The 72,089-nt window shown below is 39.9% G+C and overlaps 1 protein-coding gene and 1 pseudogene across 1 annotated transcript; one reads left to right on the forward strand and one right to left on the reverse strand.

Annotated features, from left to right (window-relative positions):
• The first annotated feature begins 17,925 nt into the window (after positions 1 to 17,925).
• On the forward strand, positions 17,926 to 36,536 carry LOC149005073 (integral membrane protein (Protein of unknown function DUF92, transmembrane)). Its single transcript, XM_089167880.1, has 5 exons — positions 17,926 to 18,388; positions 18,514 to 18,767; positions 19,814 to 19,937; positions 31,708 to 31,812; positions 36,027 to 36,536. Exons 1-5 carry the CDS (start codon positions 18,008 to 18,010, stop codon positions 36,111 to 36,113), a joined length of 951 nt encoding a protein of 316 aa, XP_089024006.1. The 5' UTR covers positions 17,926 to 18,007; the 3' UTR covers positions 36,114 to 36,536.
• A 215-nt stretch (positions 36,537 to 36,751) lies between these two features.
• LOC149005074 (epidermis-specific secreted glycoprotein EP1 pseudogene) lies at positions 36,752 to 38,338 on the reverse strand (annotated as a pseudogene).
• Positions 38,339 to 72,089: the final 33,751 nt, after the last annotated feature.

A 72,089-nucleotide genomic window follows, 5' to 3' on the forward strand; every position in this document is an offset into this window, starting at 1 on the left:
CCGGTATCCTTCACACTAGAGTCCTCATAGTCCCTGACTACGGACTCATCAACCCTATTGATCATCCACATATGGTAAACGGGAAGCTCTCACGTCCTCTCACGGGTTGATTACCGGTCTTAAGCGCCCGTGAGCCCAAGTCTATCCATATGCAACCCTACCAATAAATGGCCCCCACAATGTGATTCCTGTCCTCTCACGGGTTGGTTACCGGTCTTGAGCGCCCATGAATCCCCATTGCTACCACTGGTCGTTCGGTCTCAATACCCCTCCGATTAGGGTCTGACATAACGGGACATCCTAGCCAAACACTACTAGACAAGTCCTAGATATGTCATCCAACAGTTTAGGAAGGTGTCCATAGGGCATCTCCGGAAACATCCCATAATATTCCCGTAGTAGTCCAAGGACAGAAGTGTCAAAAGGACACCTCTCCTTTCCAAACCATACTTAAGCATACACATGCATCAATTCATATCATCACATATATGGTAACTTCATATATGGAAAGAAATCAATAATTACAATCACTTTGTATATAATTGGTAAGTAAATCATACATGAGTCAATTCAATATGAATAAGTAATGCTACTGTTATCAAGATTATGCAACAGTAATATATCATTGTAAGAATCTAATTAAGGAAACAAATCAATAATATTCAAATATAGAAACTAGATTCATGCTATCTATGTTGTTAAAGAAGTAACCATCCTTACCTTTTATAACTCGCAAAGGAATCCTAAGAAATCAAGTAAGATCTTGGCAAACTTGAGAAGAAGGTCCTAAACAAGTGTATACAACATATTAGGAAAGATCCCTAACAGAAAAGATACCAAAACATCCAACACGGACCAATTCTGGAGTTGCTTTGTACTCATTGGTCGAGTGGATTGGTCGACTGGTCCAGTCGACCAATCAGTCGACCAATGCAGACAGTAGCCTATAAAATCAGAGTTTTGAGATATAAAATCCGAATTTGGTGGTTCAAAAGGGTACTAATCAAGGGGTAAACTACATTAGTAGTATCCTAACATATAGGGGATCTCAAAACACTAATCAAATCAAGTCATCAAGATACAAATTAGGAAACAAAAAGTTACCATAATTAGATCAATCATGGTTCTTGAAGAATTCAAGATAGAAATCAAAGGCAAGAACAATAGGAGAATGAATCATTGATTCAGGTAAAGGTATCATGAACAGCATACTTAGATCTTCAAGAAAATAGACCTAAGAGCATAAATCTAAATAAGGAAACAAAACCTACCATATATGTAATTATCATGATTCATGAAGAAAACATGGTATGGTAGAAGAGAAACAACTAGAGATTGATAGATCATGGATCATGAAAAGAAAACACAGCAATTGACTACTAACATGATCAATATAGTAGATCTAAGGAGATCAGAATTCAAATCAAAAGATAAACAAAGACTAAATCATGATTTGATCATGATTCCTTCAAAAGCTTGCAATGATCATGGTTAAGATCATTGCATTAGCCATTAATCCTTAGGAAAATCATGAGAGACAAGTCCAGAGATGTTTGCAACAGAGAATGCAGCATCTCCTCTACTGTCTCAACTCAAAAAGGAAAGAAAAACAGAGATGGAGGAGAAGAAGAGAGTGTAGACATACCTTTGATGCAAAAGGAAGAGTTTTGACGAAGATCCGTCAAGAAAATCACCAAGGATGCAAGGGAGATGACTTGCAGAGGTCTTTGGTTCGTTCCAAAGAGTTTGGAGGCAGCAAATACGAAGTAGACTCGAGATTGGACTTAAATAGAGCAAGCAAGACCTAATTGCCAAAGGCAGCACCCATTGGTCGAGTGGATTGGTCGACTGGTCCAGTCGACCAATCAGTCGACCAATGCAGACAGCAATTCCAAAACAGGGAATTGAAGACCCAGATCAAATCCAATCCTAAAGGGGTTTTGCACACATAACAAGTGACTTACCTAATAGGTAGAAATGCCTTCAAACCATGATAGAGAGCACTCCAAGTCCATCAACTAATCCGATCTTCATCAAGATTCAGTTTCCATAAATAGAACTTCATCTTCAACTCTCATGGATTCAAAGCCAGACACCAAGTCCTCCACTGGGATGGCCCAAAGCTGACTTCTTACTTTACTTCGGGTCACTGGACCTACAAATAACAAGGTTTCCGGGTCAAGGTTAGGGCTGGGTTTTACAGTAGCTACCACCCGGAGGGTAGTATGTGGAATCATAGTCCGTCTCGTAGGGTGCACCATCAGAGTCTTCAATACCTGCGGGATAATCTAACAAACATTTGCACAAAAGGAATGAGTCAAAAAAACTTAGCAAGGTAGTTATTCCATAATTCATAACCATATAAGTACAAATCATAACATGATGCACTATGGTATAAAACACATGATGCAAGTATGATTCTAACTTTATGAATGCCAGTCTCTATGGTAGACATGCTTTAAGTCATAGCACCATACTTCTTTAGGTAAGTCTCAGTCACTCAATACCGGGGGAATTGGGTCTTGCATCCCTCTTGGACAAATCCATGGTTGGGGTTTCGGTCACTGCTCTCTCACATCACCATTTGGTCTAAGTATTGGCGCATGTTAAGGTGAAGCCTAGCCCAATGCAAGTCATCTACTCATTCGTATCAAGTCAGATCCGGATACTTCCATTCCTCCCATCCCGGGATCCTTTCCGGTATCCTTCACACTAGAGTCACAGATATTACCCATCGGACTCATAAACCCTATTGGTCATCCACAAATAGTAGACGGGAAGTTCTCACGTCCTCTCACGGATATGACCCACCGATCTTCGAGCGCCCGTGAGCCCAAGTCTAGCTATTTGCAACTCTACCAATAAATGGCCCCTTTCGGGTATCCATAGCATGGTTTATGTCCTCCCCCGGGTTGGTTACCGGTCTTGAGTGCCCATCAAACCATACACTACCACGGGTCGTTCGGTCTTAATGCCCTTCCGATTCGGGTCTGACACGACAAGGACAATCCTAGCCACACAACTAGACAATCCTATATATGTCATCCAATAACCCAAGAAAGTGTCGATAGGCACCTTCGGAGAACATCCCATACTATTCCCTTCGATGCCCAAGGACAGAAGCGTCAATAGGACACTCCCCAATCCCAAGTTATACCTAAGCAATCACATACTCAAGTCCATCATATCGCATTCATTTGATGCATCATCATGATAAAAGTTAAATCATAACATCGAAATGATCCATCATATATATAAGTAGCAAGAATAATAAATCATTATAACAAGAGTATATGAAATCACAATACTACTGTTCTAAAACATGTATAGCAATCCTATGATATTCAAAAGCAATTAAGAGGCTATGTTCACTACGTTATAAGCATCAAAACATAAGTACATAGTCTATGTGTTTATGGCGATAACCATCCTTACCTTAAGTTGAGTTGATGACGATCCAAGAGTTACAAAGGAATGATCCAATAATAGTGTTAAGACCCTAAACAAACATAAATAAGAGATTAGAGAAGAAATCGGGAAGATCGGAGGTCAAACGGGTCAAAACTGGTTGAAGTTGCAATGAGCAACAAGTTTGGTCGATGGCATCTACCAAGGATGATCGACCAAAACAGTCTCGGGGCTGCATATAGGATTTTGGGGATTTTGGTCTGAAATTGGTCTCCCAGGGCTCGGATGGATCGGAACTTGGAGGGATGCTTAAGAACAGTATAAGAACACTACAAATCAAGAAATCAACACAATATAATGGTTTAAATAGAAAGCCCCAAATTGGACTACTAAGTTCAATAGACATGAATCATAGCATGGATTGAAATCAAATGCATTTGCATAGGAAAGGCATGAATTAGCTAGGGGAACCTATAGGAATTGAATTAGGATCATATGCTAGCCTTAAATGTAGACATAGCACACTATATACCTCAGCTTATGATAAGAATGCATGAAGTTAAGAAGAAAATCAAGGAATGCATATGCAAGGCTTGAAATGAGAGCATAGCATCAATGGACAAGGGAGAGGATCATAGGTTAAGCAAGAGTGAACACTTGGAGTGATGGTTGCAAAGTTGCAGCATCAACTCCAAGGTTTCAACAGCAATAAAAAGAGTAGAAAAGAGTAGAAAAGAATAGAATAGAGAGTGAGAGTGATGAATCATACCTTGTAGTTGTTGATGGAGACAAGGAACAATGATTGACAATGATTTGGATGGAATCTTCCTCACCAATGCCTAGGAGGTGCTTTGGGAAGCTCTCCCCACGTTCTAAGGAGTAATATGATTAGAATAGGGCTCAAAACCCGAGGCTAGTATAAATAAAATAGGGAATATTCCAAAGAATCATTAACTTTGAGTCTGGGAAACTTTGGTCGATGGTCTTGGTTGATGGCATCGACCAAAGAGGATCGACCAAGATAGGTTTCAACAGAAAATTCAGAATTAGTTTAGCAACTTCGGACAGGGATTTGGAGGGCTATACAGGGTCAAATTGAGTGGGGTTTTCTTCTACAATTCAATCAAGAAGTCTAGTTTCGGGAAATACCTTTGAATTGTGCATAGGAGTCCATTAGGTACTTTAACTAATTCATTCTTCTTTGATGCGCAGATTCTCACTAAACACCGACAATGTACTCAAGTAAGGGGTATCATCGTCAATGTCCATGGGCTCGAACTCCGACTAAAATTATCAATCAAAAGGGTCCACAAGTCTCTTCTACCACCGCTTCGGGTCTTTGGACCTATAAACAACAATGGATCAGGGTCAGGGTCAGGGTTAGGATAGGGCTGGATTTTACAGGTAGACCCATGAACAAAGAAATCATCTATAAATACTTCCAAATAATCCTCTACCATATCTGAGAATATGCTCATCATGCATCATTGGAATGTGGCAGGAGCATTGCATAACCCAAAGGGCATGCGTCGATAGGCATATGTTCCATATGGGCATGTGAATGTGATTTTGTCTTGGTCTTCTGGTGTCACACCCCACCCGCCGGTCTCGGTTACCCACCCGACAACCCGTGGGAGTGATCTGTCACAGGATCCACAGTCTTACCCATCAATAATAGAAAATGTAAGTAAAGATAATAATGAGCAAGAATAAGTTCAATAATTAAATAAAAGGATTACAAGTGTCCAAATACTCCAATAAAACAATCAAGGAAAGAATAAACTATCTAAAGAATAATGAGTTTAGCGGAAGCAATCAAAAAGAATGAAATGATCTTCTTTCCAGTTTCTTTCTCTAAAGCTAGAAAATGTTTCTCATATTTTTCAAGAAAAGGGATTCTCCAATTCTTCTCCATACGATGGGCAAATTGCTTGGCAACTTGTCTCCTCCACCCATCAATGGGTGCTATAAGCGCATTCCACGCACTCACAGGAGCTCTCGCATAGGCTATCTCCATTTCCCATTGCCGGTGCCACATCATCTTCATATGAGAAGGCTCCTTCATGGGAAACCAATCCATCTTCCGCTTTATATCCTCCATCTGTACAAGCTAATATAACATAGAAAAAATAAAGGAATGAGTTTTGACGAACTCAGTAAGAACAAAAATAATTCTCATCCATATGTCAAACCACCAGAAATGCAAATATGATATGTATGAAGTGCAAGTATGAATACCACTAAGATCTAACTGTGCAAGTCTCTAATAGTTGACATGCTTTAAGATATACACCAGCCCTCCTCTGGGTAGATCTAGTCACTCTGATCCGGCAAGGACTGGCTACCTCTGTAGGGATCCTGGGTAAAATGGTAAGTCCACACCTGACTCTCAAACCATGGCTGGGGTTAAGTAAACACTCTCTCACCATGTCCATTGGCATGAGTACTGGTGCATGTCGGGGTTTCTAATCCAATGCAGGTCATAATGGTAACATACTACATGAAGTCCAGATACATCCCCTATGGCACCAACCAACTCGGTTCAGTATCCTTCACAATCTAGGAATGAGAACCCTCACGGACTGGTTACCGCTATTGGACTCTATTCCATAACCCTATGGTCATCCACATATTGTTGGGGCGGAAAGCTCTCATGACCCCTCATGACACTCAGTCCGCTCCTTGGACGTCCATGAGCCCAACCCTAACATATGCAACCCTACCATTGTATGACCAACAGTGAACCACTAGGTCTCTGCACGGACTGGTTACCGTTGTAGGATGAAACAAAGTCACATCACTATCGTCACGGGTCATCTGGTTTCAATTCCCCTACCAAAAGGGTAGTAGTATGTGGGGTACCTAGCTATGCAACTCTAGGCTCTACCTAGGTATGTCATCCAGTAGTTATGACGATGCTGGAGACATCAGCGAGCATGTATCCCATACCACAACCCTCTGATATCTCAAGCCAAGATATCCCAATGGAATACCCTTTCCATCAGAACCACAAACCATCATCATCATCATACCACATTCATAATTGATAAAGCATATGTAAAGACATTACAAACAACAAGCATATAATAAAATCAGTATGCTATTCATGGTTACAGCAGTATATAAAAGGAAAGAACAGTATTGAAAGACACTGGACTAGCATGTTCAAGTCATTTCATAAAGATGAGGTTGTATGTCCTTACCTATAAATAAGTAGAAATCCTTTAGATTGCAAACCAGAAACAATTATAAGACTTTTATTGGAAACAGAGGACACCTATAAACAGAGTTACAATAATATGTAAGTCAAATGAATCAAATCGGACAAAATGTAAAAGTTACTTGCTCACTGGAAACCAGCCGGTCGCTTGGGCCAGTTGCTTAGGTTGAGTGACCGCCCCAAAAACAGAGAGTTTCAATCTGAAACTCAAGGCTTCGATCATCCGATTTCAATCAGATTTTTGAATGATCATAGTTCGAATCTCAAATCTAACACTCCCTCAACTAAGGGTGATACGAAACCTAACAATTGACACCAATTTGGTTACCCAGAATCCTCCCCTTGATTAGATCAATCCTTTTCATGAAAGCAGGGTTTCGTTTTCAAACCAGATCTCATCAAGAGCATTAAAAAGGTAGGTATTGTAATAAGAGGATCATGAACAACCAAAGAGGGAAACAAATCTACTTTAATCATAGCCAAGGGTAGAGAATGAGTGAACAGAGAGTCACTTACCTCAACCAGATCAGCTAGAAAAAACAAGAGAGCTCCAGGTCACTAACTGTAAAATCCAGCTTTTACCTAACCTTGACCCGACCCGGTCATTGTTATGTTTGTAGGTCCAAAGACCTGAAGTGGTGGTAGGAGGGACTTATGGGCCCTACTGGTTGATGACGTAATGTCGGGATTCCAGTTTATGGACATTGATGATGCTGCTCCTTCCTTGAACACATTACCAGTGCTAAGTTAGAATCTGCGCACTGATGAAGAGCGAGACAGTTGAAATAGCAAACGGACTCCTGTGCATCATCCGAAGGTACTCCCTGAAACTAGACATCTTGAGTGAACTGTAGGAGAAAACCCCATGCAATTTGACCTTGTATAGCCCTCCAAGTCCGCACCTAAAGTTGCTGAACTATTCTGTAAAATTTCTGCAGAGATTGTTTTGGTCGATACTATTGGTCGATACCATCGACCAAAGATATCGACCAACAAGTCTGCTGAGCCCAGATTTAAAGATTCTTGGAATATTCTTTTCTATTTATTTATTCCTCGAGACCGGAGCCCTATTCTCGCGTTTTTAACATCCGGGAACGTGAGAGAGCCTCCCAAGAACTCCTCCTTGGTAGTGGTGAAGCATCTTCTTCATCAATCATTGCCAACCACTCATTCCTACTTTCTTGTTCCACTTTAAAGGTATGACTCTCTCTCCTAATCACTTTCTCACTCATCTTGTCTCTATTTTACTGTTGGGACCATGGCCAAGGTGCTGCAACCTTGCATACACCTTGCCATGAACCTTCTAAACCCCATACAATGATGTTTTCACCGATATGACTATGATTGATTCACCCTCATGATCTTTGACTACACATTTCCATGATTTATTGCTTACCAACTTGCTTTATTTACCAAAACTGAGATGAAGCTCATGATTAACCTAATCTATACCTTGCATATGTGCTCCATGTTACTTCTAAACGATTCCCTACCTAATCCCCCATGTTTTCCCCTAATTTGCATTGAGATATAGCCAATGCCATGATCTACAACTCTTAACCTTAATATGTCAATTTGGGGATTTCCAAATGGACCATTGGATTATGAAAGTTTCTTGATAATTAGTGTCCCCATGTTGTGCTTAGACTATCCTCCAAGTTTCATGTCAATCAGAGACCCGGAAGACCAAATCTGGGCAAGAATCCGAAAAGCCGACTTGCTGTCCTGGAATTGATTTGGTCGATACTATTGGTCGATACTATCGACCAAATGTATCGACCAATAGAGTTCTTGTCAAGCAACTTTTGCCCGATTCGATTCGTTTGATCTCCGATTGTTCCGATTTCTTCTCTAACCTTTCATATATGCTTGTTTAGGACTTTAAGACTATTTGGGCCACTTGCTTGTGATCTTGGACCATTCTCTTCTCCGATTCAAGGTAAGGATAGTTATCGATGTAATTACCTAGGATATGGAAATCTTGACTTGGTATTCCTAACCTAGTAAATATAGTTTCTATTTCATATTCTTATCGTGTTAGACTTGCTACATATGTCTTTTAACAGTAGCTTTGTGTTTACATTATATTACTTCAATGTTTTATCATGTTTATCAATTTCAATATATGATGACTTATGTCAATGTCATGAATTGAATGTTTATTATGACGTTGTATCTTGTGAACTGATATGATGAACTTGGGCATGTGATTGCTTAAGTATAACTTGGGATTGAGGGGTACCCTATCTGGTGCTTCTGTCCTTGGACATCGGAGGGAATAGTATGGGATGTTCTCCGAAGGTGTCCATTGACGCTTTCCCGGGTTATTGAATGACATGCATAGGATTTGTCTAGATGTATGGCTAGGATGTCCCTATCATATCAGACCCGATTCGGAAGGGCATTGAGACCGAACAACCCGTGGTAGTAGTGTGGATTTGTGGGCGCTCAAGACCGGTATCCACTCCTTGAGAGGACATAAATTGCATTACGGTTACCCGAAAGGGGCCATTTATTGGTAGGGTTACAAATGGCTAGACTTGGGCTCACGGGCACTCAAGACCGGTGAAATGATCTCGTGAGAGGGACGTGAGAGCTTCCCGTTTACCATTTGTGGATGACCAATAGGGTTGATGAGTCCGGTGAGTAATATCCGTGACTCTAGTGTGAAGGATACCGAAAAGGATCCCGAGAGGGGAGGAATGGAAGTATCTCGGAACCGGCATGATATGATTAAGTAGATGACTTGCATTGGGCTAGGCTATACCCTGACATGCGCCAATACTTAGACCAAACGGTGATGTGAGAGAGCGGTGACCGAAACCCCAACCATGGATTTGTCCGAGAGGGATGCAGGACCCAATTCCCCCGGTGATGAGTGATCGAGACTACCTAAAGAAGTATGGTGCTATGACTTAAAGCATGTCTACCATAAATGACCAGCATACTTAGAATAAAGTCATATTGCATTATATGCCTCATATCATCTCGCATCATTTTATGATTATCTTGTGGTTTATGTGTGGTGGGATAACTTCCTTTGCTGAGTTCTTTTGAACTCATTCCTTTTTTGTTGCAATATTTTGTTAGGCTATTCTACTGTGTGATTACTCGATGGCACCCTCCCCGAGGCGGACCCGGATACCTCATACTACCATCCGGAGGCTGGCTACGTTGAAGACTTCGGTGACCATACCGAAGAAGATTACCAGGCGTACCAGGGTTAGCCCCGTAGTTGTATGGGAGCAGTCATGTTGGGTCTCCATGGTCCTCAACTTTGATGAAGATATATTTATTATGGAGGAGACTTATGAGTAGTTACCCCTTCTTTTGTGACAGTATACTTAGAAGAATTGTAATAACTTTAACTTACCTTTATAACTTGAGACTTGTACTTAACTAAATTTTGACCTCACTTCCGTTTGGTGAAGGAGTGGATTCCGCCCACTGCCTTCTGAATTTATCTGATTTGATATTTATTTCCGCACTCTGATTATGTCTGACACCTTATTCCTGAATTCCATGATCATTCATTGTTAGTTTATGATTATTATCTGTTCATGATTGTATTATCGTCGATGTGGATTATGTGGTCCCTGAACTATGGATCTTCGGGGCTGTGGATCACATCCCGGGTATGCCAGATAGGGTACCGGCTGGGTGGATGTGACACTAACAGCACTTCAAAATACCTTCCAGCACGTCTTCACTACCGCCTAACCCCCAAAAATAGCAATCCCGAATATAATATTCGTAAAATAGACGAGGGTTGCTATTTATAGAAGTCTAGGGGCAAAATAGGGCAAAACCCCACAACCAGGACCAGGCAGCTGCTTGGGGTGGTCACTTGGTCTAATCACCCGTCACTAGCAACCGCCCCCTAGTATATTGCTATAAAAGGGTGCTTTGCTCAGGGGGTTGAAGTCCAAGTACAAGTTAACCCTAATCAACACATGGGGGAGGTCTTACCTTCAATCCGGCTCCATACATCACTGCCTTCCAGAGGTCCAACTACCAAGCAAGGTAGGCTCTTCAACAAGAGAATCCAGATCCATGGGTTCAGGGTATGGATCATGAACGACTTCTATCCGGACACTCCACAAATTTACCCGGCTAGACCTTCGGGTTCTTGGACCTGCAAATACGGATCCCGGGTTAGAAATACGGGGGTTGTTACATCTGGTGCTATAAGGATTTGATTATAGCCAAAATAACCATCAAGGAAACAATAATAAGCATGGCCGGCTAAACGTTCTAACGTTTGATCAATGAAAGGCAAAGGAAAATGATCCTTATGAGTGACTGCATTAAGCTTCCGGTAATCAATACAAAACGCCAACCAGTTTGAATACGAGTTGGGATGAGCTCATTGGTAGTAGATATAACTACTGTGACTCCGGACTTCTTAGGAACAACTTGGACTGGGCCTACCCACTGGCTATTTGATATGGGATAGATAATCCCATTATCCATGCATTTCAACACTTCTTTGTGAATGGCTTCTTTAATTATAGGATTAGCCCTTCTTTGGGGCTCCCTAGAGAGTTTGGATCCATCAATCAAATTTATATGAAGTTGAACTATGGAGGGACTAATTCCTTTAATGTCGGCCATTTGCCAACCTATGGCTTCTTGATTGTCTTTAAGCAAACTAAGAAGCTCATCCTCTTGGTCTTTGGTAAGATCAGAGGCAATGATTATAGGAAGAGTTTCATTGGGGCCTAGAAAAGTATACTGAAGAGTCAAAGGCAAAGGTTTCAATTCGAGTGGGGGGCCTCAACCACAGATGGGACAGGAAGATTTCTAGACAACTTACCAAGTGGTTCATTAAATTGTTGCAAGCTCATCATAAAAAAAAAAAAAATCACTCCCTAGATCCTCTAGTTCTTCCAAACAAGTGTAAAAATCATCCTCAAAACTTTTTTCAATGGAGAAATCAATATCATCAGAAATGCTTTGCAACATATTAATATTCTTAGAAAAGTTTGGTTGTTTCCCCAACCTAAAGACATTGAACTCAACGGATGTATTCCCAAATGATAACCTCAAAAGACCATTTCAACAATTAATAAGGGCATTGCTTGTAGCTAAAAACGGTCTCCCTAATATCACAGGAATTTGGTCCTTAAGATTTGTAATTGGATGTGTGTCTAAGACAATGAAATCAACAGGAAAAACAAATTCTCCTACTTAAATTAACACATCTTCAATTATTCCATTGGATATTTTAACAAATCTATCAGCCAACTGGAGAGTAACCAAGGTTGGTTTGAGTTCCCCAAGACCCAATTGTTTATAAACAATATATGACAATAAATTAACACTAGTGCCCAAGTCTAGTAAAGCATGCTCTATTTTTTTTTTTTATCACCAATAACACATGGAATTGTTGTACTTCCTGGATCTCTATACTTAATTGGGACTTGTTCTGAGAGGATTGAACTCACATTTTCTATTAGAAATGCCTTCTTCAGGACATTCGTGGTTCTCTTTTGAGTACACAAGTCTTTAAGAACCTTAGCATAAGAAGGGACTTGAGAAATAACATCTAAAAGTGGAATGTTGACACTCACATTTTTTAAAACTTCTAAAATTTTGTCAACATTTTCATTCCTTTTATTACTTGCTAATCGTCTTAGAAAAGGGGCCTTAGGTACATAAGATCTCTCATTTGAAGTTTGTTCTTTTCATAGGGTTTCAGATAATGATTCATCAAACTTGGGTGCCTCTAAAGCAATTGGTTCATCCTCAAATTCTAAGGGTTCCTTAGACAAACCCTTATTAGAAGATACTTGAACATTCTCTGCATCACGATGGTCACTTATTTTGCTCTGGTCAGTAATAGGAGATTCACCTGTTAAATACCATTTTCCACTTCTCAATGTATACACAGAAGTAATTGGCTCTAAAGAAGAAGAAGTGGTTTCAACTTGGTTGATTTGATTTGGTAAATTTGGTGATCTTTGTTGAATCTGAGTCCTAGGATTTAACTCAGGCTGACTAGGCATTTTTACCTTTTTCTCGCTCAGACAAAACATTTGCAAGAGTGGAAATTTGTTTTTCCATATTATGCATAGAAGTCATAAAGGTGCTGAAAAGTACTTCCATATTCTTCTTTAAGGTATAGAGACGAGAAAACTCTGGATTATTACCTCTATCGAAACTAGGTAGTGATTGATTTTGTGCAACATAACGCATACGACGCACAATGGTGGATTGACATGCCTAGCTAAATTGGCATTCTGAAAATTAGGGGCTTGAGGGAACTGGAAATTTTGATTATGAGAAAATTGTGCACTTTGTTTTTTAGGGGCACCAAAGTGATTTTTTGTGGAATAATTGCTTAATCCATTTTGGTTTTTCCCTTGAGACCATGAAAAGTTAGGAAGACTTCCACCCAGGATTGTACCTGTTACTGTACAAGTTTGGAAACATCGCACTGACATTTTCATGTTGGCCTCCAGAATAGCTAGGGCATTGCTCAATTACATCTGTAGGAGACTGACACCATGCACACATAGCAATAGATTTGTCAATAAAATGTGCTTGACTTGGTGGTGGCAGTGCAACTTTAACTACTAAAGTCTCTAACTTTTTCAAAAGACTATCTATTTGTGCATCCTTATGAACTTGGCTCTCAACAAAATATCCCCTACTAGTCCTTTTAGATTCTTGGGTTGACTCCCATTCTCTAGTTCTATCTGATAGGTCTAAAAGAAATTCCAAAGCTTCGGAATCATCAGTGAACGACGTAAAATCCTGTGGGGCACATTGATTTCAAAAGTTGCTTTGTTTGATAATCGATACCCTCATAAATTATTTGACATAAATGCCATAATTCTATACCGTGGTGAGGGCATTCTTGGAGAAGGCTTTGGAACCTCTCCATTACCTTAGCAAAGGACTCATTGGGTTTCTGACGAAATTAAAGAATGTCATTTCTTATTTTATTCATCTTGGAAAAAGGAAAGAATTTCTTCAAGAATAGAATAGTGAATTGTTCCCATGTGGTAATGCTATCCCGAGATAAGCTATAAAGCCACTTTTTGGCTTGGTCCTTTATTGCAAATGTAATAAACCATAGTCTTACGGCATCATCAGTGAGTTGTTGTACCTTCATAAGGACACAAACCTCCTCAAACTCCCTAAGGAACAAATATGCATCTTGATTAGGTAACCCATGAAATTTGGGTAACATAAACAAATAATAAGATTTAAGTTCAAAATTATTACCCCTCACATCAGGTAAACGTATACTGGAGGGTCATGCAGATCGAGTTGGATAAAATCTATCACTAAGACTCTTAGGTGGAGGTAGGTCTTCCATGGTCAAGGTAGATACTCGGACAATTCTATTTGTGGAATCACGAGTCCAAAAACGCATGCACTAACCACCTAATGCAATTAAAGGTTCTTTTGAAAGAATGAGTTTTTATATTTTTTAATTATTAATATTTTAAATAAAGTAACTAAAGAATAAAAAAAAAGAAAATAACAAAAACAAAAGGGAAAGTAGTGAATTTCCCCACCACAAAGATTGAAACAATGATTCCAAAGCCGTAAGGTTGCCGTATAGTTGAGCGTTGTATAGGTTTGACAGCAAAGGAATCCATATAGTTTTCGGAGCCACCTACAATCAAATCCTAGAGATTCTGTAGTAGAGTGGGGACTACTATACGTTTTTGTTTATACTCTAGTTAAGAGTTATATAATTGATTTTTTTATTTTTTATTTTTACAAAACACTTCGATTTACCTAAGAATGAGAAAAATAAAATGGACTAATACCTCCCCGGCAACGGCAACAAAAACTTATTTGTAAAATTAAAAATAACCGCAAGCGCATGGTATCGTGTAGCTAATGGGTTGATCTCAAGGAAATATGTCACTTTAAAATTAACCTCTTGATGATAATGCGAGAGTGCAATGATTCAAAGATTTTAACTTATTAATTAAATTAAACGAGCGATCCTAATCCATACATCTAATGCAATCGAATTGAGACGAAAAATAAAGCAAGCATAACCAACGCATAATTAATAAAAGGCAGAAAAAAATGTGAACAATAAATAAATAAAAATAAAAGAGAAGTGATCCGAGTGTCAGCTATGGATCTAGGGAAGGGGAGTATAATTATAATGACTTTGATCGTGGACCCTTTTTCGTAGTTTACAGTCCACTGATCGAAGGAACAGATATTAGAAAAAAAAATTGCAGAAAGGAAATAATCAAATCAATAAAAGGAAAAGAGAAACATTAACCAAAGAGAGGCACGACTGTAGGTATCTTTAATCAAGAACCCAGGGGAAAGGAGAACAATAAATAAATACTGAAAGTAAATTGCTGAAAGTAAATCCTAAATTATGAATATGGAGGGGTAGATGGAAGCAGGAATGGAGGGGGGAGAAAAGATTATTGAAGAATGTTACTTATTTGCTTCTTTGAACTTCAAAAAATAAAAAAAGAATTGAACAAACGATTCGAATCTCAACCAACCCTAACAACCAGATCTAGATCTAGAATGATCTAGATCTGCAATTGCTAGACCCAGATAAAAACGAATCCTCAAACTTGAAACTTGAACTTGAATTTGAAATTGCATTACATAGAAAAATTAAACCTCAACATTCAATCTAGAAATTAGAATCTCACAAAAGTAATCAAGGAAAAATAGAGAAAGCCTAAATAAACTAAAGAGAAAAGAAAGAGTGCTTCTACTAAATTCTAAAACATGTTCCCCCTTGATGGAATATGCTCTCCTTTTATAGAGTTTACATGGGATATGAATCTTGACAAAATTTGAATCAAACTCGGAGTTCATATCTGACTCAACCAATTAGGGTTTTGGCGTACTAATCGGACTAGCTTAAAGAGATCAAATGCACAATTCCACCGTTGGATTTGAGGATTAAGAAGTCGGGAAGTTCTCCTCAAAAAATCAGCTCGATCGAACACCGGATGACCGTTCGATGAAGGGCATGATTAAAATTGAACAGAGACATTCAAAAACGAGATTTTTCCGTCTTCATTTTCTGAATATAATTCTTTTTCCTCTTTTTCTTTCTTTGATCAAATCCCAAATAGGAAATAAGATATTGAAGTATGTAAGGAATATTTTCTCCATTAGGACTCTCTCAATAATAACTCTGTAGATTTGATTGATAATTTATAATATCAGCCGTAGATCAAAATTTGCTTCTTTATCTCTAAAATATTTTGGAGTTGGCCCATAATCACATATCTAGCCCATCATGCTCCAGATCAGGCTCATTTTCGCATTTGAGAATTTGAACGGACCTCTTGACATGTAAAATTGCATGATTCATACCCAACTCCAAATATTTGCTTAAATCTTGAAAAGTCCTAAAATCTGCAAAAACAACATAAAACCCAAGGTAGCTCCACTCTAAGTATGTAAAATACATGCTTTATGCCCTAAGATTTTACACATAAATGTGCTCATCACGAGACTTAGAGGGGGGGGTGGTTACAGAAAGCACTAGCAGTTGGACTTTTAGTTGATCTAAAATTTGCTTAACAATAGCACAATGGTTTGCTACTTGGAGGATACCACAACAATGGGAAATAGCGGTCAACTCATACTTGTATGATAACCAAGAACTTCCAGCTTGGTTTCTCATGGTAGTCATTGGCAAACAAATTTTGACACGGATAACATCTTGAGTGAATTCACCATTAGAGGTTAGGGATTCACGTTTTTGATAAAAACCAAGAGATTAAGATCATTCCAAAAAAAAAAAAAAAGAAAAGAAAGAAGAAGAACAAGAACAAGAAGAGAAAGAAAGAAAGAGACCAAAATCCAGCGTAACCAATATTGATTTATGAGGTAATAGGTATTTCTGACAGATTGAAGGTGGGAATTTTTTTTTTAATTTCTTTTTAATTTTTAAGTGGAAGGGGTATTCTTCTAGTCATTTTATAAATAAACTTAACACTTTCCTAACTGTGCTAGTTGCTATGGAACCCATATGTAATGTATTGTACTAAGAAATCGCAACACTAGTTTATGTTCTATTAAAAGCACTCACACGTAAAAAGCTCTTAGAATTATTAAATTATTTAATTATGACTTAGTTGAATTTGCTAAAGAGTGTACCACTGTGTAAATTTAAGAGACATTTTAATCTATCACTGCTAATTCAATATATTCTCGAGGAGTCAGTGGCTATTCATTTGTGAAATTTTGTCCAAAAAAATAAGGGATGATTACTGTTGCCCCCTTATACTTTGATTATTACTACTTTATCCCCTGCATTTTTTAAAATTGCTAATCCAACCTTTAACTTTGTCTACAATTACTAATGCCCCCTACCGTTAAACTCTGTTAGTTTCTTGATAATGTGGCATCTATATATTTATTCAAAATCCCAAAAAATAACCCCGCAATTATCTTTTTACTTATTTACTCTTTTGTCAAGTTATAATACTACCCTTAAATAATTATGGGAAAAAATTAACTTTAAATTAACTTTTCTTTTTAAAAATAAATCACCGAATAAAGGAAATATGTGATTTTTCTTCTCTAAAAAGAAATCACCAAATAAAGGAATGTAATTAAATAAAACTTAAAATGGAAACTAAAATATTAAGAAATATCAAATTTAATTCAAAGTTAGAAATTAAAAATCACCTAATATATGCTGACCATAACATATAGAAACTAAAATATTAAGAAATACCAAATTTTCTATCAATTAGCATCTTATATGCTAATTTGTTTGTAAAATTACCATTATGGTGATAATGAAAATTTTAAGTGGAATATGAAAGTTTCAACAACCATAAGTATGTGGTCCCACCAAATCCAAAACTAATTCTAAAATATAATATTTTAAGAATATAATTGACATTCAATATAGTTTCTATAAATGAGGGTAATGCAATATTTTTGACTTCTTAATTCTAAGGGCAAAATAAACATTTCATATTTGATGTTAACAGCCACTTAACACCTTTAGAAATGAGGGGGCAATAGTAATTCCACAAAGAATAGGGTTTGATTAGTAATAAAACCAAAGTATAAGAGACAATAATAAATATCCCAAGAAACAATAAAAGAATAACCTTCTAATTTAATAAAAGAATAGCTTTCTAATTTTTTAAATTGGAAAACTATTCCCACTTTGGCATGCTCTCGGCTCTTGTAAGTCCTGAATCCGAAGTCCTAACTACACCTTACGTATTCTATCAAAAAAAAAAAAAAAAAAAAAAAACTACACCTTGCGTATAGAGCCCACGCAACCACACACTAATATGTCACTTTCTTCAAAAAAATTATTTTCAAATTCTTAAGGTCGAAGCTAACATCCACTGGGGAAGAGGTTCAGTTACGGAAAAGGTCTCATTGACAGAAGTCTTGATGGCAGCTTCCGTTCTAAAATTTCAAATAATTCCACCTTTCCAACGCCTGCAAATCGCGTCACCATATACAGTTCATTTCCCTACAGTAACTCATAAGTGCGAATCCAAATCAAGGCCTTCTAAGATGTTTACCGTCGCTGCCCTTCCTGAACAAGCGCTTTCGGGAGTTCTTTCTAGAGCTATTGATCTAATCCAAGCTTCTCCCCCGACATGGCAGTCTTCTTTCTTCAGTAATCTCCTCATATTCATACTCGGTTCTCCGATTCTGGTTTCTGGTTTATCAATTTCAGGCATTGGTTCTGCTTTCTTGCTGGGTTGTTTGACATGGCGGGCTTTTGGTGCCTCTGGGTTCTTGTTGGTTGCCTCGTATTTTGTAATAGTAAGTGAAAATTTTACCTGGGTTTTCTTTTCCTTTTTATTGGTTGGAATTTGAGGAACCATAGGGTTTTTTTTTTTGTTGGTGAATTATTTCGGATTTCTCTGTTAAAATGATGTGAATTGCAGGGCACAGGGGCAACAAAATTGAAAATGGCAGAGAAGGAGGTTCAAGGGGTGGCCGAGAAGAGCAAAGGAAGGAGAGGCCCTGGTAGTGTTATTGGTTCCAGTGCTGCTGGTTGCGTTTGTGCTTTTCTGTCAATATTCGGAATCGGTGGAGCAGCAGTTTCCGGACTGTGGCAACTCGGATTTGTGGCGAGTTTCTGCACCAAGTTGAGCGATACGGTTTCGAGCGAGATTGGGAAGGCATATGGGAAAACAACGTAAGTCGTGCTGTTTAATGATTTGAACCCAGTATTTACGACCATTAATTGTTTTTGTTACTGTTAAGTTTCTAATCTTTGACGGAGAAGTTAGTAATTAACTGCACAACACAAACAGAGGTCTGAATACATAAAAGAACGAACCCATTGAGTCTAGCTTATTTCATATCCACAGTGTTGCTTGTTGATGGGTCTTTTAAGGGATTGGCTATTGGAAGGAAAGATCAAGATATAATAAAAGATCTTCCGTAGAACCACAAAGTCATAGCAAATATCACAGTAGTCAGGAGCTAAGTGATATTAAGGCATTTGATGTCCTTCTTGTGGTGATAAATTTCGCCATCCAGAATGTTCTGGGCCCCTTTTTGGGCTTGGACATGCTCAAATCGCTAAAAAAAAGCATTTACCATTGCTGGGTAGGCATTGGTTCATATTTAGAATTTCAAAGTGTTCAAGGTGACTGGTTGTGGGCGTAGAACTGTTTGGAGGTGTTACCGACATTTTTTATAGGTGTTTTCTGGGGGCAAAGGATTTAGATCTTTTTCCTTTTTGGGTTTTCACCTGTTTCGTTGTTAATACTCTCTGCCTGCATATGGGTAACTAAAATATTAGAATTCGTTGGATATTGGATGTATGAGAAGTAGGCCCATGCACATTCTACTACTTAGTACACCTTGATTTGTTATGATGGATTCAACATCTTGAGCTATGCTTTTGTGGCAAAAATCCAACGATAAAAATGGATGTTTAGGGTTGATAATGCAAAACTTGACGATTTTGAGATGGCCAGAGAAAATTACATTTTATACAATTGAAAGTCTTAGTTTTGATAGTTGAGTAAGCTGTCTAGTTTATAGCACCAGAACACTCTGGAGTGGGAAGCTTTATAGACATGTCTCCATTTCTCATTATTTTGTTTACCTTCTTTGGTTTTTGTCTGAAAATATACAGACTTGACCTAAAGTATACATTTATGGGAGTGCAAAATCTCTGATATAATTGGATACTCAGCATCTGAATGTTTCAGATTGGTGCTTCAAGAACAGGTATCTTGTTACAACATTTAAAGTAGTTCCTAGAGGAACAGAAGGGGCCGTAAGCATTGAGGGAACCGTCGCTGGACTTTTGGCTTCAATTCTCCTGGCATACATTGGCTGTGTTGTGGGCAAGGTACATTTCATTACTTCAGAATGTTACCCATTCTCTGCATTTGTTTCCTGTTTTGGTTTAGATTATTTTCCGTTGTTTTGCATTGTGGTCTCTATTGAGGTACTCTAATGACAGATAATAACAAAAGAAAATTCAATACCTCTATATATCTGGTAGAAGCCAAAAACAGCCTTGACTTCTGAAATTCACTTTTGTCAATGTGGTAAGGCCTTTATCATCTCCTTGTTCCATGGGAGTTGATTTCCGAGTGGGCTTCATATTGGGCACAAAATGAGGGTCCAAGTTAAATTGAACTCTGTTTTAGATGTTGGTTACAACTGGGAATATACTCTATATTATACATTTGTCCTTGATTAGTTGCAGTTTTTTGAATGTGGAATTAGAAGAATTTAGTTATCTGTTACGAGATCCTCTACTTATGGGGGGAGAGGGTGACATCTCCAAACCACATACAGGGTGGGGGTTCCACATCTCACTACTGATAAAGCTGGTCTCAGTTGTACTCTCTTTTGGGCGATGGTTGCAACTTACAAGCTGTAGTTCTCTTTCATAGTGGATCAATTCAATCCAGTACCTTGGGTGTCTAGATTGTTAGAACACTGACTAGAAGCCAACAGCCATGATGAGCTATGAACTGCACACTTCTACTAGATCAAAATAGGGGTTTAGGTCAAATTTAAGGTTGGTGTTTGATAAGATTGTGTTTGATTGTAGGGTTATCTCAAGTGAATGTAGGGAGTCTAATGGTGAAGGTCTTGAATAGTTTTTTAATAGCTGGAAGTGATTTGATTTGAAGCTACAGAATTTATGGTCAGGGTTTTGGGTCTTGAAAAAAGAGATGTCTAGGGTTTGGTTGATTATAATTTAACCAAAAATGAATGGTTTCCTTAGGAGGGCGCGGGATGTCACATCCCTCCAATTGGTACCCTTTCTGGAATACCCGGAGGTGTGATCCACAGCCCTGAAGATCAAGTTTAGGAACGATCATATCCACTTAGCACAATAACATAATCAAAAGCAAGAACAAATCATTGTATTAAAGTAATTCGATAATAAAATCGAGAAAAGATCTCAGAAGGATCACAAAAGAATGTTAGAGTGCAGATAACAAGATACTAATCAAAAGATACCTGTAGAGTATAGTGGAAATATACCCCACAAACAAACGCGTATGGTAGATCGAAATCTAGAGCAAGGTCTAAAGCTATCAGAATTAAAATAAAAGTCTAGAAGAACAAAATAAACTAGTCAAAAACTTCTGTTGGGTCTCTCTCTTCTTCAGTCTTCATCTTCTTCACCGTAGGGTTGTTCTCTTGTAACTTCAGGTCAGCTTCTAGCTCACGATCCCATCGGCAAGCAAGACGATGCCGGCTGCCATCAATATGAGCCGTCAATGTAGTCCAAACCTATGTGCTGGTCACACCATTGGTCATGACCTTCTCCATTGACTTCGGAAGCTGCACCAAGTAAGGAAGGGTACTCCGTACTGTAGCACGGGTTGTCTTCTGATCCTGTAAAAGCATCTAAAAACATGTCTCCCAAAGGGTAAGCTAAAAAAGAACTTAACAAGTAGTCAAGTCACAATAAACATCTTCACACACAATCCAAGGCAATCATAAATGCAATGATATGAAACAAACAAATGCAAGTATGCTTTTAACTCTATATACATTTATGTTGGTCTCTATTGGTAGACAAGCTTTAAGTCATAGCGCCATACTCCTTTGGGTGGGTCTCAAATCACTCTCCCTCAGCCTTCCTGGCATCTTGGGTTCTTCGTTTGGTAATTGGGTCCTGAAACCTTCCTGGACATACCTTGGCTGGGGTTTAGGTCAACACTCTTTCACATCACCATTGGTATGAGTATTGACGCATGTACATGGTTAATCTTAGCCCAATGTAAGTCATCTACTGAGTCACATCTACTTAGGGTTAGATACGTCCATTTCTCGCTTCCTGCGATCCTTTCTGGTACCTTTCCCACTAGAGTCACTGTCTCCTTCCAGGCTACGTAGACTTTTAACCCGATTTGTCACATCCACCTAGCTGGTACCCTATCTTGAATACCCTGAGGAGTGATCCACAGTCCTGAAGATTAAGTTTAGGAACAATCATATCTATAATCAAAAGCAAGAACAAATCATTGTATTCAAGTAATTTAATAATAAAAGTCAAGAAGGATCTTAGAAGGATCATAAAAGAACATCAGAGTGCGAAAAATGATACCAACCAAGTGTAGAGTGAGGCGGAAAATCACTCCACAGCAGCAGCGGAAAAGTAGATCAAAGGCAAAAGAAAGATTACAACCGGTTCCCAAAATAAGAAGGGGAACAAACTACTAAAGTCTCAACGAAACTATAAAAGATAAAAAAGAGGATGAGACGATGTCCCATCGCTGGCACACAAATGCTAAAGCCGAACTACTCCTGATAAGCTTCAGTCTCGTACTAGTAGTCTTCACTGTAGTAGATACCGTAGCCAGTACTCTAGATACCGTAAAAGTCATCAGCTTGGTCTTCATAGTATTGACTATCATAATCAATAGTGCCTGCAGGTAAGTCTAACAAAAGATGTTGCAAACAGGAGTGATTCAAAAGAACTCAGCAAGTATCCAATTACAATAAACATCTTCACACACATTCCAAGGCAAACGTAAATGCAAAGACATGAAACAATATGTGCAAGTATGCTTTTAACTCTAAATATGCATGTTGGTCTCTATTGGAAGACACTTTAAGATAGAACACCATACTCCTCTGGGTAGGTCTCAGTCACTCTTCCCTCACAGCTCTAATGCATGTCTTTTGGGTTCTCTGCGGTAATTGGGTCAAGGCATCCTTCCCAGACATTCCATGGCTGGGGTTTAGGTCAACACTATCGCTCACCACCATTGGTATGAGTACTACCGCGTGTCAGGGTTAAGCCTAGCCAAATGCGAGTCTTCTACTTAGTTATATCAACTTAGATCCAGATACTTCCATTCCTCCCATCCTGGGATCCTTTTCGGTATCCTTCTCTCTAGAGTCATATGGTATCCACCAAGTCGGACTACGGACTCATCAACCTTATTGGTCAGTTACATCAAGTTAACAAGTAGTTCCCGTTTCCTCTCATAGATAATTTCACCGGTCTTCATTTCAGGGGCTCTTGTTCTACTTCTGTAACCGTACTAATGAATGGTCTCTCACGAGTATCTACAATGTGGTTCATGTCCTTTCACGGATGTAACTCACCGGTATCTTGAGGGCCCACAAATCTCCATTGCTACCACGGGTTGCTCGGTCTCAATTCCCTTTTGATCGGGTCTGATATAACAGGGACATCCTAGCCAAACACTTCTAGACATGCCCTAGGTATGTCAACCAGTATTTAGGGAAGGTGCCAAGGGGCACCATAGGAAAATGTCCCATACCACCTCCACTAGTGTCCAAAGGCAGGAATGCCAAAAGGGCATTCCCCATTCCCCAATCACAACCTAGGCATTTACATCACATCACAATCGTGATTCCATACATGTCACACCATAGTCCAAATCACATTCAACATCATTCATGATTCATTCCAATATGTAAATCATAATATGAATAACCTACTGTAATTACAGAGGTAACATGATATAAAGAAGGTAGATCAACAGTAGCTAAATCATGCATTCGAATCATATCATAACAAGGTATGTAAATATGCATATTGTGAGTGGAATACTCACCTCGTATTTGACTTCGTAAACTTCGAGAAAGAGATCAATGGGCAAGTCCAAGATCAACAAAATAACCCTAAACAAACATTTATTGAACATAAGGAACAAACCCTAATGATAGGAGACGAAACGGAAGCAAAACAGAGCAAAGCTGAGGCTACTGGCTTGGTTGGTCGATATTGGTTCAGTCGATCAATGGAACAGTACGGGGCTGCAAAACCTAATTTGGTCATAACTTCTTCGTTTGAAGTCCGATTGCACCGAAATTCGAAAGGGAGCTTCCTAGAACATATTAAGACTATCTAAGAAGGTCAAGGCATCAAATCATGGTCAAAAGACAGCATCTTGATTGAGCCATAAAAGTTAGCATTTCATCTTAAACAATCCATGGCTTTCATAGAAAGGCTAGGGAGAATAAAGATTCACCCTAGGGAATAAAGAATAAGAAATCACAATCAAGAAAAGCTTTGGGGATGTTCTGATAGATAAAAGAAAATTAGGGTTCTCAATTGAATATCCTCTCTTGAAGGTTCCCCTAGATTGGTTCTCAAAATAATCCAAGGTAGCTTCACAGAGGGTAAGGGAAACATAGGTTTAGTAATTCAAAATCAATAATGGCATTGAGGAGGATCTACTAAATTAACAGAAATAATATGATTCTCAATTGGGTAACCTTTCTTGAAGATACCCAAAATTTCTTTGACAACATGTGTAGGATAGCTCACAAAAGAACAAAGGGAAAAGATAGGGATCCACCCAACAATCATGGGAACACAAGGGAAGGTCATGGTAATGGTCTGAGACCTTCCCCACAATCACCAACTTTGGTAGGAAAAACAATAACAAGGAAGTAATCAAGAATTCAGGTAAAATCAAGAACAAGAACATTACCATATGGTTTCAAGAATATAGAGTGAATGGGGGATTCACTCTAAGAAAGAAAGAATAGTATTTCAAAATCAAGAAAGGTATTGGGTAGGGCAATGAGAGAAAACAAGGTTTCACATAAAGTGAAAGGAAACAAATTCTAATCATACAATTATGGTTTTACCAATTATAATCCGTCTATCCCACGGGAAGACTAGGGAGAATAAAGATTCACCCTAGGCAAAGAGAAGCAAAGAATTTACAATCAAGAAGGTGTTGGGAAGGTTATAACAAATTAAAAGATGATTAGGGTTTCATTGCATGCAGTCCATGGATCTCGTGGAAAGATTAGGGAGAATAAAGATTCTCCCTAGGTAAAGAAAAATTAGTATTCTAAGATCAAGAATAGCATTGGGAGGATCCAAAGAATTAGAGATAACAAGGATTTCAATTTGGATACCTCTTATGAGGGTTGCCCAAGGGTTCCCTCCCAAATTCAACTATTATGGTTTCTTATGGAAAGAAAGAAAAGGGTTTCATCCAACCAATCATGGGGATCCAAGGAAAGGTTGTAGCACTGATGTGAGACTTTTCCCACAACCACCAAGATCATTAGAAAAATAATGAGGGAATGATCAAGATCTTAGGTAAAGTCAAATTCAAGAATCATCGCCATATGGCTTAAAAAACATAGAGTGAATTGGGGAATTCACTCTAGGGCTATTAGAATTAGAGAAGAGGCCATTACAGTAGTGTAATACCTTTCTCATAGTCAAGAGATCAGAAGAATAGAAGAAAGAATAAATCAAAGAAGAAACGAATCGATTATTAACCTTTTTGAAGAAGAATTGACGAAGAAACTCAGACGGATGCTTGAGGATCTTCCTTGGCTTTGGAGGAGAGGGTCTAGGGTTCTTCCCACGTTCTCCAGAGGCTTAGAATTGATTGTGAGTGAAAAACACGGAGTTCCCCCCTTTAAATAGCACAAAAGTCCAAAAATTACCAGGATTTCACCAAATTGACCAAACTGCCCCCTGTTGGTCGATTGGCAATCGATCAGCCATGACAACAACTCCATATTGAGATTTGATGGGCTTAACTTCAATATCTTTGGATGGGCTTTATACCACACCTGAAACAACTTACCTACCATTGAGGGATGTCTTTAAACCAGGTCCAACCAGGCTTAGGCCCATCAACCAAGTTCTTCTTCATCAATGTGTAGTTTAATTCCAAATCAAGTAAGGTTTCCATAAGGGAACACCATCATCAATATCCATGGGTTTTGGGTCAAACACCATATCTTCTACTGAGCTGGTCAACAAAGACTTTTCCTTTACTTCGGGACTTTGGATCTACACTAAAGGAGAGGTTTGAATTGACTTCCAAGGATAACAACACGGTACTTAAGGTCTAACTTCAAGGTCAAACATTAAACAAGCCCTTTTTCACCCAAAACAGATAGGGTGTTCAGGTTAGGTTTGGGCTGGATTTCACACTTTTGGTCATCTACAAATAGTAAATGGGAAGCTCTCATGTCCTCTCACGGGCTGGCTACCGGTCATGAGCGCCCATGAGCCCAAGTCTACTACTGCAACCCTACTAATGAATGGCCCCCACAATGTGATTCATGTCCTCTCACGGGTTGGTTACCTATCTTGAGTGCCCACAAATCCCTATAATTGCCACGGGTCACTTGGTCTCAATTTCCCTTCCGATGGGGTTAGATATGACAAGGGTTTCCTAGCCAAACACTTCTAGACATGCCCTAGGTATGTCAACCAGGAGTCAGGGAAAGAGTTAAGGGGCACCATAGGAAAGCGTCCCATACCACTTCCACTGGTGTCTAAAGACAGAAACGTCAAAAGGACATTCTCCATTCTACAACTACAACCTAGGCATTCACATCATATCATGATTCCAGACATATCACATTTAGTTACATAAGTAGTATAAGGTAAAGAAAGTAAAACAACAGTAGCTAACTCATGCATTCGAATCATATCATAACAAGGTATGTAAATATGCATATTGTGAGTGAAGTACCCACCTCGTATTCCGAATCTATTTTCTTCAAGTGAGAGATCAGAAAACAAATCCAAAATCATATAAACAAGCTTAAACAAACATGTATTGAACATAAGGAACAAATCCAAAAGATTGGAGTCGAAACGGAGCAAAACAAAGCAAAATTGGAGTTACTGACTGTGTGGGTCGGTTGGCTGGGCAGCTTGGCCCAGTCGACCCAGGTAGTTGACCAAGTGAACAGTACGGAATAGAAAACCCTAAATTGTTCATGACTTCTTTGTTTGAAGTCCGATTACTCCGAAATTCGAAGGGGAGTTCCCTAGAAAAATACTAAGACTATCTAGGATGATTCAAACATCAAACAAGGTCAAAGGAATAGAGTTCTAATTAAATCATAACAATTAGGGTTTTACCGAAGAGAGTCCGTGTATATCACGGAAAGACTAGAGAGAATGGGGAATCACTCTAGGAAAGAAAGAATAATATTTCAAAATCAAGAATTGGCATTGGGAAGGGTCTAATCATGAAAAAGAAATCAAGTTCTTCAAATAGATACCCATTTTTAAAGGTTACCCAACAATTAACTCTCAAAATCAACCCATAGCAGAATTCTCAAGGTAAAAGAGGGAAAATGGATTCACCCAAAAATTATGGGGATAGAAGGAAAGGTTGTAACAATGGCGTGAGACCTTCTCCACAGTCACAGAGGTAGATAGAAAACAAAGGAAGAGTAACTCATAGTCTCATGCCAGATCAAAAACATGGAACATCACCATATGGCTTCAAGGGAGAACATAGAGTGAATGATGATTCACTCTAAGACTATGAGGATCAGAGAATAGGCTATTACAGAAGTGTAATACCTTCCTCACAATCAAAACAATTAGAAGAAATAGAAGAGAGAGTAGATTTAGAGAGAAATAGATCTATTACTAACCTTGAAGAAAAAGATTCAATGGAGAAATTCTAACGGATGCTTGGGGATCTTCCTTGTCTTGGAAGAGGAGGTTCTAAGGTTCTTCCCACGTTCTCCAAAGGCTTAGAAACATAATGGGGCTGATTACCACGAGATTCCAATAAATAGAGCATCAAAACCCTAAAAAAATAGAGTTTTACCATATTGCCCCTGCCTATGGGTTGATTGGCCCAGTCGACCCGAGTTGACATCAAGCCCAGATTAGGGAATTGGAGCTCAAAACCTCAAAATTTTCAATGGGGCTTTTCCTAACTCAACAAACAACTTACCTAGCATTGAGGGACCTTCCAAAACCTGTCCAACTAGGCCTCAAGTCCATCAACCAAGCTCTTCAACACTAAGAAGTAGTTTCATCTCCAAATCAGACAAGGTTCCAAATAGGGAACTCCATCATCAATTTCTATGAGTTTTAGGTCAAACACTATGTCTTCCACTGAGATGGCCCACAATATCTTCTTCCTTCACTTCGGGTCTTCGGATCTACACTAAGGGAGAGGTCTGACTTGACTACCTAGGACCTTCCAAAAATATCAACACTGTACTCAAGGTCCAACTTCAAGGTCAAACATCAACCAAGCTCTTCTTCATCCAAAATAAATAGGGTGTCCAGGTTAGGGTTTGGGCTGGATTTCACACAGGAAGTGGGAATTAGGGTGTCGATTGTGATGGTTGAGAGAGATGGATCTAGGGTTTGAGTGGTCAGGCAAGGGAGACACTTGGATTGAGTTTCCTTCTATGGGAGGGAGTATGTGACCAAAATCTGGGGCTGTAATGGTTGGTTTGGTCTGGCAGAAATTTTTAAAATTAAAGGTAGGGTGGAATCTAGGGTTTGGTTGTTTGATGATGCAGAAATGCTACCTTGGACCAACCCAAGCCTAACTGGTTTCTGAATAGAGATTAATGGTGTTGAATTTGAGTCATGGGTCTAGCAGTATTTTTAGGAATTTATATTATTTGGGAAAGTAATGTCTTTTAGTTTATTTGTATTATTTTATTTAGTTAGATCATAGGATATCTGGTTTCTTATTCTTTTGGTGTTTATTTGTGTAAGTGTCCTTGTTAGAGAGTTAGTCTTATTTAGGAGTCTTTTAATTTTCTCTGTTATTTAGTCCCCCATCGTGAAAGATTGATTAGAATGAATTGAATTCATGGTTTGAAAGCCCATGTGACTGTGTGCAGTGTTCACTTTCTCCCAACCCCTGTTTTCCCTCTCTCTCTCTTTCCTCTTGTACTTATGCATTCTTATCTTCCCCTTCTTCCTGTTCCTCTACTGGTCACTCTGTGAAGCCCACTGTAGCAGACCAGGGGAAAATGAAAGCCCATGGTCTAAGATAATTCAAACTTGGGCATCCTACTCCTTCCCCTTTCATCTTCTTCCTTCTTTTCCCTTTTATGTTCTTTTTCCATTACATACCGCTCCCTTCTTCTTTGCATTTTTTTTGTGGTTGTGGGGGGTGGGGGGGGGGTGGTGGAGGGTTTAGGGGTGGGGGTTGAAATTTCAGAGACATTGCAAAATATTTGGAATAAAGGGCAGACACCCCACAGGTGTGCCAAATTGGCATGAGAACCCCAATGTATCACCTAAAACTGTACAATAATACACCCCATTAGTAACTTTTGTTCAGTCATAATGGTATAATTTCATAATTCCTGAGGTGCTCTTATCCTCATGTAATTTTACCATCTGGCCCTTAGTAAAATAGAAAGGACATTAACCCAACCTGTTCTCTTCTTATGTTCACAATACAAATGAGGCACGTGCCATTAAAATAGTGAAGTTGGGCGTTAACCCAGATGAACTGTTCCCTACAGCAACATCTCTTATAATTACTGATAGAGCAGAAGGAAAACAGTCCTGTCGAAGATGGATCCCATGGTTGGTTCCCATGAAACCCACCAGAAAATCAGTAACTTGGTTCACTTCCCTTCCAAAAGTAGAGGTGTTTCCGCATCAATTTATCCTCCTAAATATTATCTCATTTCTTCCTATAAAGCCCTAAAATGCAAATTAGCAAATACTTTTCCCCTTCAAATCTAAACTTTCCCTTTTCAACTGGGGCAGATCTGGGAGTACCATTGTGAGAAAATTCTGCTGGTCAGGGGGAATACCTCCCTTGCCTTGGATCTTTGCCTTAGACGTGTTCAATGGAATCATTACTCTCAATCTCATGGGTTATCTCTACATCTTCTATATTCTCTTTTGCTAGTTGTCTGTGTATGTGCTGACTACAGAGGGCATGCTCCTACGACTTAAATGAAGCTCTCAAACAAGATGAAATGTTGCAGGGATCCACCGCCATGAAGAAAAGAAATGTGAATGGTTAAAAGGATTATCTTAATGTTTAAATATGACTTAAAAAAGGAAATAGAGGGCAGAAAAGTCATTTTACGTTTAGACTTAACGGTTCTAATAGAAAAGGAGGCTTGGCTTACTTGTGGGGTGTCTATGCTTTATGTCATATATTTTGGGGTGTCTCTGAAGTACCCTTTTTTTTTTAAATAATATCAATGCAGATCGAGAGCTGAATTAGGCCATTGTCCATTGAATCAATCTGGGTTGATAGTTATGGGGGTTGGGTCTTTGTTCCAAAGGTTTAATTGGTAATGAGTCTATTATATGGGGTCTAATTAGTTTATAGGCTTGTATGGAAATTATCTTGATATTTAGTTTGTTTTATGTTTACAAGTTGAATCAGTTGAGTAATTAAGTCTTTTCCTAGCATCGTAATTAGGTTTCACACCCTTGTGCATGAGTAGGAATGGGAGTGTTATGTTTACTTTAAAATTCCTACTATTAGTTCCATTAGGACTTGTAATTGGCTGTTTGAGCCCCTCAACTTCATACTCTATTCTGGAGGAATACAGGCAGATCAGGAAAAAAACTGTTTCCTCTTCTCCTGTATGAGAGTTATCCTGTCTAGTGTTTAAGCTCTAGACTAAGTACTGGTTGCTTGGAGTTTCAAATCCAAGTGAGCTGAGTTGCTTCTCCCTCTTGTGATTTGGTAAGAGAATCTCTCTCTCTCTCTCCCCTCCTCCTGTATGACAGTTTTCCTGGTTGGCTCTGCCTTTCTCCCTCTTGATTTGGTAAGAGAATTTTCCCTTTCCCTCAACCTGCTGTTGTCCTCTCTCTCTATCTCCCCCCGCCCTCTGATGGCTGTCAGTATCTGCTCCTTTTCCTCCTATTATCTTCCTTTTTTTTCCTCCCATCAATTTTTATTTCTTATTTCTTATTTATTTTTCTTTTAAAACCCAAGTGATTAGGTTTTTTCTTCCTTATTCTTTCCCCTCCAAAACTCTCATTGGTCCTCTTTTACTTTTCTTCCATTTTCACCTAATTGAATTTAAATACATAGACTGTTTTATGACCAACTCTATTCGTAGAAATTTTTTCAGATGTACTAGGTAAAATGGGAATTTAAGCCCTTGCTTTGCTGAGGCTATTTTGTCACCCAAACCCATGACCCCTAGATGAAGTTGAGATTCCATATCATTGCAACATGGTCTTACCCTCTTTCAGTCTTCTGCTATTATGTTTTGTTATTTCACATAGATTGAGTCTTTTAGTGTAGTTATTTGCGTTGCTTATCAATGTGGTAATTAAATATAGATAATATGTAAACACTTAAGCCTTTTCACCTGAAATGTGCAATTGTTAATCTCAGCCAAGTACTAAGATAAGTGTCTCTTATTTTATGTGGCATGTAATTTGTAGTTACGCAGATTTGGCGTAATAGTTAGATTTATCCATTGCGACCGACCTAGTGGTCGTGCTGTTTAAGGAATTAGCCTCTCTGCGATGCAGGAGCAAGGGATCATTACCCTCCCGAAGTTACTTTCATACAGTGAATTATTCTTGAATTGTTCAGCAAATACGAATTTTACTTTTAATTCTCCTGAGTCCATGTTTTTCCATTGATTCGTTAAAAATCATGCTTTTACCCCATATTGAAAAATATCGCAAATAATTTGGGCCAACCTGAATTTTATGCGAATTCATATCAACCCCATATTGGCTGCTTTTTGACTCCACGTGGCAGGAGCCTTGTATTCTGTTAACCCCTCTTCAACGTATTTCATATCGGTGAACTACCATTGCCCCTGAAATATCCTACATTGGTAATGTTATTGTTCCCTTGTAATGTTTAAGATTTACTATGCTTCAACTGATTTACCGAACATGCCATGATTCTATTACGCAGATAAATGTACAACAAGCTGTAATTTGTGTGGTGGCAGCCCAAATTGCAAATCTTGGGGAGAGTTTGATTGGTGCTGCACTGCAAGATAAGGAAGGATTTCGATGGGTATGCAACTTTTACAATAAGAAACAGTTTGAATGGTTGGAATTTGTCCTATATATTTCAATGGGTCACCTTTTGTTTACTCATCTGATGAATATTGTTAATTGGTTGCCAATTCTTTACCATTTTATTCTCTCTATTCCTTTCATTGACATGTCTAGTCCCCAACTATTCAACTAGGAACCTAACTCTAATGCATTATCAACATAAATGATTAAGTGATACAGAAAGCAAAACAGCAATTTGAAGTAACAGCACATCTAAACGATAAGGTGTTTCCAACTCTTTTAACCTTCCACAGGTGCTAATGGTAATTTTATATGATCTAATACAAATACAGGACATAATATAGAAATTGAAAGTAAAGGAAAAATAGGGAAGAAGGGAATGAAGAAAGGATAGGATAGCGGTACAAGACTCTCCCCCCCCCCCCCCCCCCCCCCAAAAAAAAAAAAAAAAAAAGAAGAGAACAACCCTATCCCTCTCTCTCTCTCTCTCATCTGGGCATTTCACTTCACGTAGGACTCTTCTAGAAAGCCTTTCATAACAGTTGATTTTTTTTATAGACTTTCATCAAATTGTGGCCTTTGTCCAGCGCCTTCTCTTTATTAAATAGTACTGAAAACCATTACAAAATTGGAAACCTAAGACAGGTGAACTGTTCCTCTAGAAACATTACAAAATTGGAAAGGAGTAATTAAAAAAAAAAAAGTACTTAGCTACCTGATTAAATCTAGCCTAAAATTGTTTCAAATGCAAGTAGAGACAAATTAAAATATAAATTATAACTAGCATATTAAACTCCCAACTTAGCAATGGTCAAAAAAATAGAAATATAACTAAACACAAAATAGCAACTGAACTAAACCAGCAAATAAATCTTCTCTAGCTATCTTCAATGGGACCCACACTTGGTTTATGTCTTCAATGGGAGCCACACTTGGTTTATGTGAAGTATGAATGGTACATCTTTACCCAAAAAAAGCATGAACAATAACCTCATGAATAGTAACTGCATGAATGTTAACTGTATGAAAAGTAGCCACCAAACAGGGCCTATGCAAGGTATCAGTAGGCCTGGTGAGAAACCAAACTATACGGTCCAACTGAATCCAGATTGACTTTGGTCCTTTTTCATGCTTAGATCTACATCAATTCTCCTCCCCTTGAAGAAACTCCATCTCGACTATTAATGGTGAGCTTTGTGTGAAGAATATCTTGTTTAAGCCCAAAGCAGAACTTTGCTAGCTTCTTGAAGGTTGGAATGAAGTCTGGGAGTCAAGGTTCTTTCTCTTTGAGAAATTCAGGTGGTATGATGAGCTTGACGTAACCATCTTCTGTAACAGATGTGTTTGTCGTGCAAATAGAACCTAATTCAATTGCCTTCATCCTCCATCTCAATCTCTCGTTCCCTAGGTTCTTCCTTCTTCTGTCAATTTCTCCAACTGTTACTTCAATTCAAGTGTCAAGTCTCTCATCATCCACTCTGTCAATTTTCTACCTTTCTTCAACACCCCACCCCCGCAAAAAAAAAAGAAAAAGAAAGAGAGTAAAAAATCATAGACTTACTCTGCTTCTTGCTGTATCTCTTCCATCTTTTGAGAATGCAAATATTGCCATTACAGAGCCTTCCTTGCAAATTAAGGGCATAGATGACCAAACTTGGTCTCAAACTTCAGCACAACAGCATCGTGCGGTCTAATAACCATCTAGTTATCTGTAAAAATAATCACCGGGCTGTTGGGTGGTTGTCCAGGTCAGAGAGATACTATTCATTGGGGGGCATGGTTGGCTATAATTACTAAGTAGTGTAGAAGGAATTCTTAAACTATTCAACTAGGAACTGAGACAACATAATGATCAACTTACCACAAATTAGTAAATTACAGGTAGCAAATCAGAAATGTGAAGTACCAATACACGAAAACAGTAAAGTGCTTCAATATGTGGAACTCTCTACAAATAACAATACTCTGAATAAGACTGATACCAATTGGAGGATGTATATAGAAAAAGAAAAGCTAGGGAGAAAGGGATAGAAAGACCACATAGTGGTTTGAGCCTCTCACTCTTGCCCTAGCATGTCACCTCACGTAGGCCTCTCCTCACTGCCTCTCACAACCATTGAAATTAACCAACTCTATATCTCTTTCATAATTTTCAACAACTCATGGTCTTTGTCTTGCCCCTTACAACAACAACAAAAACAACATAAAAGCCTTGTCCCAACTAAATGGGGTTGGTTTCATGGATCTTGCCTTCCAATCAGCTCTATTTGAGCCCATGCTAGATACAAGGCCTATGCTCTATATATCCTTTCTCACCACGTCTTTTAAGGTTATCTTTGGCCTGCCTTTAGCTCTTGTAACTCCTTCAATATGGATTATATCACTTCTCCATACAAGGGCATTTACTGGCCATTGTTGAACGTGGCCATGCCACCTCAAACGACTTTCTCATGGCTTATCACTTATCAGAGACACTCTTAGACCAACTCTAATATACGTTAGTGGGACCCAACCTAGTTAATTCCAGCCCAAACTTGAAGCCTACGATTATTTCTAATAGGATTCTAGTTTCCTATTTTGAATCAAATCGTGAGAGGTAGTTTTGGGTTTTTTGTAAAACCTATAAATAGAGTCAGGAAGTAGTTTGTCTTCAAGATAACAACAGAAATTTCAGATTCGGTTTTTCTCCGTGAGAGCGTTGCTGTGTTGCCGCTAGAGAGAGAAAAGCAAGAGAGAAAGAAGAAGGAGAAGCAAAGAGATTTTGGTTACCATTGAAATCATCCATCTACAACTAGAGATCTATTCAGAGCAATGAGACTTTGTTAGATCTACTGCAGTGTGTGGTATTTTTCTTGGTTTGATTTCTTCTGAGGTAACCCTAATCTTTGTTGTTACTAATTGATTGTTCCCTCAATTTGAGAGGGATATTTGTACCCCTACTTATCTCATAGTGGATTGGTGCAATATTTGCCCCAGGGTTTCTACACTGGAGGGTTTTTCCACATAAATTTCTAAGCGTCTTTGTGGTGATTATCTTTTCCCTTGTCCTAGTTTATTATTTCTCAAATACACACTAGGTTATTGGGTTTGTTAATCCTAACAATATGATCATTCCTCATATTATTCTTCCTAGTTTTGCCACTCATCATCTTGGCATTCTCATTTTTGTTACATTGAGTTTATCTCTATGATGTTTTTTAATAGTCCAACCCTCTGCACCATACATCATAGCTGGTCGAACGACAGTCCTATAGAACTTTTCTTCTGAACTTTGTCTAGCCCCTTCTCTTTACTAAATAGTAAAACAACAATTCAAAAGCTGGTAACTTTGAAAATAAACTATTCCTACTCTTAAGGTTTATTTGCTAGGAACAATACAAAATTAGCATATGGTTTAAAAAAAAAAAGTAAAATGTTCTCTACTATCTGAGGGCCTGTTTGGTTACATGAATCCAGAGATTTCAAATCTCTGGATTCACAAATGGGAGATTTATATCTGTTTGGTTGTGTGAATCTCTGAATTCATGAAATCTAGAGATTCACCTTTTTACACTAAAAACGTGAATCTATAGATTTATGGGTATAAAGTGAAATCTAGAGATTTCATCTCTACTATAAAAGTGTTAAACATTTGAACTATGATGCCATAAATGTTTTTAAAGAATAAATCCATAGATTTCATTCCAAGGATTCAGGCTAACCAAACAATTAATTTTATGAACCATGACTCCATAAATTTGAAATTTCTAGATTTGAAATCTCTAGAGTTTTTAAATCTTCAGACTCAAGTAACCAAACAGGCCCTAACAGAATCTATCTAAAATAACTCTTTAAAACAAAATAGAGACTAACTAAAATCAAATATATACCGTGGAAATAGAAACTTCAACTTGAAGTATAAAATTGAGCAAATAGCTACTAAACTAGATAAACAATTAGTCTTTCTTTTCTTTCTCTCTTTAATTGGACTATATGCACAGTAGCCATCCGACCAGAGCCTACTACATATGCTAGCACTCAGCCTGATCAGAGTCAGAAGCTGGGGATTTAGACGAACCCAGATTTTGACTTTGATCCTTTTCTACTTCATGCTTAGATCTACATCAGTTTCTCCACCAATTTCTTGCCTTGCATATCAGATAGAAAATACTGTGTATGTCACAAATTCACAATGCAGCTTGCTGACGTTCTCTTCACTCTCTTTTGCAGCTTAATAATGATGCTGTTAATGTGATTAACATTTCTATTGGCAGCGTTTTGGCTGTCTTGATACAACAGCTGATGCTTAGAAATTGACATAGCTGATTTTTTCAAACTCAGTTGTTTTGAACCACAGGCATCCGAGTTTTTCTACTGTTGCCTATTCCAGTGGTTTCTCGTTATACAATTTTTGTACCACTGTAATAAACCAGATAATGATAAATCAGAGAAAAATGGCATAGGAAATTCTTCCAGAAGAGCTTTTTGCAAATTCTGTATGACACCGATTGTTATATTTCCATGTTCTTCCATATTTTTGTGTAATGCCCCCATATCTGGCTAGTATAGTTTCCATCATCTTCAAATGCTATGCTGAACTTCCCCTTTGGTTAGGAAAATGCAAGATTTCTTTGCAAGGTAACATTTATTTTCCAAGGAGAGAATTCTTGAAATTTAAGGTTGAGAAAGTATAGTATCTTTTTTTTTTAATGTGAAAATAGAATTTTCTAGGCAGTAAAATTTTGTGGGTATGATTTGTATCTGATTGCCACGGTTGTTACTTGTTTGGTATGAATCATAAATTTTGGTTTCCTTCAATTCAAGTTTAAATAATTTGGGAAATATTGCAAATAGCTCCTGTGAATCTCAATATTTGTGAAATTGCGGTCTTTATGAGCTGATGTTCAATGCACATGTGCTCTACTAACTCCAAACACACAAAAGTAATAGGAAAGGGGACAATAGAACTTTTATTGGACTTACTGTCTTTCATTATACAAAGATCCTGCGATGCAGCTAGATTTTCTTTTCCACAGAACAGAGAAAAGACAAATTATTTCAACTACAGCAGGAGAGAAGCCAAGATCATATAAAATCTAAAAAAGAAAGAAACCAAAGCTAATCACTTATAGAACTTGATGAAAGCAACATGAGTGCTGTTTGAGACCTTAGTGAGAGTCCCAAGCTCAGGAGCCAACAAACACTTTGAGGATTCTTTCCTGTAAAAGAAGCCCAAACATCCACAATTCTTATCACACTTGTTCCTACATTCACCCACCTTCATTGGCCCATCTCCCTCAGTGTACCCATTCATGAAGTGCTCCACACCCACAACTTTATAATAATCCATCTTTGCCCCAGTAGTTTTACCCTTGTTGCAAGCAGGCAACACAGGTGAAGCACAGCTCTTGCTCCAACCCAACATGCCCTTTTGAGTAGGGCAAGCTACACATTGATCATCTTCACAAACTCCCAAAGAACCACATCTCGAAGGTAGCTTGCATTCACTCTCAGCCCTTTCCCTGTCAAAGAGAGTATAGGTGGTCTCCCATGCACCCCAATCAACTTTGTCATAGTAGGTATAGATCTTTAAGTTGCCATCATATCCCACTCTCAGCATAGAAAGAGTTGCATTATACTTTGGCCTGGCTAGAAATGAACTCCCTGAAGACACATTGTTGAGCTCCAACTCGAACATCAAATCAAAAGCATAGCCTTCGTCGGTATCAGGTGCACTATTGAAGAGCAAACGCGTCAAAGTTGCACCCTGTTCACCTCCATGATCAGGGCCAGGATAATAAAGCAAGGGTGTGGCAGAATTCTTGCTTTTCATGTACAAGGACCACCTCTTCTTCTCCAATTCAAAACTGAAAGTACCTTCAGAGCCATCAACGTAGGAGAGACGACTAACGAGCTTGTTAGGTCCCCCAGGACGAAGTGATTGACCCACCAAGAGTGTATCAGTTGGGTGATCAAAACTCTGCCACACAAACCTTCCCTTTTCATCGTATAACACCAAGTTGCCATTTGAGAGCAGCCTCAGCCCAACGACACCCTTATTGGCAGTGCCAGTTTGCCATGCGACACTACCGTCTGCGTCGGCAAGGACAAGATTGCCATCGGTGCCGAAGGTTAGAGTGGCGTTTTCTTTAACTGGGTTACCACGGTTGGCATCCCAAACCCAACGCATGATTGACTCGGAGTGATAACTGCCCATTCGAAGGCCAAGAGTGAAGGCATTGGGTGTGGTGTTGTAGAAGCAAAGAGCGAAGGGAAATGTTTGGAGAGAGGTGACACGATAATCTGCACCATATTCGACAATGTAATCTCCAAATTCGCCTTGGTTTATGAATTTGATGGTCTTGGAAGCAGGGGAAGTGGCTTGAGTTGTGAATGGAAAGATGGTTAGGAAGAAGAAGGCGAAGAGCCCTAGTAGAAGTGAAGAACAAGAAGACATTTTGGTAGCTCTTGAGAACTGGATAAGAGAAAGGTTGTTATCTATCTATAGATAAAGGATTAGCAGATAAGGTAGGCTGGTAGGCGGGTTAAAGCACATGCATGCATGGCTGGCTTCTCTTTTGAGACATAGAAGCTGCTCTTGGGATGCTTGTCTATGAAAACGCGCGCATGGGAGTGGGACATCAATCTCTATGGACGCCATTTTTGACTTTGACGTTGGCTTCGGCTAGTCTTCCACATCAGATAATAGTTTGGATATTATTATATTATTAAAATTATTGAGAAAAAAGTCAAAAACTATTACGAAGATGATTCTCGTTCCATTTCGCATCGTGGAATACTTAGCTGTCATCCATTTGCAGCGTTCCTCTAATCCTCTATTACCTTTCGGCCAAATTTAGTCCAAATGGATGGCTTCGTCAAAGTCAAAATGAAATATGTTCCGTACAAGTTGCCGCGCGCTAACAGCCAAACAGCAATTGTGGGAAGATCACCACCTGCCAGACACTACGTCAAAAGGGTGTAATGTAATCTAAATAAAATAATTAAGGGATAATTACTATTGCCTTCTTATATTTTGGTTTTATTATTAATCAAATCTTATTCTTTGTGAAATTACTATTGTCCCCTTCATTTCTAACGGTGTTAAGTGGCTGTTAACATCAAATATGAAATGTCTATTTTGCCCTTAAAATTAAGAAGTAAAAAATATTGCATTACCCTCATTTATAGAAACTATATTGAAAGCCAATTATATCCTTAAAATCTTATATTTTATAATTAGTTTTGGATTTGGTGGGACCACATACTTATGGTTGTTAAAACTTTCACATTCCACTTAAATTTTTCATTATCACCATGATGGAAATTTTACAAACAAATTAGCATATAAGATGCTAATTGATAAAAAATTTGGTAATATATATTATGGTCAGCATATATTAGGTGATTTTCAATTTCCAACTTTGAATTAAATTTGACATTTCTTAATATTTTAGTTTCCATTTTAAGTTTTATTTAATTACATTCCTTTATTTGGTGATTTCTTTTTAGAGAAGAAAATTCACATCTTTCCTTTATTCGGTGGTTTATTTTTAAAAAGAAAAGTTAATTTAAAGTTAATTTTTTCCCATAGTTAATTAAGGGTAGTATTATAACTTGACAAAAGAGTAAATAAGTAAAAAGATAATTGCGGGGTTATTTTTGGGATTTTGAATAAATATATAGATGCCACATCATCAGTAAACTAACGGAGTTTAACCGTAAGGGGGCATTAGTAATTGTAGACAAAGTTAAAGGTTGGATTAGCAATTTTAAAAAATACAGGGGATAAAGTAGTAATAAAATCAAAGTATAAGGGGGCAACAGTAATTATCCCAATAATTAAATTTTGATTAATTTGTAAATTAAAAGTAATCTTTTTTTTTTTTTTTGTAAGAAAGTATGCTTTATTAAGCAACTAGCGGAGCTGAGGGGGAAGAGCAAAGCTCTCTCAACCAAGGAGTGGAGATGGGCCAAACAGTCACGCTCGAAAGTGACTGGGCCCTCCGGGCTAGGCCGCAACTAAGTTGATATTTCTAGAAATAATAGAAAAAGTACAATGAGAGAAAATGGTCTGCAGGTGAAGAATATTAGAAATTATGGAATCTACCAAAGAGGGTTGTGGACTTGTTGGCTGATAAAGGAGGTGTATGAGTTTTCTGCCACCAGATTCCACAATAACATTTTGAATATCTTCACTTAGATCATAAAGGAGAGAAGATCTAAGTGCAAGAGCCTCTCCTAGAGTGTCGAAACGCCCGATGTAGGTTCCGAAATAGCAGATGTGATAGTGCCCTTGTGATCTCGAATAATTAGGCCCAAGCCCAATAGCTGCTTTTCGGCAACAAAGGATGTGTCGCAGTTGATCTTAAAGAACCCTGTACTCGGTGGATGCCATATAGGCTCTACTGCTTGTGCCACATTGTTTGTGCATCAACTTGTTGGGCTAGTATGTGTAGATGGGCCTTGGGCTTCATAACTGTCCAAAATTTAGTATGGGCTTCATATGCTATATTTGCCACTTCAACAGGGGTCCATAGCTTCCTTCTAAAGACCAAATCATTTCTTGCTAACCACAGTACCCAGCAAATAAATGAGCATAAACTGTGAAGTTTTCGGTCTTCATTCTTTTCACCTAGATTCAGTTTTTTAAGGCCCTCAAACCACATTATAAAGCTTAGGTTTGGATCATCAGGGGGAATATGATTTAGCTCACTAGCAAACCATGTGGCCCTGGCAAAATCACAACCCAAAAGGCAATGTGTGGCATCTTCATAGTCATCACATCCTCGGCCACATAATGGATCAATTGTTAGTTTTTCCGGTGAAGTCCAGCTGCTATGGGGAGGTCATCTGCACAAACTTTCTATAAGAAATATTTGATTTTGGAAGGGTATGAAAATTCCAAATACCTCTCCAAATAGACTTTGGGACACATTGCCATCGTGGTATGTGATTGGTGGAGTTTTGCATACATTGCCATCATGGTATGTGATTGGTGGAGTTTTGTTGTCGAAGTCTATCCTAGTGCTCATTTGTTAGTGTATGGTATGTGGATTTGACTGAAAATACTCCATTTTTTTTTATGGTTCCCAAGTTTGCTTGTCTTCTCTAGGAAAGATGCTCAGTTTGATCTTCAAAATGGCTGCAAAATCCGAAGGATGAAAGATGGTAGAGAGGACCTCTTCCTTCCATATTTGGTTTATTGGATCAATAAGATCCGCAACCCAGGTAAAGGCCATAGATTTGAGCATGATGTCTTTCCCTACTGGAGAGAGTAGTCTCAATTTCCAACTTTCCATCTTGGATTGCACTCTTTTTTTTCAAGTATGAAAAAGTTTTGACCTTCAAGCCTCCAATTTCAGGTGGTAAGCCAAGATATTTAGTGGATTCTTTCTTGTAGGATACCTTAAGGATTCTGGAGAACCACCTCTTGAACTTGGTCTGAGTATTGGGACTAAAGACATACTAGATTTCTCCAAGTTTATGTCTTGGCCACTACTTTGACAGTAAAGAGTGAGTGCATCCTTAACGTTATGTACAACTCTTAAATTCACCTCTGAGAACAACAGTGTATCATCCGCAAAAAGGAGATGTGAAATAGGTGGTGCTCTATTTTTTTTATCCGAATACCTTTAATATGTCCCAAGTCTTCTTCTCTCTTGATAAGAGCACTCAGACCTTGTGCACATAAAATGAAGAGGGCTGGTGAAAGAGGTTCTCCTTGTCTAATTCCCCTAGTAGGAATGATAGAGCTACTAATGTTCCCATTGACTAGTAGCTTATAAGACACATATGAAATGCTATTCATGATCATAGAGAGCCATAGGTGATCAAAGCCAAATTTTAATAAGATAGCTTGAATATAGGGCCATTCTAATCTGTCATAAGCTTTTTTCATGTTGAGCTTGAGACCGAGGAATCTTTTTTTGCCTTTCTTCCTTTTCTTGATGTAGTGGAAAAGTTCATGAGCCATAAATATGTTATCTATAAAATGTGGGAGCTCCTCCTGTAGTCTACGAGCCATGATTTTCAAAACCACCTTGACCGCAACACCACCTAGATTAATAGGCCATAATTTATCTGTAGAATCTGGAGATGGGATCTAAGGATAAGACAAATATAAGAAAAATTAAGGTCAGGATCCATATACCCCGAAATAAAGTACTCATGGATAAATGAAATGAGACTAGAGTGAGTACATTCCCATAGAGATTGAAAAAACAAGGGAGGTAAACCATTGGGACCTGGAGCCTTTAGAGAGGCCATTGAGAATAGGGTACTTTTAATCTCTTCCTCCGTCGGCAAGGCCAATAGCTTAGTGTTCATCTCCAATGTAACAAATGGTTGTATTCCCTCTAGAACATGATCAAGTGCATGATGGCCAATGTGTTTAGATTGGAAATCTTGGGAAAAGTGGTCTGACAGGATATCAATAATCTTTTTTGGATTTGTTGTCCAGACCCCATTAGCATTTTTCAACTTAAGAATTCTGTTGGACTGTCTCCTTTGAAGAGTTGTTGCATGGAAAAATGTAGTATTACTGTCACCTTCAGTTAACCATGGAATTCTGGACTTCTGTAGCCATATTAGCTCTTCTCTAGTAAGCTCTTCAGCAAGCATATTCTCTAAAATATTTGCTTCAGATTGAAAATATTTAATCCAGGTTGGCATTGCAACAATTTTAACTTGGCCAAAAGGGACCTAATATTGTCTTGGACTTTCCCAAAAATATCCTTGATCCATTTGAATTTGGACTAAGTTTCACCCATCTTTTTCTGTATTTGATCTACTGCTAAGCCATCCATGTGCTTTCCCCAAATGGATTTAGAAAGATTTTGTGCATCAGGGTGTCTCAACCAAGCGCCTTCGAAATGAAAAGGCCGGAGTCCTTTGGTATTACCTCCTTCAAAATTCAGAATGAGTGGTGCATGATTGGAGCCAACAGCCAATTAGACGAATACACTAACCTCAAGGAAGTCAAGTCTCCATTGTTGATTACATAAAGCTCGATCAAGTCTAATTCTAATTGAATCTTTCCCTTTTCTCTTATTGCACCAGGTATATGGAGAGCCAGTAAAACCCAGATCCAAAAGGCCACATGTGTTTAACATTTCTTTAAACCTTGCACACTCGAGTAAATCAGATATTGATCCTTCAATTTTCTCTTTCCAGCTTAAGTGTGCATTGAAATCCCTTGTACAAAGCCACCCACCTTGTCTTTGCTTGCTCAGATTTTCCAATTGTTCCCAAACCCAGTGACGATCTGCTTTGATGGAATTCCCATAAACAAAAGAGGCAAAAAATGGTTGATCATCTTGAATGGAAATTTCAGTATCTATCACCCTAAGATCAACATTTAGGATTTAAACTTTTAAGTGAGACTTCCAGAATAAGGAAAGGCCTCCTGCTTTATCAAGCGGGGAAACATGATAAGAATTGTCCATATTTATTAGCTTCTCCATTTGCTGAACTTTTGTACTCCATTCTTGGTTTCCATCAAGAAAATAAGATCTGGTTTCTCCACCCTATTAAGTTTTTTCAGGTGTTGTTTGGTGGTTGGGTTACCTAGATCTTGCAGATTCGAACTTGGAAGTTTGGTAGCAGCCCATGGAGTTGGGTTTGAGGGTTCTCCTCGGGCTCCAATGCTAAAAAATGTTGAGACTGGTCATGGTCCATTGGGATGAAGGGTGGGATGAGTGAGAGTCTTCAGAATGTGATGGTGAAAGGGTCAGATCATGATGTGTGGAGTTGGGTCAATGTTGAGTGGGCGGGGCCTTTTTTTCTTTTTTGGTTTATTTGGTGTGGTGGGTTTAGGGGCTGAGGTGGGCTGTTGAAGAATGTAAGAACCCCCATATTTCTAACCCGGGATCCGTATTGCAGGTTCGAGAACCCAAAAGTCTAGTCGTGTAAATTTGTGGAGTGTCCGGATAGAAGTCCATGATCCATACCTTGAACCCATGGACTTGGATTCTCTTGTTGAAGAACCTGCCTTGCTTGGAAGTTGGACTTCTGGAAGGCAAGTGGTGTTTGGAGATGTTCGGAATGAAGGTATGACCTCCCTCATGTGTTGATTAGGGTTAGGTTGTACTTGGACTTCAACCCCTTGAGCAAAGCACCCTTGTATAGCAATATACTAGGGGGCAGTTGCTAGTGGTGGTTGATTGGACCGCCTGGTCCTGGTTGCGGGCTTTGCCCTATTTTCCCCCTAGACCTCTATAAATAGCAACCCTCGCCCACTTGACGAATATTATATTTGGGATTGCTGTTTTTGGCGGTTAGGAGGCAGTGGAGACGTGTTGGAAGGTGAGCAAAGTGCTGCTGATGTTCTGGAAGCTTTTCCCTCTTTTTATTGCTGATCTGGTTGAAGTAAGTGAATCCCCATTCACTCAGTCTCCTCTTTCAGTTATTAAATAGAGTAGATTTGTTTTCCATTTTGGTTGTTCATGATCCTCCTATTACAGTACCTCCCTTTTTAATACTCTTAATGAGATCCTGTCCGAAAACAAAACCCTACTTTCGTGAAAAGGTGGATCTAATTAAGGGGAGGATTTTGGGTGACCAATTTGCGTTAATTGTTAGGTTTCGTGTTACCCCTTGGTTATGGGTGTGTTAGGTTCGAAATTCGGATTGAGATCATCCCAAAATCGGATTGAAAATGGATGATAAAAAGCCTGAGTTTCGGATTGAGAACTCACTATTTTTGGGGCGGTTGCTCAAGGAGGTCACTTGAGCCAAGCGACCGGCTGGTTTCCAAAGAGCAAGTAACTTTTGGCTTTTGTCCAATTTGATTCATTTGACTTATCTATTATTGTAACCTTGTTTATTATAGGTGTCCTCTGTTTCCAGTAAAAGTTTTATAATTGTTTTTGGTTTGCAATCTAGAGGGTTTCAACTTATTTACAGGTAAGGACATACAATCTATCTTTATGTAATGACTTGAACATGCTAGTCCAATGTCTTTCAATACTGTTATTCAATTGTATGTGCTGCTGTAATTGTGTATAGCATGCTGATCTTATCATATACTTCCTGTTTGGATTGTCTTTGCATATATTTTATTAATTATGATTATGGTATAATGATGGTGATGATGGTTTGTGGTTTTGATGGAAAGGGTATTCCATTGGGCTGTGGTATGGGACACATGCTCGCTGATGTCTCCAGCACTATCATAACTACTAAATGACATACCTAGGTACAATCTAGAGTTGCATGGCTAGGTACCCCACATACTACTACCCTTTTGGTAGGGGAATTGAAGCCGGATGACCCGTGATGATGGTGATGTGACTCTGATTCATCCTACAATAGTAACCTGTCACATCCCGCCAAATCCACCCAGCCTATACCCTATCTGGGTTACTCGGGGGAGTGATCCACAACCCAAAAGATGAAGTTTAGGAATGGTCATATCCATTTAGCACAATAACATAATCAAAAGCAAGACCAAATCATTGTATTCTAATAAGTTAATAATAAAATTCAAGAAAGGATCTCAGAAGGATCACTAAGAATATTAGAGTGCGGAATAACAAGATACCAAATAAAAAGACAACTGTGGAGTATAGCAGAAATATACTCCACAAACATATGCGGAAGGTAGATTGAAATCTAAAGCAAAGCCCTAAGCTAATGCAAGTAAACTAAAAGTCTAGAAGAAACAAGATAAGTCTAATCAACATCTTCAGTCGGCTCTTCTTTTTCTTTAGTCTTCATCTTCTTCACCTTTAGGTTATGCTCTTGAAGCTTCAGATTAGCATCTAGCGCATTATCCCATCCGCGAATAAGACGATGCTGGCTGCCATCAATGCAGTCCAAATCTGAGAGTTGGCTGCCTGGCTGTTCATTACCTTTCGCAAGGACTTTCGGAGCTGTACCATGTATGGAAAGGTCCTCTGTCACATCCACCCAGACGGTACCCTACCTGGCATACCCGAGTGTGTGATCCACAGCCCCAAAGATCGAGGTAATCAACCTCCCACATAGACAATAACATAATCATGAACATAAATAATCAATGTAGAAAAGATAAACAAAAGATCCAAATAAGGAAAGAATAAATCATATATAATCGAGTTACGAAAGACAATCAAAATGTCTAAATCAATAAGTAAAGTGAGGCGGAATCCCACTCTACAACTAGCGGAAAAGTAGTTCTAAAAGAAAAGGAAAGGGAATGAAAACTAATCCCAATAGCAGGTACAATAAGTAACAAAATTGTTCTCAATCTTATAGACAACATCTCTATAAGTATAAATCTCAAAAATGGCGCAAGGGCGCTTCCACTCTATGGTCGGACTAAGCATCGTACGCAGGATAACCACCCGCGGAATCTTCAGTGTAATTGTCATAACCGCAATCACCTTCCTGGAGATATGCCTCTTCTCCTTGCACTTCTTCATACGAGTAGTCATGATACTCAAAACCTATAGAGAAATCTAACAATACATTGTACAAAAGGAATGAGTTTCAAAGAAACCCAGTAAGGCAGTTAATCCATAACAACATAAATGGCAGGATTTCAAAGCAAAGTAAAATGCTAAATGATATGAAACACATGATGCAATATGATTCTAACTCTATGTATGCTGGTCTCTATTGACTGACAGGCTTTAAGTCATAGCACCGTACCTCTTTAGGAAGGTCTCATCTCACAACGCCTTTTGGTACTGGGTCTGGCATCCCTCGGGACATTCCATGGCTGGGGGTTAAGTCACTACTCTTGTCACATCCACCCAGCCGGTACCCCATTTGGAATACCCGGGATGTGATCCACAGTCCAATGATCAATGATCTGAGGTCCATGCCTCCCACATACACGGTAACACAATCATGAACAGTAATAATCAATGGTAAAAACAGTTAATACTAAATATCATGAATAAGATAAGACTAAATAAATCAGAGTGCGGAAGGCAATAACATTAAAGCATAATCATAAGGGTGAGAGAAGGTATGATAACCACTCTCTCAGAACAGCGGAAAAGAAGTGTGATAACGTCAAATACATGTCTATGTGTCAAAAGATAATCTCAAAGATAAGTTAGTTACAAGACCAATGGTTCCACAAATACACCAGGGGAATGGGGCACTATGCTAGGGTTTATTCTATACTAATGGTAGTCTCCTCAACAGTACGGATGAAGTAAACCCGGCTGCCGCCGCTCCCGCACAACCGTGGGGCTAACCCCGGTGCGAATAATAATCCTCCTCGGCTCCAATATACGAATCCTCACCGACGCTACTACCCGGAGGGTAGTATGTGGAATCATAGTCCGCCTCATAGGAGGTGCCATCGTAATCTTCGGTACCTGGAATGTAATCTAAAACATTGGCACAAAAGGAATGAGTTCGAAGAACTCAGCAAGGAAGTTATTCCATAATTAGAAATCATACACATTCAGAACATATAATAATGCAATGTGATATGGAACATATGATGCGAGATATGAGCCTAACTCTATAAATGCTGGTCTCTAAGGTAGACATGCTTTAAGTCATAGCACCGTACTTCTCTCGGGTCATCAGTCACTCTCCCATTTCCATATCTTGGGAATGCCCGGGAAGATCGGTAAAGTCATCAAAAACCATGGTAAGGGGAATCGGTCACCGCTCTCTCACATCACCATTTGGTCAAGAATCGGCGCATGTCACAAGAAAGCCTAGCCCAATGCAAGTCATCTACTCGATCGGTCAAGTCGATTCAGATACGTCCATTCCTCGCCCTGTGCGATCCTTTCCGGTATCCTTCACACTAGAGTCAGCGAAATCCCGGATTTCGGACTCATCAACCCTATTGGTCATCCACATATAGTAAACGGGAAGCTCTCACGTCCTCTCACGGATTGGTTACCGGTCTTGAGCGCCCGTGAGCCCAAGTCTATCCATATGCAACTCTACCAATAAATGGCCCCTTTCGGGTATCCGTAGCATGGTTTATGTCCCCTATCGGATTGACTACCGGCCTAGAGCGCCCATCCAACCATACACTACCACGGGTTGTTCGGTCTCAATGCCCTTCCGATTCGGGTCTGACACGACAAGGATGAACCTAGCCACACAACTAGACACTCCTATGTATGTCATCCAATAACTCGGGAAAGTGTCGATAGGCACCATCGGAGAACATCCCATACTATTCCCTCCGATGCCCAAGGACAGAAGTGTCGAGGACACCCTCCAATCCCAAGTCATACGTAAGCAATCACACATCAAATCTCATCATTTCTCATGCATCCAATGCATATTCATAATAGTACTCAAATCATGATATTGAAACGAATCATTATAAACATAAGCAAATCAAAATGATAGAGTAACACAACAATTGTATAAAGATTTAAATGTTACTTTTCTAACACATATGTATCAAGTATCATAATGATTGAAAGAAATTTAGGGATTTCATTCTTTGAATAAAGCATAGTTCAATATTTGATGACTTATATGTTTATGGATATAACCATCCTTACCTTGGATGAGTTGATGATGAATTGAGAATACCAAGAATAGTCCAATAGAAGTGTTAAGGCCCTAAACAAACATCAATAATAAGTTAGAAAAGAAGTCGGGAAGATCGGATGTCATTTGAGTCAAAATCGACCAAGGTTGTTGTCAAGAACAACTTTGGTCGATGGTTTTGGTCGATGGTATTGACCATAATGATCGACCAAAATAATCCTCGGGTGGAATAGTGGATTTTGGGGATTTTGGTCCGAAATGAGTCTTTCGGTGTTCGGATCAATCGAAACTTGGAGGCATACTTAACAACAGTAGTAGGACACTATAAATCAAGGAATTAACCCAATCCAATGGTCTAATTAAAAAGCCCCAATTTGAGCTATCAAGTTCAAGTGATAAACATCATGGTATGAGTTGGAATTGATTGCATTGATGAGGAATAGCATGCAATAGCTAGAGGAACTAATAGGAATTCGATTGGAATCATATGGCAATGTTAAACATGAACATAATACACTTTATAGCTCAGTTTGATATCAAATGGTATGATGTTAATAGGTAAATCATGGAATACATATGCTAGGCATGAGATATAAGCATTAGCATCAATGAATGGCTAAGGGAATCATGGATTGAGCATGAGTAGGCACTTGGAGTGGTGGTTGCAAGTTTGCAGCACCATTCCAAATGTCCCATCAGCAAGATGACAATAGAAAAGAGTAGAAAATGGTAGGGTAGAGAGTGGAATGAAGAGTCATACCTTAGTGTAGAAGATGAAGGCAAGAATCAATGATAAACTAAGTGTCTTTGATGAGATACCCTTCACAGTAACCAAGGAGCTGCTTTGGGAAGCTCTCCCCACGTTCCCAGGTGAGAAAAATGATTGCAAAAGGCTCAAGGCTCGAGTTCATATTAAATAGAAAAGGAATATTCCATGGAATCATTAACTTGGCAAACTGGGACATTTTGGTCGATGGTTTTGGTCGATGGTATCGACCAAAATGATCAACCAAAATGTTTTCAGCAGAAAACTCAAGTTTAGAACAGCAACTTCAAGTAGGGATTTGAAAGGCTATACAAGGTCAAATTGAGTGAGGTTTTCTTCCACAATTCAATCAAGAAGTCTAGGTTCGGGGAATACCTTCGGATTGTGCACAGGAGGTCATTTGGTACATCAACCATATTAATCTTCTCCGATGCGCAAACTTTCCTTAAACACTGACAATGCATTTAAGCAAGGGGTATCATTGTCAATGTCCATGGGCTCGGTCTCCGAATCATGATCATCAATCAGAATGGTCCATAAATCTCTTCTTCCACCGCTTTGGGTCTTCGGACCTGAATACAACAGTGGATCCGGGTCAGGGTCAAGGTTAGAATAGGGCTGGATATTACAACTCTCTCACATCACCATTGGTCTAAGTACTGGCGCATGTCAGGGTCAAAGCCTAGCCAAATGCAAGTCTCCTACTTAGTTACATCAAGTCAGATCCAGATACGTCCATTCCTCGCCCCTGGCGATCCTTTCCAGCATCCTTCACACTAGAGTCCTCATAGTCCCTGACTACGAACTCATCAACCCTATAGGTCATCCACATATGGTAAACGGGAAGCTCTCACGTCCTCTCACGGGTTGGTTACCGGTCTTGAGCGCTCGTGAGCCCAAGTCTATCCATATGCAACCCTACCAATAAATGGCCTCTTTCGAGTATCCACAATGTGATTCCTGTCCTCTCACGGATTGGTTACCGGTCTTGAGCGCCCATGAATCCCCATTGCTACCACGGGTCGTTCGGTCTCAATACCCCTCCGATTAGGGTCTGACATAATAGGACATCCTAGCCAAACACTACTAGACAGCCCTAAGTATGTCATCCAACAGTTTAGGAAGGTGTCCAAAGGGCATCTCCGGAAACATCCCATAATATTCCCGTAGTTGTCCAAGGACAGAAGTGTCAAAAGTTTACCTCTCCTTTCCAAACCATACTTAATCATTCACAAACATATATCCATAACATCACATATATGGTAACTTTTTATATGGAAAGAAATCAATAATAACATCCAACTTGCATATATTTGGTAAGTAAATCATACATGAATCAATTTAGTATAAACAAGTAATGCTACTGTAATCAAGGTAATTGCATCAGTAGTATATCATTGTAAGAATCTAATTAAGGAAATAAATCAAAGAGATTCAAATACAGAAACTAGAACATGCAATTTATGTAGTTAAGGAAATAACCGTCCCTACCTTATATAACTCACAAAGGATCTTAGGGAATCAAGTAAGACTTTGACTAAACTTGGGAAGAAAGTCCTAAACAAGTGTATATAACATATTAGGAAAGATACTTAAAAGGAAAGATATCAAAACATCCAAAACAAACCAAATATGAGGCTGCTGTCCTCATTGGTTGATTGGATTGGTCTACTACCTCAGTCGACCAACAGAGACAGTGGCCTTCAAAAATCAGAGTTTTAAAATATAAAACCGAATTTGGTGGTTCAAAAGGGTACTAAACAAGGGGGAAACTACAATGACAATATACTAGTATATAAAGGACTTCAAAACACTAATCATATCAAGTCTTCAAGTCACAAATTAGGAAACAAAAAGTTACCATAATTAGATCAATCATGGTTCTTGAAGAATTCATAATAAAAATCATGGACAAGAACAATAGGATGATGGATCACTAATTGTGATAAAGAAATCATGAAAAGCATGCATAGATCTTCAAGAAAAATAGATCTAAGACTGAAGAACATCAATCTAAATAAGGAAAGTGAATGAACACATGTTTTCCTTCAAAAGCGAGTGATGATCTTGATGAAGATCATCCACCAAGCTTTAGATCCTTAGGAAAAGAGAGGGAAAGAGTATAGTGATGGTTGCAACAGAGATACAACATCACTACTACTGTCCTCAATCAGAAAAGGAAAGAAAAGTAATGAAGAATCAAAGATGAAACATAGAAGAGGATGATCACATACCTTTTTGTGTAAAAGCATGAGTTTTGACGAAGATCCGTCAAGAAAATCACCAAGGATGCAAGGGAGATGACTTGCAGAGGGCTCTGGTACGTTCCAAAGAGTTTGGAGGCAGAAAATACGAAGTAGACTCGTGATTGGATTTAAATAGAGCAAGCAAAGACCTAATTAGAAAAATCAGATCTCATTGGTCGATTGGATTGGTCGACTGGCCCAGTCGACCAATGAGTCGACCAATCAGAACAGCAAGTCCAAAACAGGGAAATGAAGGCTCAGATCAAATCCAAACATAAAGGGGTTTTGCACACACATTAAGTGACTTACCTAGTAGGTAGAAACGCCTTTGAACCAAGCTAGAGAGTACTCCAAGTCTATCAACTAATCCCATCTTCATCAGGGTGCAGTTTCCATAAATGGAACACTGTCATCAACACTCATGGATTCTAAGCCAGCCACCAAGTCTTCCACTGGAATGGCCCATAGCTGATTTCTTGCTTTACTTCGGGTTGTTGGACCTACAAACAACAGGGTTTCCGGGTCAAGGTTAGGGCTGGGTTTCACATCCTCTATACCGTGGCATGGGTTCTCTTTCCTACCTGCAATGTCATCTAAAACAAGTCCCCTGAAGGGTAAGCTCAAAAGAACTTAGCAAGTAATCCAAACACAATAAGCATCTTCACATGCATTCACAAACAAACATATATGCAATGATATGTAACAATAAATGCAATATACTTCTAACTCTATATATGTATGCTGGTCTCTATAGGCAGACATGCTTTAAGTCATAGCACCATAATTCTTTGGGTAGGTCTCAATCACACAACGCTGTTTGGTAGTCGGTTGGAACACCTTACAAACAACCTTGGCTAGGGTTAAGGTCACCGCTCTCTCACATCACCATTTGGTCTAAGTATTGGTGCATGTCAGGGTTAAGCCTAACCAAATGCAAGTCTTCTACTTAGTCATATCAACTCAGTTCCAGATATGTCCATTCCTCGCCCCTAGCGATCATTTCCGGTATCCTTCACACTAGAGTCCTCATAGTCCCTGACTACGGACTTATCAATCCTATTGGTCATCCACATATAGTAAACGGAAAGCTCTCATGTCCCCTCACGAGTTGGTTTCCGATCTTGAGTGCCCATGAGCCCAAGTCTATCCATATGCAACCCTACCAATTAATGGCCCCCACATTGTGATTCACGTCCTCTCTTGGGTTGGTTACCGGTCTTGAGCGCTCGTGAATCCCCATTGCTGCCATGGGTCATTCGGTCTCAATACCCTTCTGAATCGGGTCTGATATAATGGGGTATTCCTAGCCAAACACTGCTAGACAACCCTAGGTATTACAATCAATAATTCAGGAAAGTGTCGATGGGGATCTTCAGAGAACATCCCATACTATTCCCTTCGATGTCCAAGGACATAAATTTCAAAAGGACATTACCCAATCCCAAATCATACCTATTCAATCACATCATGATTCCATACAAGTCACATTCATACTCATATTCATATCATAGTCCAAATCACATTCACAATACTATATCATCAATTCCAATATGTAAATAACAACATGAATACGCTACTGTAATTACCGAAGTATCATGATGTAAAGAAAATAAAACATCAATAACTAGGTCATGCATTCATGTCACAATACAATAAGACATGTAAATAGGCATATTGTGAGTTGGAATACTCACCTCGTAATCCGAACTTATAATCTTCAATAGAGAGATCAGAGAACAGATCCAAAATCACCTAAACAAGCTTGACAAAACATGTCTAGGTCATAAGAAGCAAATCCAAGAGATAGGAGTCGAGATGGAGCAAAATTGGAGTTACTGTAAAATCCAGCTTTTACCTAACCTTGACCCGACCCGGTCATTGTTGTGTTTGTAGGTCCAAAGACCCAAAGTGGTGGTAGAAGGGACTTATGGGCCTTGCTGGTTGATGACGTGGTGTCGGAACTCTAGTATATGGACATTGATGATGCTGCTCCTTCCTTGAGCACATCATCAGTGTTAAGTTAGAATCTGCGCACTGATGAAGAGTGAGACAGTCGAGATATCAAACGGACTCCTGTGCATAATCTGAGGGTACTCCCTAAAACTAGACCTTTTGAGTGAACTGTAGGAGAAAACCCCATGCAATTTGACCTTGTATAGCCCTCCAAGTCCACACCTAAAGTTGCTGAACTATTTTGTTAAATTCTGCAGAAACTTGTTTTGGTCGATACTATTGGTCGATATTATTGACCAAATGTATCAACCAACAGGTTTGCTGAACCAAGGTTTAAAGATTCTCTGGAATATTCTTTTCTATTTTTTTATTCCTCGAGACTGGAGCCCTATTCTAGTGTTTTCAACATCTGAGAACGTGGGAGAGCCTCTCAAGAACTTCTCCTTGGTAATGGTGAAGCATCTACTCCATTAATCATTGCCAACCACTCATTTCCACTTTCTTGTTCCACTCTCAAGGTATGACTCTCTCTCCTAATCACTTTCTCACTCCTCTTTTCTCTATTTTACTGTTGGGACCATGGCCAAGGTGCTGCAACCTTGCAAACACCTTGCCATGAGCCTTCTATACCTCATATATTGATGTTTTCACCGATATGACTATGATTTATTCACCTCATGATCATTAACAACACACTTCTATGATTTATTGCTCACCAACTTGCTTTATTTAGCAAAACTGAGATGAAGCCTATGATTAACCTAATCTACACCTTGCATATGAGTTCAATGTTGCTTCTAAGTGATTCCCTATCTAATCCCCTATGCTTTTTCCCCCAATTTGCATTAAGATATAGCTAATGCCATGTTTAACAACTCTTGACCTTGATGAATCAATTTGGGGATTTCTAAATGGACCATTGGATTATGTTAAATTCGTGATAATTAGTGTCCCTATGTTGTGCTTAGACTATTCCCCAAGTTTCGTATCGATCCGAGACCCGGAAGACCGAATCTGGGCCAAAACCCAAAAAGCCAGCTTGCTGTCCGAAATCTTCTTGGTCGATACTATTGACCAAATGTATCGACCAACAGAGTTGCTGTCAACAACTTTTGCCTAGTTTTGATTCGTTCGATCTCCGATTGTTCTGATTTCTTCTCTAACCTTTCATATATGCTTGTTTAGGGTTTTAAGACTATTTGGGCCACTTGCTTGTGATCTTGGACCTCTTCTCCAATTCAAGGTAAGGTTAGTTATTGATAAAATTACATAGGACATGGGATTTTGACTTGGTGCTCCTAACCTAGTGAGCATAGTTTCTATTTCATATTCCTATCATGTTAGACTTGCTACATATGTCTTTCAACAGTTGGTTTGTATTTACATTATTTTATTTCAATGTCTTATCATGTTTATCAATTTCAATATATGATGACTTATGTCAATATCATGAATCGAATGTTTATTTCGAGGTTGTATTTTGTGAATTGATATGATGAACTTGGGCATGTGATTGCTTAAGTATAACTTGGGATTGAGGAGTACCCTGCGGGTGCTTTTGTCCTTGGACATCGGAGGGAATAGTATGGGATGTTCTCCGAAGGTGTCCATCGACGCTTTCCTGGGTTATTGGATGACATACATAAGACTTGTCTAGATGTATGGCTAGGATGTCCCTATCATATCATACCCGATTCGGAAGGGCATTGAGATCGAATGACCCGTGGTAGTAGTGTGGATTTGTGGGTGCTCAAGACCGGTAACCACTCCGTGAGAGGACATAAATTGCATTACGGTTACCCGAAAGGGGCCATTTATTGGTAGGGTTGCAAATGGTTAGACTTGGGCTCATGAGCACTCAAGACTGGTGAAATGATCCATGAGGGGGACGTGAGAGCTTCCCGTCTACCATTTGTGGATGACCAATAGGGTTGATGAGTCCGGTGAGTAATATCCGTGACTCTAGTGTGAAAGATACCGGAAAGGATCCCGAGAGGGGAGGAATGGACATATCTGGAACTAGCATGATATGATTAAGTAGATGACTTGCATTGGGCTAGGTTTTACCTTGACATGCGCCAATACTTGTACCAAATGGTGAAGCGAGAGAGTGGTGACCGAAACCCCCAACCATGGATTTGTCCGAGAGGGATGCAGGACCCAATTCCCCCGGGTGATGAGTGACTGAGACTACCTAAAGAAGTATGGTGCTATGACTTAAAGCATGTCTACCATAGATGACCAGCATACTTAGAGTAGAATCATATTGCATTATATGTCTCATATCATCTGCTTAATTTTATGATTATCTTGTGGCTTATGTGTTGTGGAATAACTTCCTTGCTGAGTTCTTTTGAATTCATTCCTTTTCTGTTGCAATATTTTGCTAGGCTACTCTACAAGTGATTTCTCTGATGGCACATTCCCTGAGGCAGACCCGGATGCCTCATACTACTATCCGGAGGCTAGCTACAATGAAGACTTCGGTGACAGTACCGAAGCAGATCCTCCTGCGTATTAGGGTTAGCCCTGAGATAGTATGGGAGCAGCCATATTGGGTCTCTGAGGTCTTCACTATCGAAGAGAACATATTTATTGTGGAGGAGACTTATGTGTAGCTACCCACCCCCTTTTTGTGACAATTAAACTCAGAGGAATTGTAATAACCTTAAATTAAATTTCATAACTTGAGACTTGTATTTATTCAATTTTGACCTCACTTTCGCTTATTTGAAGGAGTGGATTCCGTTCACTGCCTTCTTAATTTATCTGATATGATATTTACTTCTGTACTCTGATTATCCTTGGTATCTCTTTTCTGAATTCTATTATTATCAATTGCTAGTTTAATATTGATTGTTCATAATTATGTTATTGTCGATGTGGATAATGTGGTCCCTGAACTAAGGATCTTCGGGGCTGTGGATCACATCCCGGGTATGCCAGATAGGGTACCGGCTGGGTGGATGTGACGGTTCTTGTTAGCCTTGGTCAATTGGTTGGTCTACTAGCCCAGTCGACCAACCAGTCAAAAAACAGAGTCAGTAAGGTATATAATTGATGTTTCTAATCCGAAACTTGATTTACATGATCCGAAACATCACCAAACTTGGAGGAGACCTCAATGACAGTATCCTAACACTAAAGAGTAATTCTAAACACCAACATTGATCAAAACACAAAGATACAAATTTGGAAACAAAACTTTCTATAAAAGTAACAATTAGGGTTTTCGATGAAATTGTACTATGATCACAAAGGGAAGACCAAAGATGGAGGGATTCTCATTCTAGTAAAGAGTAATCAGAAATCATACTCTAAACCATCATGATAAGAAAGTCCTAATCATGCTAAGATTCAAATCAAAGAATGGATCAAGAATAGACATTGTTTCATGATGGTTCCACAATGATCATGGCGAAGATCAATATGAAATCATTAAAACAAAGAGAATGCAAGGAGATTGTAGAAGGGATGGTTGCAAGAATGCAACACCCACCTCATAATCCCAAACATAAGAGATGAAAACAGTATAATAGATTATAAGAGAGACTACAAACCTTAAGTGGAGGAATGGAAGATGGAAGGCTTGAATCTTCGCAAAGAACTTTACCGAATGCAAAGGAAAAGCTTGAGAGAGGCATTCACACGTCCCAGAGGGCTTAGGAGGCAGGGGAGACAAAAAGGCTTGAGGTTTGATTAAATAGGAAGCTAAAAACCCAAAACAGAAGGTTTTCTCAGATTTCAAATCTGGTTGGTCGATTGGTTGGTCTACTGGCCCCAATCGACCAACCAGTCGACCAATAGAGACAGCAAGGCCAGAATGCATTGTTTTGGTCATAACTTCTTCATTTGAAGTCCGATTGATTCGAAATTCGAAAGGGAACCTCACACAAACATACCAAGATTATCTAGCATGAATTGAAAATCATCCATGGTAAAAAAAAATCAGTACTTTATAATTTGGGAACATGAGTTTCTAAATTGGAAACAACATGGTTTTCATCGCAAACTCACCATGCGGTTTCAAGGAATGCATAGAGTGATTGGGGGTTCACTCTAAGACTTTATAAGGAGATTAGAGAATAGGTAGTTACAGTAGTGCAACACCTTCTCCATAATCAAAACATCAAGTTAGAACAGTAAGAAGAAGAAACGAGAGAAGAAGGAGATAGAACACTGAAATCAAGGTCCAACTTCAAGGTGTAACATTAAACTAACCTTTCTTCACCCAAAACAGATAGGGTGTCCTAGCTAGGTTTGGGCTGGATTTCACATTACCAGTCTGTGCGAAGACTCAGTGGCCCACTGTTGTTCATGCAATGGTAGGGTTGGGCTCATGGACGTCCAAGGAGCGGACCGGGTGTCGTGAGGAGTCATGAGAGCTTTCCACCCCAACAATATGTGGATGATCATAGGGTTATGGAATGGAGTCCAATAGAGGTAGCCAGTTCGTGAGGGTTCTCATTCCTAGGTTGTGAAGGATCTCGAACCGAGTTGGTTGGTGCCATAGGGAATGTATCTGAACTTCATGTAGTATGTCACCATTATGACTTGTATTGGATTAGAAACCCCGACATGCGCCAGTACTCATGCCAATGGTCGTGGTGAGAGAGTGTTGACTTAACCCTAGCCATGGTTTGAGAGCCAGGTGTGGACTTACCCTTTTACTCAGGATCCCTATAGAGGTATCCAGTCATTGCCGGATCAGAGTGACTAGACCTACCCAGAGGAGGGCTGGTGTATATTTTAAAGCATGTCAACTGTTAGAGACTTCCACAGTTTGATCTTAGTGGCATTCATACCTTTGCACTTCATACATATCATATATGCATTTCTGACGATGTTGACATATGGATGAGAATTATGTTGTTCTTACTGAGTTCGTCAGAACTCATTCCTTTATTTTTCCATGTTATATTAGCCTGTACATATGGAGGATATGCGCCGGAGAATGGATTGGTTTCCCATGATGGAGCCTTCTCGTTTGAAGAAGACGTGGCACCGACAGTGGGAGACAGAGATAGCCAGTGCGGGAGCTCTTGCGAGTGCATGGAGTGCGCTTATAGCACCCATTGATTGGCGTAGGAGACAGGTTGCCAGGCAATTTGCCCATCGTATGGAGAAGAATTGGAGAACCCCTTTTCTTGATAAACATGAGAAACATTTTCTAGCTTTAGAGAAAGAAGATTATTTAATTCTTTTTGATTTGCTTCCGCTGAACTCACTATTCTTTTTGATCATTTATTCTTTCCTTGATTATTTTATTGGAGTATTTGGACTCCTATAATCCTTCTATTTAATTATTGAACTTATTCATGCTCATCATTATCTTTACTTGCATTTATTATTGTTGATGGGTAAGACCGTGGATCCTGTGACGGATCACTCCCACGGGTTGTCGGGCGGGTAACTGAGACCGGTGGGTGGGGTGTGATAGAGGTGGTATCAGAGCCCTGGTTTTACGAAGTCAGTAATAGTTAATACAAGTGTTAGATGAGCAATCTGAGTCATAGATCCAGAAGTGACTCAAAAGAACTAGAGTGAATAATAGGAAAATCTTTTGTTAGAAACAAACAAACAAAGTAGGTGAATTCTCTTCTTGCATAACTTACTATTAGTTAAGTGAAACATATTCTCATATTATAATCATCAAGAAAGTGCATAAGAAACAATAATGAAAATGTAACAAGCATAACTGTACTTCATTAATAAGAAAGAGCTTTACATAATTTGGAGCGTGATCTATGCTTTACAAAAAGATAGGGAATAAACATGTGCGGAATAAAAACTACAATAAATATATCTAGTTTCTAAAGTCAGTCTATACTGAATCAAAAGGAGAAAAGCCTAAGTCTAACTACTGCTGTGGTGGTAGTGGTGGTGCTAGCCTCATCTGGCGGAGTTTATCTAGACACTCTGCTATCTGGCCCCTCATCTCTGCCTGCACTTGCTCGAAGTGGTCCATCCGAGTGAACAGCTCTCTAGCCCAAGGTGGTGAGATCTCTGAAGTATCCTGAGTCCCGGATGTACCCCCTGTCTTGAACTGAGATGGTGGTGGTGAGTCTGCATGAACAACATCATCAACCTCTACATCCATGTCCTTCGGCTCGGCTGGCATCTTTGGTGAATTTGGTTTGCCCAGTAAGTGCATCTGAGTGACAAATTTGTAACCTATCGTACCGCCATGACTGACCGGAATAGCCTCCTTTCCCTCGAAGTCGACCCCGAAGTGCTCAAAGATCCGAGTCAGAAGCCTCTCATATCCAAGGTTTGCTCCCCCTGGATGTGTCACTTGATAGATCATGGCATTCTGGATAATATATGCCAAGTCTATTTGATAGCGTGTGTACATAGAGAAGGTCATCAGGGCCTGCATGAGTGAAATCTCATTTTGATGTCTTGCCTTAGGCAGTAGGTTCCGTGCAATGATCTGTGAGATGACCTGGCATGAGGGAAGTAGCTCAGTCACCAACACTACCCCGCTACACTCCCCTATGCAAATGCTCGAGTAGATGAGAGCCCGCTCCTCCTAGTGGATGACATCATTTGACTTTGCCCCTGGCTCGAACTGTAAAACCCAGCCCTAACCTTGACCCGGAAACCTTGTTATTTGTAGGTCCGATGACCCGAAGTAAAGTAAGAAGTCAGCTTTGGGCCATCCCTGTCACGCCCTCCCAGCCGGTACCCTATCTGGCATACCCGAGAGTGTGATCCACAGCCCGAAGATCAGGTATCGAGTGATCAACCTCCCAAAAAAAAAAAAAAAAAAAAAAAAAAAAAAAAAAAAAAGGGGGGGGGAAAAAAAAAAAAAAAAAAAAAAAAAAAAAGAAAAAAAAAAAAAAAAAAAAAAAAAAAAAAAAAACGTCCCAAAAAAAAGTGTCAAACAGATAAGTAAAGTGAAGCAAAAATTCCACTTTACATCCAAATGGAAAAGTAGCTCTAAAGAATAAACTAGATAAAAGCTAATCCCAGTAGCAAGTACATTGGGTAACTAAATTATTCTCCACTTTGTAGACGACATCCTTGTATGTATAGATCTCATAAATAGCACAAGGACGCTTCCACTCAATGGTCGGACTAAGCATCGTACGAAGCATAACCACCGTGGGATCTTCGAGTAATTGTGGTAACCGCAATCACCTTCCCGGAGATATGTCTCTTCGCCTTGCGCTTCCTCATAGGGACCGTCATAGTATTCCGTACTACCAGGGATAGTCTAACAACATTGTACAATAAAGGAATGAGTTTCAAAGAAACTCAAGAAGGCGATTAAAATCCATAATAACATAAATGGCAGGATTCCGTAACAATCATAAATGCAATATGATATGAGACAAACAATGAATGAATGAATCTAACTCTAAGTATGCTGGTCTGTCTCTATTGGCAGACATGCTTTAAGTCATAGCACCGTACTTCTTTAGGAAAGTCCACTCACATCCTCAACCATTTAAGATATCTTGGATTCTCTCACGGATCATTTCACCGGTCTTGAGCAGCCGATTGGTAATGGGTCCTTCATCCCTCGAGACAAACCTTGGCAGGGGTTAAGTCAACACACTCTCTCACAACAATTTGGTATAAGTACGGCGCATGTCGTGGGGTAATACCTAGCCAAATGCAAGTCTTCTACTTGGTTACATCAAGTCGGATCCGGATACTTCCATTCCTCGTCCCCGACGATCCTTTCCGGTATCCTTCACACTAGAGGTCGCGTATCCTATGGCACCGACCAACTCGGACTACGGACTCATCAACCCTATCGGTTATCCACATATGGTAAACGGGAAGCTCTCACGTCCTCTCACGGGTTGGTTACCGGTCTTAAGCGCCCGTGAGCCCAAGTCTAACCATATGCAACCCTACCAACAAATGGCCCCCACAATGTGATTCCTGTCCTCTCACGGGTTAGTTACCGGTCTTGAGCGCCCATGAATCCCCATTGCTACCACGGGTCGTTCGGTCTCAATACCCCTCCGATTAGGGTCTGACATAACAGGACATCCTAGCCAAACACTACTAGACAATCCTACATATGTCATCCAACAGTTTAGGAAGGTGTCCAGAGGGCATCTCCGGAAACATCCCATAATATTCCCGTAGTAGTCCAAGGACAGAAGTGTCAAAAGGACACCTCTCCTTTCCAAACCATACTTAAGCATACACATGCATCAAATCATATCATCACATATATGGTAACTTCATATATGGAAAGAAATCAATAATTACAATCACTTGTATAACATTGGTAAGTAAATCATACATGAATCAATTTAATATGAATAAGTAATGCTACTGTAATCAAAGTTATGCAACAAGTAGTATATCATTGTAAGAATCTAATTTAGGAATCATATCTATGATATTCAAATATAGAAACTAGATTCATGCTATCTATGTAATTAAGGAAATAACCATCCTTACCTTTTATAACTCGCAAAGAATCCAAAGAAATCAAGTAAGATCTTGGCAAACTTGAGAAGAAGGTCCTAAACAAGTATATACAACATATTAGGAAAGATCCCTAACAGAATATATATCAAAACATCCGAAACAGACCAATTCTGGAGTTGTTGTACTCATTGGTCGAGTGGATTGGTCGAGTGGTCCAACGACCAATCCGCCGACCAATGCAGACAAAGAGCTTAGAAAATCGTAGTTTTGAGATATGAAACCCGAATTTGGTGGTTCAAAAGGGTACTAATCAAGGGGTAGACTACATCAGTAGTATTCTAACATATAGGGGACCTCAAAACACTAATCAAATCAAGGTATCAAGATCCAAATTAGGAAACAAAAAGTTACCATAAATAAATCAAACATGGATCTTGATGAATTTTGAAATAGAAAACAAAGACAAGAACAATAGGAGGATGGATCATTGCTTCAGGTAATGGTATCATGAAAACATACTTAGATCTTCAAGGAACAAGGCTTAGAAGCATAAATCTAAATAAGGAAATAAAACCTACCATATATGTACTATCATGCATCATGAAGAACACATAGTAAGGTAGAAGAGAACAACTAGAATTCTATGGATTATGGATCATAGAAAGAAAACACAACCATTAACCACTAACATGATCAATGAAAGAAGATCCAAAGAGATCAGAATTCAGATTAGGAAATTAACAGAGATTAAATCATGGTTTGATCATGAATCCTTCAAAAGCTTGCAATGATCATGGTTAAGATCATTGTTCTAGCCTTAAATCCTTAGGATGATCATGAGAACATGTTCAGAGATGTTTGCAACAGAGGATGCAGCATCTCTTCTACTGTCTCAACTCAAAAAGGAAAGAAAAACAAAGATGTAGGAGAAGAAGAGAGAGTAGACATACCTTTTGATGCAAAAAGAAGAGTTCCGACGAAGATCCGCCAAGAAAACTCCAAGGATGCAAGAGAGATGACTTGCAGAGGTCTTTGGTCCGCTCCAGAGGGTTTGGAGGCAGCAAATACGAAGTGGACTCGAGGTTAGACTTAAATAGAGCAAGAATCAACCTAATTGCCAAAGACAAAGACCCATTGGTCGAGTGGATTGGTCGACTGGCCCGCCGACCAATCGTCGACCAATGCAGACAAAGAAGGCCAAAACAGGGAATTGAAGGCCCAGATCAAATCCAAACCTAAAGGGGTTTTGTACACAAGTCAAGTGACTTACCTAGTAGGTAGAAATGCCTTCAAACCAAGATAGAGAGCACCCCAAGTCCATCAACTAATTAGATCTTCATCAGATTCTGTTTCCATAAATAGAACCTCATCATCAACCTTCATGGATTCAAAGCCGACACCAAGTCCTCTCTCTGGGATGGCCCAAAGCCGACTTCTTACTTTACTTCGGGTCATCGGACCTACAAATAACAAGGTTTCCGGGTCAAGGTTAGGGCTGGGTTTCACATTCTCCCCCTTAAAGAAATTTCGTCCCCGAAATTGAAAGCGCACCGTGCTTCCAAAGAGGTAAGGAAACTTCTCCTTCATGTCTTCTTCCTTCTCCCAAGAAGCTTCTTCAGGGGTATGGTTCTTCCACCGAATCTTCACCAAAGGAATGGCGCGATTCCGCACCGCTTGTCCTTCCTATCCAGGATTTCGGCCGGTTCTTCATCATAGGTCAAATCAGCACTAAGTCCTTCAGTGCTTGCTTGCAAAATGTGTTCCGGATTCTCTATGTATTTTCGGAGCATCGAAATATGGAACACATTGTGCACACCAGCAAGAGACGGAGGTAATGCTAATCGATACGCAACGGAGTCCAACCTTTTCCAAAATCTCGAAAGGTCCAATGTAACGAGGGCTAAGCTTTCCCTTAACATTGAATCTCATCACACCCTTCATTGGTGAGACCTTCGGAAAGACTTTCTCTCCAACTTGAAATTCCAAATCGGTCCTTCTCTTATCAAGCATAAGATTTCCTGTCTCGATCGAGTGCAGACTTAATCCTTTCTCTTATCATATCTACCATAGCACTTGTAGCTTCAATCATCTCGAGACCTAAGACTTTTCTTTCAACTGTCTCTCACCAAGACAAAGGTGTCCTACAAGTACTACCATACAAAGCCTTGAATGGAGCCATGCCTATTGTTGCTTGATAACCGTTGTTATAGGCAAACTCAACCAAAGCTAGGTGTTCATCCCAATTTCCACCCATATCCACCACACAAGATCTCGAGCATGTCTTCCAATGTCCGAATTGTCCGCTCGGATTGTCCATCGGGACCGTGGATGATGAGCTGTACTCAAGTTCAATTGGGTTCCCAAGGCCTTCCGCAAACTGTTCCAAAACCTTGAGGTGAACCTAGGATCACGATCCGAGACAATACTCAAAGGCACACCATGCAGACGAACCACATTATCCACATAAAGCCCGGCTAGCTTATCCGTAGTATGAGTGATCTTCATAGGAATGAAATGGGCTGATTTGGTCAACCTATCAACAATCACCCACACAAGGGTCATTGCCTTTACTTGTCCGAGGCAAGCTAGTCACAAAATCCATGGAGATATCTTCCCACTTCCAACTAGGAATAGGAAGGGGTTGAAGTAATCCGGATGGAGGTTGTCAAACGGCTTTCACACGCTGGCAAGTCTCACACTTGGCAACAAAATCATCAACATCCGCCTTTAAACCAATCCACCAAAAATGTTCCTTCAAGTCCTTGTACATCTTGGTGCTTCCCGGTGTACAAGAAAGACCGATCGGTGTGCTTCCTTCAATATTTCATTCTTAACTTCATCGTTTATGTGCACACACAGCCTTCCTCTAAACAACAAAGCACCCTCCATGGATATACCAAAGTCGGGGTCCGACTCAGGATTCGAAGAAATCTTCTCAACTTTGGTCAAAAACTCCCCGATCGAACTCTGCAGAGCAACAATCTTATCTCTAAGACCAGATCTTGCCGTCATGGCAGAAAGAATAAAATCAGAATCTCGTGGACGATTTCCAAACCAAAACTCTCAATAGAAGACCACAATGGTAAACTCAAAGCATTTAAATCCAAAGTCTTCTTCTGGTTCTTCCTACTAAGAGCATCAAGCAACAACATTTGCTTTCCCAGGATGATACCGAATATCACAATCATAATCGGAGACTAGTTCCAACCATCTCCTTTGTCTCATGTTCAACTCCTTTTGGGTAAAGAAATATTTCAAACTCTTATGATCCGTGAAAATGGCAATCTTCTCACCGTAAAGATAATGTCTCCAAATCTTCAAAGCAAAGACAACGGCGGCAAGTTCTAGATCGTGAGTGGGGTAATTCCGCTCATAATCCTTCAATTGCCGAGAAGCATAGGCTACGACCTTGCCATGTTGCATCAAGACACAACCCAAACCAATCTTTGACGCATCGGTATAAATCGTCATACCACCGGAACTATCGGGTATAGTCAAAACCGGGCACTTGTCAATCTATCTTTCAACTCTTGGAAATTCTTCTCACAAAGCGCCGGACCAAACAAACTTCTCTTCTTTCCTGGTCAACTTAGTCATAGGAGCAGCCAACCGAGAAAAATTCTCAATAAACCTTCGGTAGTAGCCCGCCAATCCAAGAAAACTTCTTATTTCCGTTACTGACTTTGGTCTCTCCCAATCAGCCACAGCTCGGACCTTTTCAGGATCGACACGAATACCTTCGGCTGAAACCACATGACCAAGGAAAACCACTCTCTTAAGCCGTAAATCACACTTGCTAAACTTAGCAAACAACTTCTTTTCTCACAACCTTTGCAAAGTGAAACTTAGATGACTCGCATGCTCTTCTTCGCTCTTCGAATAGATCAAGATGTCATCAATGAAAACAATCACAAACTTATCAAGCACATCATGAAATACTCGGTTCATGAGGTCCATGAACACCGCAGAGCATTGGTCAATCCGAAAGGCATGACTCTAAACTCGTAGTGACCATACCGCGTTCGAAAGTCTGTCTTGAAGATATCACTAGACTTCACTTTCAATTGGTGATATCCGGACCTTAAGTCAATCTTCGAGAACACAATCGCACCCTTCAACGATCGAAGAGATCATCGATTCTCGGGCAGCGGATATCTATTCTTGATAGTCAACTTATTCAACTCACGGTAGTCGATGCACAAGCGCATACCACCGCTTCTTTCTTCTTGACGAACAAGACCGGAGCTCCCCAAGGTGACACACTAGGCTGTACGAAACCTCTATCAATGAGCTCATTCAACCGATTTTGCAACTCTTTCAACTCAAGAGGAGCCATCCTATAAGGAGCTTTAGATACCGGAGCGGCACCGGGGACGAGATCAATAGAGAATTCGACATCTCTCGTCCGGGAGGCACTCCCGATAGATCATCGTGGAAGACATCAACAAAGTCGCAGACAACTCGACTTCATCGACTCTTTTCTCCACTATACCCTTGCCTTCAGATGAAGCATCATCCACTAGGGCATAGACTTGCATCAGCAAGGCACAAAGCACCTTCTTACAAACCCTTCTCTTTTCACCTTGAAATTCAAAGACCGGACTTCCACAAATATGGAACTGAATCTTCTTTGAGGAACAAAGGAACACAGCTTTGTGGGCTGTCAACCAATCAATTCCCAAAATAACATCGAAGTCCTTCATGTCAAGAATCACAAAATTGGCTTCCAAGTTCTTCTCACCAATAAACACAGGACATTTAGATAACCCCTTATCTAGTTTCACAACAGACCAGTAGGTGTACTAATCAATAAACAACTAGACAACTTCTCGGGGATTAGGTTAGTCTTCTTGATGAATGCAGATGACATGAACGAATGAGATGCACCCGTATCAAATAAGACAAATGCAGAAATAGAAGCGACTAACAATGTACCCGTAATCACATCATGGCTTGGATCCCGCTCAAGATCGGAAATACTGAAAACTCTACCAGAGGGAGGAGCAGGAGCACTCTTCACCCACTGGGCAAGGCCTTGGGCGTGCCGCTCGGGACAGCACGAGCAAAATGACCAGCTTGCTTGCAGTAGAAGCAAACAGGATTGCTGGATCCAACAGGGGTGGCTGCAACAGAGGGCTTCGAACAAAAGGCCTTGCACTCGCACTTGCACTTGCACTTGCATTTGCTGGTGATCGGTTTCCCGCCATCATTGTTTAAACCGCCGGCCGGGCTGCTGAAAACCCGTGTTCGACCCTACACTCTTAGCCCGAAAGGTAGGAGTGGGGTAGGGTGTAGGTCTCACATAACGACGGTCATTGCGATCCACCAAACCAGAATTCCTTGACTGCCAAGGCTTTTGCACACGAGCACTTTCCTTCTCTGTTTCTTCCAACTTCTTCGAGTTCTCGCACCACTTGAGCATAGCTCACTATAGGCCGGACTGTGAGATAAGCTTTAATGGCGGGCGCAGTCCTTTGAAGAACTTCTTTGCTTTCGCGAGGTCTTCCTTCAAAGAATCTGGAGCAAAGAAATGAAGCTCCTCGAACTTCGTTGGTACTCCAACACGGACAAAGTTCCTTGAGTCGAATCATAAACTCGGCTTCCTTTGCATCCTTCACCGCCTGGAAAGTAGTTCATACAAAAAGCCTATTTGAATAACTCCCAAGTTACAACTCCCGCATGCAAACCTTCCAAAACAGACGAGTGGAAATCCACCATGCATCAGCTTCTTGTTGCAACTTCGCTCGAAAGAAACAAAATCTTCTCGAGCTTCCGAGCATTGCAGATGCCGGAAAGCCTTCTCCAACTCACGAAGCCACTTGTTAGGAAACAAGGGGTCCTTGGTAACTCCAAGTGAAAGTGGGTACTTGCATCTTTAGAAAACTCTCCATCAAAGTAGTATGAGGAGTTCCAGCTAAACCTCCCGCATTCAGGATCGCGGCATGAGGATTCACATTAGCACCAGCCCGGGTCTCATTATGCAGAGTCATGAAACCCACCAACATCTGGTTGAACCGAGCCGCTTGTCGTCGCATCATATTGCCCATAATATTGGCAATATCTCTCAAACTTCCAACATTCGGGGCACCGGGGATCTCATGAGTACCCCGATCAACATTTGGTATCTCACCACCTCCATGAGGTACTTCACCACCTCCCCGAGGTACTTCACCACCTCCATGACCACTGGATTCACCACACCCACTTCTCGGAGTAACCATTCTCGCAAAACCGAGAACATCAAAATACCGAATTTCAAGATTCAACATAAACCACAAGTCCAAATGATTTGAAAACTTAAATCATGCTCAAATATATCCATATAGTCATCAAACAATATTCCATAAGGCAAAAATCACATTTTCCAAAAAATTCAACAGCAAATGAGGTCACCGTGACCATTGGTCGAGTGATTGGTCGAGTGACCCACTCGACCAATCGCCGACCAATGAAGACGGAATGCGAAAATTCGCATTATAAGCCTCATTTCCACATTCCAACCTCATTCTAACTTATTCCAAAGGTGAGAGAGCTCTAGGGAAAATATCCAAGAGTTCCCACAAGTGTTCTTGAGGTGATTTAGTGCTTCAACAACAACACCACAACACACCATCTTCACAAACAAGGTAAATCTCTCATTCTTTCTTCCATTTTCATCTTCTCATGCTTGCATTTCAATAAAACCATGCTTTACTTGTATCCAATGCTAGAAATCATGCTTAGGAATGCTTAGAAACATATTCCCTAGGTTTTAAACACAATGACATGCATAGACAACAAGTTTTAACACATTTGGTGCTCATCTCGCAAAGTTTTATATCGAAATCGATATCTTTAGAAAAATTTCGTTTTCTCTCAAACCGCTTGAAATTTTCGCACGAGATCAAATGCTACATGCTCAAGATGACATTGTAGATAGGTCCATACAATTTGATTTAACCAATTTCAACTTTTCAAAAATCCAATTTTGACCTAAATTGCAAAATCCCCAAATTCCTTCTTGCTGAATTTTTTGCTTTAATCCATGTTTTCGATCGATTTTCATCAAAACAACTTCATAGACATGAAATTCCAAGTATTGTGCACATGCTAGTATGTTCAAATCAAATTTCCCCCAAATTTGAAATTTTCCGAAAAATTACGAAAATACCCTTTTGGCTCAAATCTTGAAATAGCACTAATTGGAATTGTCTCTTGTCTCTTCCACAGACACATCATGCAGAGGGGAGGACGAGGAGGTGGTAGAGGTCGAGGTCGCATCGTAGGTGCTCTCGGGGGCGGAGGTCGGGTTCCTTTCGAGCCGGGAGAGGAGGTTAGGAGACCGGACCTATTTGACACACCTCGAGCCGAGTTTCTATACGAGGCCTACTTCAGCTATTGTAACATCGAGATGGGGCGTCTACTTCACTTACGCCAGCTCGGAGCCTTCCAGGATCCGGCAGAGGTTCGACACTTTACGGTGGACTCACCTCTTCACCGAGGATTTGCCGGTATACCCGGAGCTAGTGAGGTTGTTCTTCAAAGCAACCTTACTTACACAGAGGAGGCTCGGGGCCGTGGACATCCACTCGGACTTGTCCTCGGGGAGCAGTGGTCCTTCGGACTTGGATTCGCTTCCTCCACCCGGACACCGGCCGAGATCTTGCAGGTCCCTTACTACCCACAAGTGTGTGTGTGGATACCTGCAGGAGCGACACTGGACAGCCATCTCGATGCCGTACGAGCTCACGAGATATGCTCTACGCTATGGGATAGCCGCCGATGCTTCCCACACCGTGGACTAGCGGACGGATGACGGGTTCTGCAAGTATTATCGGTCGCATAGTCGGCCGAAACATCATGCCGAAAGCCGGACATCACCATCGGGTCACAAATGATGGAGGCCTTGGTCATTTACCGCATCTACATGGGCTTCGAGATCGATCTTTCCTACATCATTCAGCAGGTCATGCCGGACTTAGTTCTCGCGGCCTAGCATGCGGAACCTTTGCTATGGGAGGCTTCGACTTTGATCTTCGTGCATTTCGGGGTGAGTTTCGAGGATACTCCGATGGACACTAGATCACAGTGGATACCCCATTGGGACTCGGACCATTCGACGATGAGACTACATCGCTTAGAGAGATCTCCCGGTCCGGAGGGTGAGGATGATGATGAATCGTAGGATGAGGATCAGGGATCGAGGATGGAGGAGAGGATATCGGTCCCGATAGTGATGATCAGGCCGGAGATGATACAGATATGCGCGAGGCCGAGCTCCGTGCATCACGAGTTTCCTTCATCACACTTCGAGGCAGGCGGCCCTTCACATGCGGTTCCGGAGACTTCAGATCTTGGTGCACAGATGAGATCGATGACTTCCATGCTAGAGAGGATGGAGGTCGACAGAGCAGATGTACGAGAGGATGGAGTCTCGACAGACAGATAGAGCGTCGGGTGACTCGCCTAGCAAGAGGAGTTCGGAGCATATAGAGATCGTAGTAGATCACCTAGATAGACCGTACTTTAGGATTTTCCATTTATGCTTTTCGGATGTAATCATTGTAAAAACTTTTGAAATTAATGAAGTTCATTTTGTTTCTCTTTAATTATTGTATATTATGCACTTTTATTTTCCTTGCATTAGTGACATTTGTTCAAGTATAATTATGGTATGTTATTCAGAAATGTTCTGTTATGCCTCAAAGTTCAAGTTTCTAATTCAGTGTTCTATTATTCACTTTAAGAGTAGAAGAGTCATTTCGGATCAATGACTCAGAATGTTCAGTTGTTGTCTTTTGTGGTTAGGATCTCCTCGAACCTTGGGCTCGATACCAATCATTACGCCCTCCAGCCGGTACCCTATCCGGCATACCCGAGAGTGTGATCCACAGCCCGAAGATCGTGTATCGAGTGATCAACCTCCCACATAAACAATAACATAATCATGAACAACCATAACAAGAGTGCGGAAGATAAATCATAGATCCAATAATGAAAGAATGAATCATAAACGAAACGGAATAATAGATATAATCAGAGTGTCAAACAGATAAGCAAAGTGAAGCAAAAATCCCACTTTACATCCAAATGAAAAGTAGCTCTAAAGAATAAACTAGATAAAAGCTAATCCCAAAGAGCAAGTACATTGGGTAACTAAATTATTCTCCACTTTGTAGACGACATCCTTGTAGGTGTAGATCTCATAAATAGCACAAGGACGCTTCCACTCAATGGTCGGACTAAGCATCGGACGGAGCATAACCACCCGTGGGATCTTCGTAGTAATTGTGGTAACCGCAATCACCTTCCCCGGAGATATGTCTCTTCGCCTTGCGCTTCCTCATAGGGACCGCCATAGTATTCCGCACTGCAGGATAGTCTAACAACATTGTACAATAAAGGAATGAGTTTCAAAGAAACTCAAGAAGGCGCTTAAAATCCATAATAACATAAATGGCAGGATTCCGCAACAATCATAAATGCAATATGATATGAGACAAACAATGAATGAATGAATCTAACTCTAAGTATGCTGGTCTCTATTGGCAGACATGCTTTAAGTCATAGCACCGCACTTCTTTAGGAAAGTCCACTCACATCCTCAACCATTTAAGATATCTTGGATTCTCTCACGGATCATTTCACCGGTCTTGAGCAGCCGATTGGTAATGGGTCCTTCATCCCTCGAGACAAACCTTGGCAGGGGGTTAAGTCAACACACTCTCTCACAACCATTTGGTATAAGTACCGGCGCATGTCGTGTAATACCTAGCCAAATGCAAGTCTTCTACTTGGTTACATCAAGTCGATCCAGATACTTCCATTCCTCGTCCCCGACGATCCTTTCCGGTATCCTTCACACTAGAGTCGCCGTATCCTATGGCACCGACCAACTCGGACTACGGACTCATCAACCCTATTGGTTATCCACATATGGTAAACGGGAAGCTCTCACGTCCTCTCACGGGTTGGTTACCGGTCTTAAGCGCCCGTGAGCCCAAGTCTAACCATATGCAACCCTACCAACAAATGGCCCCCACAATGTGATTCCCGCCCTCTCACGGGTTGGTTACCGGTCTTGAGCGCCCATGAATCCCCATTGCTACCACGGGTCGCTCGGTCTCAATACCCTCCGATTAGGGTCCGACATAACAGACATCCTAGCCAAACACTACTAGACAATCCTATATATGTCATCCAACAGCTTTAGGAAGGTGTCCAGAGGGCATCTCCGGAAACATCCCATAATATTCCCGTAGTAGTCCAAGGACGTATGTCAAAAGGACACCTCTCCTTTCCAAACCATACGTAAGCATACACATGCATCAAATCATATCATCACATATATGATAACTCCATATATGGAAAGAAATCAATAATTACAATCACTTGTATAACATTGGTAAGTAAATCATACATGAATCAATTCAATATGAATAAGTAATGCTACCGTAATCAAAGTTATGCAACAAAGAGTATATCATT

The sequence above is a fragment of the Hakea prostrata genome, chromosome 9 (genome assembly GCF_041222555.1).
Source record: "Hakea prostrata isolate BN-2017 chromosome 9, UWA_Hpros_2, whole genome shotgun sequence".
NCBI lineage: Eukaryota > Viridiplantae > Streptophyta > Magnoliopsida > Proteales > Proteaceae > Hakea > Hakea prostrata.

Bases quoted from the DNA above. Each gene is read 5' to 3' on its own strand.
- LOC149005073 (XM_089167880.1), top strand. From the start codon at position 18,008: ATGGCAGCTTCCGTTCTAAAATTTCAAATAATTCCACCTTTCCAACGC. The intron at 19,938-31,707 runs GTACATTTCATT...TCTATTACGCAG, and splicing joins TTGGCTGTGTTGTGGGCAAG to ATAAATGTACAACAAGCTGT. The intron at 31,813-36,026 runs GTATGCAACTTT...TCTCTTTTGCAG, and splicing joins ATAAGGAAGGATTTCGATGG to CTTAATAATGATGCTGTTAA.